Raw genomic sequence first — 60,948 nt, forward strand, 5'->3', positions numbered from 1 at the left:
AGAGAAAGATAAAGCTATAACAACAAAAAATTATATATTGTTACAACTTTATACTTTTATATATACTAAAAACTTCGTATCTTGTAGTGTAAATATGAGCGAGATTAAGAGTCTGTTTGTTTTAGTTTTAAGAAATATACTTTTTTTTGGTATTTTCAAAAATGATTTTTATAAAAATGCTTTTAAAAATATTAAAGCTTTTTTAAATTCATTTTTTATAAATTGAAAGACTAATTTTGACATCCTATAATATAAACATACATTATTGAAGATTAAAACATAGTCAAAATCACAATTTTTTCAAAAAAGATTATCTCAAAAATGATTTTTATAAAAAAACTATTTAAAATAACTTCAATTTTAAGTGATTTTTTGATATTTTGATATCAAAAATATGTTATAGAAAAATGGTGAGATACCTAAAATAACATTTTAAGAATAACTATTTAAACCAATTTTTTATTTGATACTTTAAAAAAAAATTTGTAAATTTTCTTTTAATCAGTGGGATAAGGGCTTAATGGCTTATTTAGTAGGGCTGGTGAGTTGGGTCTTTTCTACGAGTTTAGGGTGAGATCCTCTAATTTAGTTGTTTCCTATCTTCAGTATGTAAATGATACCCTCATATTAGATGACCATATAATTGAGAACTCATGAAGTATAAAGGCAATACTTATGGGTTTTAAGTTGGCTTCAGGTCACCAAGTTTATTTATTTATGAATAGTTTTATAGGGGTTAATGTAAATCCTATTTTTTGACCTTTTACTGGACCGGCCAAAAGGCCCAATCCATCTTAAGGCCATTCTACTCGACCCAATATCCAAAAACAGTTCACACACTATGAGAAAGTACACAATCTATGATTTCCAATTTCACTATACTTATCTTGAATCTTGAACCGACTTGGGTGTTTGAATGTTAACCATGCAGGTCCACCCCCGCGCCACCATAAAGGAGATCAAAGCCACCGTTCAAGATCAACAAATATCCAATACTCACTATTTATGGTTCCTTCGTGAAGCTAGAGCGTCTATTATGTGGAACCATGGTTTGCATATTATAAATGAAGGAAGACCCATTAAAGATGAACATGTTTTTGATGATGACAACTATTGAAGTTGATAATGTCAACAAGTTTTTCATGATATCTAAAGTCAATCGATTAAAGATGTAACCAGATCAGTAAGACTTGATTCTCCTATGATGGTGTCTAAATTTAATATAACTCAAATCCTCATCTTAAAGTATAAATCAAGAAAGTTTCTATAAGAATGAAGCGTCTAACAAGACTTGAAGTGTGTGAAAGCTCGCCACGATGCGTCTATATGAATATATTGTAATAGAATAATGGTGTTCTCGTAAAGTCATACAAATAATCACACACACACACACACACACACACACACACACACACACACACACTCAAACAAGTTTTCAAACTTATTTTTACCAAAAAATATTTCTAAAAATGCCTTGAAGTCATGCTAAATAATTTGGAAATTTTCATAAAACCTTTGGGATTTTTTTGTTATATCCAATCGATTGGACTAGTTGAAAAATAAGCCCTAAGCGATAAAGACAATGCTTTAATGCATGGTAACAGATAAATATATTTTCTTACCTTTTTTAACTTATTAATCGATTGTTTTTAGGACAATTAATCGATTGATGCATAGTGTCAGTCGATTGGCTCATTATTTCCGACCACAAAGAATTTCCTTTTTTGTGCCAACCTCTATCCTATAAATAGAGGTCCCTTCCCACATATTTTAACATCCAAAAATATGAGATATCATTCCTCACACCTCACTCTCTAAAAAAAGTTTTTTTTTTTTACTTTTTTCACTAAAAATTAGATGTAGTGCTTTCGAGAAAGTCATTTTGGCAAGTGAAGAAGTTATAATTTTGAGAGGGTAGATTTGTAAGTTCACAAACGAATTTTGTTTACCTTGATTTAACAATTCATCCATTTAGGGATTATTTTTGGGTTCGAAGCTAAACGTTTTAAAAGATTGGTTTTAGGGATTTAGTTTCTAAGTCATATGTTTCGAATCAAAGGCTCAACCTATTTAAAAGCTTTCATAGGTTCGAGATTAGCATGGTGTTAAAATTTCACAGGTTCTTAGTTAGCCCGGTATAAAACCAAGGTTAGGTTCAAGCTCAACCCAGTGTTAAAGTGTTTCTAATGTTGGAGATCAACCCATATAAAATATCATAGGTTCGTGAGCTCATCCTGATATTAAAAGCTCTCCCAAATTCAAGATCAACCCATGCAAAATCTTGGTTTGAACCTTGAGGACTAACCATTTCAAGTTTCTTGTGGAAAGAAGACTAACTGCTTTGATTTACCATTTGGAAGGAAGACTCACCGCTTCTCTCTATGTTAGCTGTTCAGTTAGAAGTTAGCTACAAACTTCATTTTCCTTGTATAAGGGGGTTTGAGAGTTCAACCCACTAAAAGCTCTTAAGTTTTATTATACACTCTCATGATCAAATCTTGGGGAGAGGAATAAGTCATTTTTTTACTGAACCTGTATAACTCCTGGTGTCTTGTTTATTCCCTAAAATTTTAATTTCCACAATTTACTTTATGAATTTTATTTGCTGGTCGTACATTCAAAACTTTTCTAAAATGATTTTAAACTTTGAAACTAATTCTATAAATTTTTCAAATTCAATTTTTTTCTGAAACACATAATTCACCCCTTACCCTAGTGTGTGTGAAGTCACATGTTCAACAAATGACATCCAACCCTAACTCTTGTTTAAGGACTAAATCATCTCAGGAGGAAGATTACTTCCAACACACCTTTAAAAGGGTCGTGTCTAAGCACACCACTACCTTTTAATAGTAGTAGGTTTGAACTATGACAAGCTAGGTTTAGGATATTTATTCAAAGTATTAACTATGAATTATGAGAAACTATAATCAATGGTTCGTTCATCCCTACTTACCAAGTAGATGGAAAAGTAGTATATCAACTCGAATCCCTTTGAACAAAATAAGGAAAGAGAAAAATTAAAATAGATTTTAAAACCAAAAGATTTATAGTAATGTCTCTTGATGGTAGTAGATTATTTTATGTTCATAATTGCAAAACCGCCAAGGAAATGTGGTATATTCTTTAATGATATATGAAATTTCTCCAAGTATCAAGCAATAGGAGATGAACACATGAGGATAAGAAAATTAAGATACCACTTTTAAATGTTTCTCAAAGTTTACAAATATTAGAAATTATATTGGAACATATGTCACAAACCAATATCTAAGAGTTAATAACTAGTTCAATTATTAGAAATTATATTGGAACATATGTTGCTAATCTAATCCTTGAATCAAGAGAATGGAACCTTCATGAATTTTAGGGAAAATCAAGAAATAAGCAAATCATTAGATATCGAATGAACTAGTTCAATTACTTAATGACGAAGGAACATGCTTAAAAATTGAAGAATCGCCAACTTCATCAAACTCCTATCAAACAACTCCAATAGTCTCCTTCAAAAGAACATAGTCAATAGTTGAATGATCTTCGGAAGATTCAAACAAAGGAACCTCATGTGAAGAAGAAGTATATTCCAGTGGAATCTTTGAAAGGAGAAAAATAGGAGAAACATCAACCTCAGGGATAAATTAAATATAGAAGAACCTTATTCCAACTAAAAAAACAAAGTTTTCTTAAAAGCATCCTATGAGGAAGATAATATAGAGGTAACTAAACTATCTTACAAACAATTGTTTAGAATTAGTTATAGGTTGGTTGAAGAGAACGGTAAACTGATAAAAACATAACCTAGACCATAAAGAACATTTAGGTTCTCTTGAAGAAAGTAACAAATCATTTAAGTTAGAAATAACTAAAATTAGAAACTCAATACAAACTTGTGAGACTTGTGTCTCCCTGTAAAAGGACGTAATTAATTTGCATGAAACCGTAGGAAACTTTACCCAAGGTAATAAAAGCTTGACTTAATCCTATCAAGTCAAAGGTCTTACTTAAACAAGAATGTACTAGGATTAAAAAAGAATAGAGAACCTAGTAGAGGTATATATCACAAGAAAAAAATTATTCAATTTATAAATGCACACACTGCAAAAGATTTGGTCATTCAGAGCCTTTCTGTTTTGACAAGTTGAAAATGTCTAAATTTGGTAACTCTAAACCTTCTAGAAAAACTAATGCACCTAGACCCAAGAAAATTTGGGTACCAAAGGTGAAACCTTAGTGTTTTGCAAGTATGGTTTCCTGCCCGAAGCTTTAACGATAATTAATGGACCTATAGAGAGCAAGAGGTATACTCTTGAGTATACAATAAGTCTCTGATCCTAGAATCCTATAATATCTTGAAGTTTATGATTTTTAGTGATCAATTAACATAATTGTAGGTTGAGTGGATATGCATGTGAAATACTTATCCATCTCATTGTTTATACCAACTTTTGAATCCAACGATACATAGAGAAAGATACACCATAATATGATTCATGTTCCCTTTAAGGGAAGTTTCTTTTGAAACCTCTTGATATTTGAGGATAGTGCACTATTTTAAGGTTGAAATGATCGCAAATTTTTGATTAATCCTTTAAAATAATGGTTTTAATTTTAATCATCTCGGTAAATTATGTTTATTAACCAAGAAGATGAGTTTTTAAGTGGTTTATTAAAAGGATGTGCAAATAAGGATGATCAAGGGTGCATAAAAGTAAAGAAAACTAGGACAAGGCCCAAAATGCACCAAGGAAGCTCACTGACGTAAGCCCAATCGATTGCCACTTTATGGAAATCAATTAGAGGTTTGGCGCTTATATTTTCAAATTAAATCCAAGCTAAATCTGTGCTCCAAGGAAATCAAATCCCAACATTAATGACAAATGCACAAAACCTTAAAAGTTTTATTAATCAATCGATTGGGGCCATTATCCAATCGATTGGCACACTCAATCTAGAAAGATTCCGATTTGATTTTTAATTAGGAAAATCTCCATTGATTGCTTTCCAGAAATACACGACCAAATCATCTAGAAGCACACTATAAATAGGCATTCATCCTTTACTTCCTTGCATTGCATATTCCCTTTCAAATCTTGTATGTTTCTTGTGAGTGTAATATTATTCTTTCAAAATCATCATAGCTCCCAGAAGGTTAACATTTTCCACCAACCCCTTATATGATTTCTTCACCACCAAACAACAAGAAATGAGATTTTTCCAAGAGTTTGCAGACTGAACCCTACTAAGAATTCACACATTGAATTCATAAGATTTTAAAGAATGTGAGTTCTTTAAGGCTTTTGAATAAATTAACCTATCTACCTTCCAATGTATCCCCTCAAGGAAGGTGTATCCATCATTAGTCAATATGTTCTTCTTAAATCTCCACCACATCACTGAAATAGTTCAATTTGAAGTAACAAGGCATAGAATAAATTTGTTAGTAGATAAGTATGGAGAGATTCCGAATCTCCCTCATAAAGATATCATCCTCGAGTCTGGAGATAAAGGATACAAGTTCAATCTCAAGCTCGTTCCATCCTCTCTTATGAAGGATCCATCACTCTCCATACCAAATCCATTCATTGCTTGATACATCCGCCTTGGTAGTCGTATGATCCTTCACTATATGATCAATCACATACTTTTTCCAAGAAAGAGAAACTTTATCCTCAAAACCCATTTTGATGTTGAAACTGTATCGTGTATAAAAAACAAAATCAAGGTGAACTGAGAAAAATAAATAATTAAGTACATGATAGAAAGAAAGAACGAAGGAGTATGTTTTCCTTATGGTAATTTGGTCACAAAATTTCTGGAAGATACCAAATTCAATTTCAAAGATGAAGAATATAAAGAAGAAATAACCAAAATAGGAAAATTTAGTTATTACAACTATACAATTAGAGATCATCAATGAAAAAGGACTGAAAAGCTCTCCTCAATGAGAAGAAAAGAAAATAATCAAGAATCACCCATAGAGATAGACAATTTTGATTACTCTATTCCTCAACCTCCTCAACTACCCACAATTGACAACCTACTCAAAGTCATATTTGGGAGCATAAATGTGATCAATGACAAGTTCAACTTCATAACTTGACATTTCAATCTAGATCAAATATAACTACCACGAGACTTGTTCTTCGATGATGATTTTGATAAAGAATAGTCTCACCTAGATGTTTAAGTGTATTTAATTCCATGCTACTTCTTCTTTCCTTACTATTTCAATTATGTAATTTCCCCACTGTACTTTGAATATGTCGCAATTTTTATTAATAAAAAGAGTGATACTTTTATTTTCCCAAATGTTTAACTGACCATGTTTGCATTTTTAAATTATCTCAATGCATCTTTATCCATTTTTTGATTTCAAAAAAAGGGGAGAAGTATACTCTTAGGGGGATTAGAGTATATTCCCTACTTAATTGAGGGGGAGTTTGATTACTCCAAACAAGCATGTGTTATTTCTTTTACCACCTCCTTGAGAAATGTGTTGTTTATAACTTAGAAAAGTATCGAGCTTCCGACTCGATTCATATGCCCTTTGAGTATTTTTCCTTTCCTATTATAGTTTTACGTTTGTACTTTGGTTGAGAAATGTATTTGTTTCAGGTATTTTGGTTGCATAAGTGTTCATGCGAAGAAATGGTGCGAAATGGAAAAAACGGGAGCAAAAATGCAATTTTGTACTTATATGACCCCATCCTTGATGGCATGACGACCGTCATGACGTGGCACCCCTAGAGCGTCAGCACAAGAATACAAAAATAGAAGAATTTGAGTGCCAACTGGATGACGGGTAGGTCGTCACCCAGATGACGCCCGTCATCCCTGCACGATATGCGACGACCAAGGTGTCAGAGCCATGACGCTCGTCATGGTTCAGTTCAGAAATTTAAGGCATATTTTTAGACTTGGCCAACAATTTTCCACCTCTCTCTCCACTACCTCTTGCACGTTTTGAGACACTCCTGTTTGAATTTTAGCTTTATAAATTGGTCTTTAGAATTCAGTTTTTCCATCAAAGTGTTTTAGAATTTATTTTAGGCAAAAAATTCAGTTTTGTAACAGAGTTTATTTCCTCACACTGAGAGACAAGTGCACCTTAGAGTTGAGCTCAACAATTTTCCTTTTTATATTTGGATCACTTAAGTTGTAATCTTGTCAGCATCAGATTTTTGAAATTTTATTCAATAATTATGCAGTACCAGTATTAGAGTTTTTCTTATTTATTATACGAAGTTCACTGCATTTCCAGATTTCACTTTAGTGTTTCTACTACTTTATTATTATCACTTGCATGTGTCATCATTATTATATATTAAGTATGTTTATAATGTTAGTATTATATTTCAGTCACTCACAGTTTTTATCCTGTAAGTAACATGTCCGATTAAATTCTTAGAGTCAGGAATGTGAGGACAATCGTACCGAAGGTGCTCACATTTAATTCGTATAATTAATGATTAAAATGAGATTTTGTAGGGGCTGATTTTTAATTTGTTTATAATTAAAATGTTCACTGTAAAAGAAAAACATTGCGATACTGATTCAAATTCAAAAGAACAGAACATGCACTCTGAAAGCATCTTTTATATAATTTGTAAAAATAACTATTTTCAAAAAGGGATTTTAAGAACATAAATGGACACGCGAAAACGGGCGTTTATGCATTTAATATCTGGTATTAGACGAGCGAAAGTCGGTAATACCTTTAAATTTGTTTTCCACCATAAATAAATTTTCAATTAATTAAAAGTATTAATTTTCAAAAATATAAGTTTTGCACTTTAACACGCAAAAACAACAATTTAGATTTTGGGCTAAAACCTCGTTTCGATTGCACGAAAGCGAATAATTTCTTTAAACTAATTCTTTTTTTTTAATGAGAAAACATTATCTCAATTTAATTAAAAATTAATACAACTTTTTGATTAGTGTTGATCGATGAGAGCCACATTCCAATCTCCGTCTTTAATTAATTTTCTAAACTAGCTTATTTTAGTTATTTTGCATCCATAATTATTATTATTAGCCTTAGATTAACATTGTAGCGATAAATGAAGATATGTTTTGCATTTGGTCTTTGTGGGTTCGATATTTTTTTATTACTACGATATTTCCGTGCACTTGCGGACCTATCAATTGTCATCATCAAAATGGAGGAGAATGGGAAACCATGTTTTGCATGTTTTTAATCAAGAAATCTCCATTAAAGATGAACATGCTTTTAATGGTGACAACTATTGAAGTTGATAATGGCAACAAGTCTTTGATGATAACTAAAGTCAAGTGGTTAAAGATGCAACCAGATTCAGTTCAAAGTTTCAACATATTTAAAAGTCTTCGTAGATTCGAGATCATCCTGGTGTTAAAATTACACAAGTTCTTGGTTAGCCTGGTATATAACCTAGGTTCGGTTCAAGCTCAGTAAGGTGTTAAAAGCTTGCTAAGAATGGAGATCAGCCCAATATAAAATCTCATAGGTTCGTGAGCTCAACCCGATGTTAAAAGCTCTCCTTGGTTGAAGATTATACCGTGCAAAATCTTGGTTTTAAGCTTGAAGACTAACTTCTCCAATTTTCTCGTGAAAAGAAGACTAACCACTTCAATTCACCATTTGGAAGGAAGACTCACCACTTCTCTCATTGTTCACTGTTTAGTTAAAAATTGGTCACAAACTTCATTTTCCTTATATAAGGGGATTCAAGAGTTAAACCAACTAAAAACTCTAATGTTTTATTGCAAACTCTCAAGATCAAATCCTGGGGACATGACTAAATCATTTTTAACTAAACCTGTATAATTCCTGGTGCCTTATTTATTCCCTTAACTTTTAATTTCCATAATTTACTTTCTAAATTTTATTTTCCGCTGCTACATTCAAAACTTTTCTAAAATGATTTTAAACTCTGAAACTAATTTTAAAAGTTTTTTAAAATCAAATTTTTTGAAACACATAATTCACCTCCCCTCTTACGTGTGAAGTCACATGTCCAATACATTATTGGTTCTCGAACGAAACAAGACTGAAATGGTGATTTATTTATTGTGTGTCAGAATCCCTTCTATTTAAATATTTTGGTATTTCTTGTTGGGCCAATCCTTGTTTTGAAACTACTCGAGACCCTTAATTAGTCAGCTGACCAAGAGGCTTCACTCTTGAAAACACATGTATGTTAGTTTGTGGGGCTGAGTGGTTTTGCTTAATTATGTGCTTAATGATATCCTTATCTTTTTCTTGTCTTTTTGAAGATGTATGTGAAGGTTTGGAAAAAGGTAGTAAGGATTCAAAGATGGTTGTTTGGGGAGGAGTGAATGGGTTATTAAGGCCTCCTGGGTTAAGTGGAGTAATGTTGGTAAACCAAAAAGTAAAGGTGGTTTAGGAGTTAGGGATCTCTGTCTGGTTAATTTTGCTCTTTTGGAAAATAAGAGTTGAGAATGATTTCGGGTGCTTCCGGTCTTCGGTGTGATATTCTTGCAGCAAGATATGGTGCTCTAGTTGTTTCTTCTTTAAGAGAGGAGAAGAGTTTGAGATTTTGATCTTGGGTGAAAATGAGTGTTTCTTCTTGGGTCCCAGAGAGGATGACCTCTCTGATTAGTTTATGAATGGTATCATAAATAGGGTGGGATCGATCTTCATACCTCTTTTTGGAATGATCCTTGAGCAGAGACCATTCCCCTTAAGATTAGGTTCCATAGGTTGTTTATAACCTCCAATCAACCTGAGGGAGCGGTGAGAGAGATTTATCAGTGCAAAAATGAGAATCTTATATGAGATTTAAGGTGTAGGAGAACCTTCTTTGTTCATGAGCTACATGTAGCTGCCAATTTTTTTCTGTCCTCAAAGGCGTCACTCTTTCTCGTGATAGAGATAACTGGAGTTCGAGTCATGTGAGAGATGATATTTCCTTTTTTGCCTTTGGCTATCATGTTTTGTTGGATCTTAATCATTCTGTTACTACCTCTTACCTGGATGAGAACTTGGCGCTCCCCTCATCTGGGTTAGTTGGGCCCCCTTTAAGGTGATGTTTTTTTAGAACTTTTCCAATATAGACTCCCTTCTAGAAAAAACCTATTTAATCAGAGGGTGATTGTTGACTAAGATGAGATTTCTTGTCCTATTTGTTAGGGTTTGATTGAGTCGATTTTCCATTTGTTTGTCATTTGTAAGGTACCTTTGTGAGTGTGGTATAAGATCTTTTAGTGGTTAGGATGGTTCTACCAAGTGATCCTAGGATTCTTTTTGAAATTTTCCTCTCCTTAGGTAGTATGGCTAAGTCTATGAGTAATTTTGCAATGATTTTGACACATCGTTTAGTCTATTTGGATTGATTGTAATGATGGTATTTTTTCTTATTCTTCGATAGATGTGAAAGAAGTGGTTTTAGCACATGCTGCTAAAATGTGGGATTTTTAGTTGTTTGGACTTTTATTTATGCTATTTAATTAACTATTTTTGTTTGTTTGTATTTTACTGGTTTTTAATCCCATATTAATAATATATTTTTTATTTAAATAATACTTATAAAATCAATTATTCTTAATCAGTTGTTATCCATATTATCTATTACAAAAATAGGAGACAAATAACTAACAAGTTGCGTCGTTATCCTTTTTTGTATGATAAAATCAATCATATAGGTGACACATTATGTTATATATGAACCTTTATATTTTTTATAAAAGACTCACTATTTATGATGATATTAGAATTCAAAAGTGTCAAAACAAATGATAAGGAGGTTAAAACATCAACTTTCAAATCAGAGTTGAATGAAAAGCGCTTCCATTTTTCAAAATTGATTCTTACCTTAAAATGAAGCTAAAAGCCATATATATAGGTTTGGTTTTTAATGCTAGTTGTTGCGCGCAAACACCCTACCACACGTGTGTCCATTACTTGGCATCTTCATGTATTTAATTTAATACATTAATATTCCTCAAAAAATATAAGCAAAAATCATTCAAAAAGTCAAATATTTTTTTCTAATCAAGCACATTAGGATTTTTACTATTTTTTGTTTATATTTTGTTATGGTAAGATTGCTTAACTTTTTTTTATACAATTCATGAAAATAATCAATCTCATTATGCTTTTCAATATAAATTGAAAAATAATAAATTTGATCCAAATCTAAGTAAATATATGCGTGGAATGAAGTCTAACCATATGTATCAATCACCATGTCATGCTCATATCTATTGAGAATAATTTACTACTAATTCATATGAAATTCAGAACAAACAATTCTTAGAACTAATCTCACTTCAATTAAAACGATACAACCAAATGAGTTTTCAAAGAATTTGCTAATTATTAAAGCAAGCAAACAAGAACTGGTTACATTGTTACACTTCAGATGAAACTGTTTTTTTACAGTTTCCTCATATATCACCGACAAAGAATTTATCTAAATGCCATCAATTTACCATTTAAAAAAATACAAATAAAATGAATAGTAATGAAATATTTGTGTCATTATTCTTTCTTTGTCCTTATTCTTTTAGCCATGAATTTACGTATTCTTTCCAATGCAATTTCTAGAGTTTCTTCACTCATATTTGCAAAACACACTCTAAACCAACCTGCTTCTGAACAATGACAAGAACACCCTGGTGATATATTCAACTTCACTTCTTTCAATATCTCATTCCAAAGTTCTAATTCACCTTCCTTACTTGTCTCCTTCAACAGTCCACTCATATTCATCCAACAAAACAATCCCGCATTCCCTTTCAAACACTCTATTCCAACACTTTTCAAACCCTCAACTATCATTTCATATCTCTTCTTCAATCTCTCTCTATTAATATTAATGTACTTTTGTGTAAACTCCTTGTCTGATAACATATTAGCCAAAAACTGTTGTGTTTGTGAGGATATTAAGGTAAAACTCGACATTCTTCTTGCTGTTGTTACAACTTTATCATTGTATGAATAGACTGTTCCAACTCTGAAACCAGGTAGACCAAGGTCTTTAGAAAGACTGTAAACAATATGAACTCTTTCGGCACCTTTGTAACTACGAGCTTCGAGAATTTCAGCTACACTTACGAACTCATTGGAAGAAAAGACTGAGCCTGAGTAGATTTCGTCGGAGATGAGGTGGATGTTTTTTTCTGTCACAAAGTCAAGAATCTCTTCTAGAACTGAACGTTGAATTGTTATACCTAAAGGGTTTGAAGGGTTTGTTATGAGTACTCCACTCACTTTCATGTTCATTGATTCAGCTTCTTTGTAAGCAGCTTGTAAAGCATGTGGTGTAATTTGGAAATTGTTAGAGCTGTTGCAGTGAATTGGAACTATGTTTACACCAGTTCTCCACCTTAAATCTCTATCAAACCTACAAAAGTGAAAGAAAAAGATAAGTATACAAATTATTCATCATCATTATATAGTTTAAGCAATTGATTGGTTGCATGGTATAGATTGTTACCCTGGATAGTAAGGTGTTGGAACAAGCAAAGCATCGCCGGGGTTAGCAAGAATGAAGGTTAAGAGCTCATTGGCAGCAGTTGCTCCAGCAGTAATGACAATTCTTTGTGGATCAAATATGGCTCTACCGCCTCTTATTTGTTCCATGAAGGTTGCCATTGCAGTTCTGAAGGATATAAGACCATGATAGTCTTGAAATAATGCATTCTCTCTAAAACCTTTATAATCCTCAGGGTGATCTTTCAAGTATTTTTCTACCAAATCAAACGAAACCTGGAAAAAGTACATTATTAATTAGATTTATTACTTGAATAGAAGTATACATATTAAGTTGAAAAGAATGATATCTTAATATAGACATACTTGATTCTCTGCTAATCCCATTTGTATAACACCAGAAGAGTTGGTAAACTGATGATAAGGGTTTTCATCATAGGCTTTCCATCCAGCAAAGTAAGGTGAGTTTTCACCATGAGTATCAGAAAGTGCAATATTTGAAAGCTGATCACAAGTTTGTTGTATTTCAAGACCCATATTAATTATGAATTGAATTCTGTTAGTAAGAGAAAGAAAGAATATTATGGAAGAGAGAGAGAGTAGATTGAATGAATTGATTTGAGATTGTGATAGAAAAGTGAGGTCTATATATAGAGTTTGAGAGTACACATTAAAGTACCGTAGTACTATAGGAAAATAAAAAGATTCAATTATTATTCTTATTCATCGTTCATACATTGGATTTTACGGAAATAGATAAATCTGATGGTGACTGCATGCATGTGACAACTGTACAATGGCAGATCACGCGGAAAATATATGGTTGGTGTGAATCAGGATGGATTTTCTTCCAGTTTAGTTAATGGATTAATTGAAGTTTATAGTATAGAAATAATGTTTAAGTGTGATTATTATATATGGTTTACTGCATTACAATGTTGTTTATTTTAAAAGTGGTTGGTGAGTAGTATTGGAATTGAAGGAATTTTCATGTTGGTGTTCCTATGAGTTCAATTACAGAAGAATTAAACTTCAAAAAATTGGTTGGTGTTAAGAAAGAAGAAACATTTAAGATGCGAATGCGTGTGGGGAATTTGGTGAATAGTGATGATGAAAATGATATATTGAAAAAGATTGGAAAACAGTTAAAGTTCTTCTGCCGCACGTACCCTACCAATTTGGTTTTGACTCTGAGAATCACAAGATGAAGCCATTAACAAAACAACACCAAGTTTTGGAACATCCTCACCTTTATATATTTTCAATTTCATTTCAATCAAAACAGTATGATTAACATATTTGCAATTATTATAAATCATTGCTGAACTGTGATATATTGACTGATTCATTTATAAAGTAAGCAATCAACAATTGGGAAATCTACTTTACACCAATCACCACCATTCGTGTCGCTGATTAGAGTGTTTGTGGCCTCTATTAAATTTGTAAATTTTGAGAGAAAAATATCTGATATAGTTATTGTTATTTGTTGGGACATTATTGCATCAAGAGTGGGGGATTCGAATCAAGAATATACATTCGGATACAAGTGAACAAAATGTATTACTATTATAAGAATTATCTATATTTGTTAGCCTAAAATGTGAGGTATGAAGACACAAGATATATGGTTTTAGACGGAGGGAGGAGGAACAGACTTTTCTCTACAAACTTCACTTATATTCAAAAATCTTCTTGTTTTACAAAGAGGTCTGGTCCTTATATAGAGATAAGGCCAGACAAGAAAAGACAAGTAATTAAATGCAGTAATGAATACTATCAGGTCCCTAGGATAGTTTGATTATCCAAGAGAATAAACTTTTGAACTCCCCCATACACATTTAAATTTATTCCAACAAAACTCCCCCATAAATTTAAATGCTCTTCCGATCAATCATGCCCAACATCTTCTTGCCTCTATCGAACAGCTCCTTCGATAGTGGTTTGGTCAAAATGTCTGCTGCTTGGTCCTTGCTTGCAACATGTTTTAGTTCGACACTTCCTTCCTTCACGTGTTCTCGAATGAAGTGGAAGCGGACGTCAATGTGCTTGCTTCTTTCGTGATTTACTGGATTCTTCGCCAGTTCGATAGCAGATTTGTTATCAACTCTTATCAATGTTGCGTCTTCCTGCTTCGATTCTATTTTGTTTAGCAATCTCCTCAGCCAAATTGCATGACACACGCACCAAGATGCTGCAACGTATTCAGCTTCACACGTCGAGAGAGTCACAATTGGCTGCTTCCTCGAAAGCCATGTGAAGGCAGTGTTTCCCATGAAGAAAACATAGCCTGAGGTGCTCTTTCGATCATCAACATCTCCGCACCAATCACTATCTGAGTATCCAGTCAGCTTGTACTCTTCTGCCTTCGAATAAAACATTCCAAGTGACACAGTTCCTTGGACGTATCGAAGAATTCTCTTTAAAGCTTTCCAGTGAGCATAGACTGGTTCCTCCATGAATCGACTCACAATTCCCACACTTAGTGAGAGGTCAGGCCTTGTGCAAGTAAGGTATCAGAGGCTTCCAACCAAGCTTCGAAATTTGTTCGCTTCGACGCGTTCTCCCCCATCAAATTTCGAAAGCTTTGCTCCAGGTTCCATTGGTGTCGAGATTGGATTGCAGCTATCCATGTTGAACCTCTTCAGAATATCTTTGGCATACTTTTCCTGAGAGACAAAAATGCCATCTTCTTCTTGTCGAACCTCCAGTCCAAGAAAATATTTCATCAGACCTAAGTCTGTCATTTCGAATTCCTGTGTCATTTCTCTTTTGAATTCTTCAATTAACTGTTTGTTGTTGCCCAGAAAAATCAGGTCATCGACGTAGAGGGCAACAAGCAGCAATCTTTCTCCAGCCTTCTTTACATATACATCATGTTCATAAGGACATTGTTGAAAGCCATTTTCTTTGAAGTACGTGTCTATTCGAGTATTCCACGCTCTTGGCGCTTGCTTTAGCCCATAGAGTGCTTTCTTCAATCTCAGCACTTTGCCTTCGCTTTCGATCTTCATATATCCTGGTGGCTGTTCGACGTACACTTCTTCTTCGAGCACACCATTCAGGAACGCTGACTTGACATCCATCTGATGTATTGGCCATTTGTATTGAGCTGCATGTGAAATGAGTAATCGAATAGTTTCCATTCTGGCAACAGGCGCAAACACTTCATCATAATCAATTCCTGCTTTCTGCTTATAGCCTTTCGCTACCAGCCTTGCTTTGTATCTTTCGACCTCGCCTTCAGCATTCATCTTCTTCTTAAATACCCACTTCACGCCAATAGTCTGACTTCCTTTTGGTAACTCTGCTAGTTCCCAAGTATTGTTCTTTTCGATGGCTTTGATTTCTTCATCCATTGCCTTCTTCCAGTTTCGATTTCTCATAGCTTCTTCGAAACTCACATCTTCAGTATCTGCCAGCAAGCATACAAGGTGTACCTCTTCTGTGTTTTCATACAAATCTTGCAGACTTCTTAATCTGGGTTGTGAAGGCTCATTTTCATCATCGGAATCTTCAGGTTCTATCGAAGTGTCTGTTGGCACAACAACTGGTGCTGCTTCTTCTTCTTCGACGAGAGCTTCAATCGAACTGCTCCAGTCCCATCTGCTTGCTTCATTTACTCGAACGTCCTTGCTTACAATCACCTTTTTGTTTATTGGGTCGAAAAGCCTATAGCCTTTCGATTTCTCATCATACCCAATAAGTATATACTTCTGACTCTTATCCTCCAGCTTCGTTCTCCTTTGATCAGGCACATGTGCATAAGCCACGCTTCCAAAAATTCTAAAGTGAGACACAGTTGGCTTCTGTCCACTCCAGGCTTCTTGAGGTGTTATGTCTCCAAGCTTCGAGTGAGGACATCTATTCTGGACATAAACTGCACATTGTACAGCTTCTGCCCAAAATTCCTTCGACATGTTCTTGCTCTTCAGCATTGATCGAACCATATCAAGCACTATTCGATTCTTCCTCTCAGCTACTCCATTTTGTTGAGGTGAGTATGCTGTGGTCAGAAATCTTCTTATGCCTTGTTCCTCACAGTACTTCATGAATGCTGTCGAAGTATATTCTCCTCCTCTGTCTGATCGAAGCGCTTTGATGCGTCTGTCAGTTGCATTTTCAACCATCACTTTAAACTTTCTAAATGTCTCGAATGCTTCAGACTTCTCCTTCAGAAAATACACCCAAGTCTTTCTCGAATAGTCATCGACGAAAGAAATGAAGTATTTCTTGCCACTGAATGATTCTGGAGTGATTGGTCCACATATGTCAGTGTGGATTAGTTCCAGAATTTGCTTTGCCTGATATTCTGCCTTCTTTTGAAAGGATGTTCTGGTTTGCTTGCCAAAAACACAGTCTTCACAGAATTTTTCATCGAACTCCACGTCTGGTAGTCCATGCACCATATTCTTCTTCGACAGTCTTCTTAGTCCAGCCTGATGTAAGTGTCCAAAACGCAAGTGCCATAGGGATGCTTGGTCTTCGACATTAACATGCAAGCATTTCTCTCGAATGCTCTTCAGGTTCAGCTTATACATTCGATTCTTCCCCATTTCGACTAAGGCAACTAGACGTCCTGTCTTGTCCTTCAGCTGCAGGTTTCGATCCTCCATGAGTATCGAATACCCCTTCTATGTTAGTTGTCCCAAACTCAAGATATTTGCTTTGAGATTTGGTACATAGTAGACTCCTTCGATTGATCCTACTACACCTTTTTTCTGTAAGAAACATATAGTTCCTTTTCCTTCGACCTTCACCTTCGAGGCATCTCCAAATGAGACGTGTCCATCTTCGACAGTCTTTAATTCTTTGAACAGGTGTTTGTGACCACACATGTGATTGCTTGCACCTGAGTCGAGGTACCACATTGTGTCACTCTCTGCATCTTCTTCCTTCTGCGCCATTAACAAGAATCCTTCATTCGATTTGGGTGCGAGAGGTCCCGAGTTCGATTCTGATTCTAGGGCAAAATTAGACGTTTCTTCAACTCTCCTCCTCGATCGACAGTCTCTTGCAAGATGTCCCATCTTTCCACAGTTGTGGCAACTGTAGGAATTGCAATCCTTCGCGTAATGCCCCTGTTTGTTGCACTTATAGCATTCAATACTGTTGTAATTTGTTCTTCCACCTCTTTGATTTCGACCTCTACCATGCCAGTTTTGTTGGCTAGATTGTCCTCTGTCGAAACTATAGTTTTGGTAGCTTCGACCGCCATCACGTCCTCCATGACCACGTCCTCTCCCTCTCCAGTTTTGAGAGAAGAGTGCCTTTTCATCTCTGCTCGAATCTGCCTCTTCGATTGCCTCTTTTTTCTTTTTCATTTTTCGCTGCTCATGTGCTTCGAGCGACCCAGCAACCTCTTCGACAGTGATTGTCGAAAGGTCCTTTGCTTCCTCTATAGCGCACACAATATTTTCGAACTTGTCCGTTAAAGATCTTAGAATCTTTTCGACAATTCGGCCCTCTGTCATTGCCTCTCCATTTCGACTCATCTGATTCGCCACTGTCTGCACGCGCGTAATATAGTCCGCTACGGACTCTGTCTTCTTCATCTTCATCCTCTCCATCTCCCCTCGAAGAGTTTGCAATCTAACTTGCTTCACTCTGTCTGCTCCTCTGTACGCTTTCTCTAAAGTGTCCCAGGCCCCCTTCGACGTGGTTGAACCAGCAATCTTTTCGAATGCTGATTCGTCCACTGCTCTGAACAGCATGTATAATGCTGTTTTGTCTTTCGACCGCGTCTCTTTCAACGCCTTCGTCTGGGCGGCATTGAGACCTGTTGTGTTACCTGGATCTTCAAAGCCATCATTGGTGACTTCCCATGCATCCAATGAGCCCAGCAACGCTTTCATCTGGATGCTCCAATTCTCATAATTGGACTTCGTCAGCCGTGGCAACGGCATTTGACTGGTCAGGCTCGCCATGAGCTCTGATACCAATTTGAAGACACAAGATATATGGTTTTAGACGGAGGGAGGAGGAACAGACTTTTCTCTACAAACTTCACTTATATTCAAAAATCTTCTTGTTTTACAAAGAGGTCTGGTCCTTATATAGAGATAAGGCCAGACAAGAAAAGACAAGTAATTAAATGCAGTAATGAATACTATCAGGTCCCTAGGATAGTTTGATTACCCAAGAGAATAAACTTTTGAACTCCCCCATACACATTTAAATTTATTCCAACAAGGTAGTGTCTTATCTAGAGTAGACTAGTTGATATGACTATAATAATTTTTTTTCTTCTTTCGATCATAACTCAAACATTTTCAATAAATTTATTCTTGGTAGAAGCTTTCTAAGCTATGTGTATTAGAGTTATTTCGTATGAGGACTTTCCCGGTCCTTTAGAATCAGTCTCTCACTTGTTTGTTGTGTAATATGTTTTTAAATTTTAAGTGAGAAAAAGAGAAGAAACAAACATGTTTCATTACTTTCAGTTTTCTGACAAATGGGGTACGACGATAATGGAGGTGCTCAAGCGTAATGGCAATGCGGCGGCAGGGGTATGGCGGACGACGACATTTGACGATGGCCGCAGAGCGGCAGTCCAAACTATTCACAAGTATCAGATCAATCAGCTCGGTTATCTGTTTAGTGATGAGTCACATTTTTACTTAGAATTGGATTTTTAGGGTTTCGACTGCTATAAATATGATTCTTTCTCACTTGTCTTTAGAGTTTCATAGGGTGTAAAAATCCTAGTGAGAAGAAATAGTATAAATTTTTAGGATTTTATTCTTGTAGTTTGGCAGCCTTAGGAATTATCAAAGGAATTTAAAAAATACTTTAAATATTTTGGATTTGTGTGATTCATATATTAAGAGATTGAGAGATTAAGAAACACTTTCGTAAAAAATAGAGTATGTTCTTAAGAATTATGAAGATTATTTTTTTTTTGTAATCTTTTAATCTCTTATATCAATTTTGAAGTATAGTGAATCATAGAGTTGATCTCTTCCCCGTAGATATAGTAGATCAATTTGATCGAATTGAGTAAAGAATTTCTCTGTGTTCTCACTTTTTATATTTTTGCTTGAATCCATTTGATTTGTTGCTATCAACGAAATTAACATTATTGTTAGATTTACAACAAATGGCTTTAATTGTGGGCCAAATAGGTTGAGTTTATAAGTGAGCGCCATGAGTTCCAAATGAGGTCTCAAGATATTTTTCAGAGACAACGACTTTGGATTGTAGAAGAAGGTGGAGATGCAAGTAACAATCCAACAAAGTTTGGTGGAAGTATTAAAGAGATAGGAATTTGTATTTGTATGACAAATGCGGGCTGAGAAGATCGAGATGGTGAATATGGCCAAAAGTGTCATTATCTTGTGCCTCAGAGATAAAGTATTAAGGGAATTTATTATATATGAACAAGTCATTGGTTCATATATTGTGTGTGAAATAACAAGTTTATTCTTTCTGTATGGCGGAGAATAAATCTATTGTAGAGTAGTTGGCAAAATTTCACAAGATCATTTGATGACTTGCAAAACATTAAGGTGAAGATTGATAAAGATAAGACTCAAATAATTTGAACACTTCAATGATGTCCTTCTTTATGGTAAGGAATGTCCTATCACATTGGATGAAGTTTTGACGATCATAAGGAACATAATATATAGAGATTAAAATATTTGAAGGTTGACGATAATGGTGAAGACTTAAGTATCTCAAGAGGAAGAGGTGAGGGTAAAGGAAACCTAAAAGGGAAGAGATCCAAGTCCAATTCTAATTCCAAGGTTTTTGATAAGTCAATGTTTAAATGTTTCACTTGTCACAAGATTAGTCAATTCCAGAAGGATTGTCTTGAAAGAGATATCAAGGGTGATTGTGTTCAGGTTGCACTTGCCTTAGATGAATATGGTTATGAAAGGGTTGGTGCTGAAGGTGAGAAAAATATACACAAGAAGGAGGGGGAGGGGGGTTAAATTCTGAATAGGGAAATTTAATTCTTTTTCTTAAACCTGTTCAGAACCTGAGATGTCAAGCTCAGATTCTGATACAAGTAAGAGTCTAAATTAGATGAGATCTGACTTCAGAGTTTGTTGCACAGCGGAATATAAATGCAGAAGAAAATAAAGAGACACATAGTATATCCTGGTACCTCTCAAACTGAGAATAGTCTAGTCCCTTTGCATCACAAGAGATTTTCACTATAATTAACATATTACAATTTGCTCAATCAAACTAGAAAGAGACTTCTACTCAAGCCCTTAAGCAAGAAACTTCATTGCCTGAACAATCTATTCAGGACTTCCTACTCAATCCTACAGAAATATACTTCTGCTCAATCATTCCTTGAAAGAGACTTCCTACTCTACCCGCAAGTATGAGACTCAAACGCTTAATCTATCCAGCAAGATACTTCTTTCTCTACTCACAAGCATGAGACTTAAATGCTCAATCTATCCATAAAGAGACTTCTTTACTCAAGCACTCAAAAAGAGACTTCTTTGCTCAATCTAACAGAAAGAGACTTACTCTGAGCACATCGACTAAAGTCTTCAGATTCTCTTAATAAAAGAGTCAGGTATTAACATTGTGTGTATATGTGTGCTTCTTAGTTAAGCAAATACACAGAGGTCTTACACTCTTGAGAAGAATATTAGTTTAGTTATCCTAAGTGTGGAAGATTGAAGTTTTCAATCTTCTTCTCTTCATGCACATATTTTATTCTTTGTTGTGTCTTTCTGTTATGTTGATCTTTTTTAGCATATTTACTCTACTCTCACACACTTAACCCTTGTGGTAATGTTTTCCATTTAACGTGTGTTCCGTTCACATGTGTTTTCTGTGTAACACAGTCCCTCTCTCAACCCATTTCAGGAACTGGTATCACATCTTTGTGAGCACAATCACGTATTCTTCAACCCCATACATTCTCTCTATTTTTGAATGTTTTCAATCATCTTCTTATATAGATGCTGAGAATAGATCCGCTGAAGATTGAAACTACTAATGGTACAAGTAGCCATTGAAGGTCATTAGCTAGAGCAAGTGAAGTGTATTGTAACCTTAACTATCATAAAGACGTTGAGAGGAGCAGAATATAGTTCAAACCAGTTGGAGAGATAATATCCTGACAACGTTACTTTTGCTTGATTAGACATAAAATAGTGTACCGTTGTCACGTGATCTTCTTTAGACAACTTATGACCGGAGACTTCTTGTAGATGTTTGTTGAAGCTTGATCTAAATCATTTTTTATCTTTATACTTAACATCTTGAGTTAGAGGCTTTTTTATAGAATTAGTTAAAGCATGATCAGAAGTTAAAGTATGTCTTCAGAACCTGGTTGGAATGAGACTTCAGAGTCTTGGGCTGATAAGTTCTGAGCTTTCCTTTTATCAGAGTCTTGATCAGAACTAATTTGGATAAACACTTTCAGAGTTGTTGACTTGATATAGGCAATAATCCTTTAAAGAAGAAGCTTCATAACTACTGGTGAAGCTTGTTTAGAAGATGCAGAGTCATTCCTTATAATAGAGTCTGCTTGCTTCAAACTACTCTAGTCTTCAGAACCTTGTCGATCTTTGAATATGGTTGACCATCTAAAAGGCTTGAGTTGACTCTTTAGAGTCTGAAGGCTTTGTTTTTTATCCTTCAGATTCATAACCGTTTTGCTTCTCTTTAATGATTCTTCTAAGTAATTAACTTGATTTATATCAAGGTTACTATTTTTTGATCATGTACACTTGAAAAACCATTAGTAAACCCTATTATTATTTAAATAATTTATCATCATTAAAACCTTTTAAGGACCTGAACAAATCTTGTTGCAACAATCTCCCATTTTTTATGATGACAAACAAATGTATTTAAGAACAACGGTTGATGATTTAATTAACACAGTTTAACAATAGAGTTTGAGGTTTGTAAGCTCCCCCTAAGTTAGACAGTCTACTAAGGTGGGGTTTGTAAGCTCCCCCTAAGTATGATAGTCCATTAAGACGAGGTTTGTAAGCTCCCCTTGATATGACTATGATGATTTTTTTTTCTTTTTAGCATAACTCAAACATTTTCATTAAATTTATTCTTGGTAGAAGCTTTCCAAGCTATGTGTATTAGATATATTTCGTGTGAGGCATTTTCCAGTCCTTTAGAATCATTATCTCACTTGTTTGTTATGTAGTATGTCTTTAAGTTTTAAGTGAGAAAAAGAGAAGAAACAAACATGGTTCATTACTTCCAGTTTTTTGGCGAGCGGAGATACAATGACCATGGAGGTGCTTGAGCATAATGGAAACACAGAGGCGGTGGTATGGAGGACAACGGCGATTGACAATGGCTGCAAAGCGGCAATCCAAACTATTCACAAGTATTTGGGTCACAAGTATTTTTCAAATAATCAAATGATCTTTCTCAATCAAACTAGAAAGAGACTTATGCTCAAGCCTTCAAGCAAGAGACTTCATTGCATGAAACACCTATTCAGGATTTCATGCTCAATCCCAAGGAAATATACTTTTACTTAATTAGTACTTGAAAGATACTTCATGTTGTTCTCGTAAGCATGAAACTTCAATGCTTAACCTATCCAGAAAGAGACTTCTTGATATGCCTGTAAGCATGAGACTTCAATGCTCAATCTATCCTGAAAGATATTTATTTTCTCAATCTAACAAAAATATACTTACTCTGAGTACATCGGCTACAGTCTTTAGATTCTCTTAACAAAAGAGTCTGGTATTAACCTTGTTTTTATATATGTGCTTCTTAGTTAAGTAGATACATAAAGGTGTTACAAACTTTAGAAGAATATGAGTTGATTAATCCTAAGTGTGGAAGATTGAAGTTTTCAATCTTCTTCTCTTCATGCACGTATTTTCTTCTTTGTTGTGCCTTTCTATTCTGCTGATCTTTTTGATCATATTTACTCTACTCTTACACAGTTAACCCTTGTGGTTATATTTTCCATTTTGTGTGTGTTTCATTCACCCATGTTTTCTGTGTAACACAATCTCTCTCTCTCAATCCATTTTGTGAACTGGTATAACATCTTTGTGAACACAGTCACGTATTCTTAACTCCATACATTCTCTCCATTTTCAAATATCTTCAATCTTCTTCTAATATAGATGCTGAGAATATATCCGTTTAAGATTGAAACTACTAAGGGTACAAGTAGTCGTTAAAGGTATTTAGCTAGAGCACATGAAGTGTACTAAAACCTCAGCTAGCATAAAGGCGTCGAGAGGAGAAGAGTAGAGTTCAGAACAGTTGGAGAGATAAGATCCTGACAACATTACTTTTTTTTATTAGACATAATGTAGTGTACCGTTGTCACATGATATTATTTAGATAACTTATGACCAGATATTTCTTGTAGATGTTTGTTGAAGCTTGATATGAGTCATTTGTTATTTTTATACTTAACTTCCTAAGTCAGAGGCATTTTATAGAAATAGTTCAAGCTTGATCATAACTTAATGTATGTCTTCAGAGCCTGGTTGGATTGAGACTTAAGAGTCTTGGGTTTACATGTTCTGAGCTTGCCTTTTATCAGAGTCTTAATCAGAACTAATATGGATGAACACTTTCAGAGTTGTTGACTTGATATATATAATAATCCTTTGAAGAAGAATCTTCAGAACTGCTGATGAAGCTTGTTCAGAAGTTGTAGAGTCATTCCTTATGATAGAGTCTGCTTGCTTCAAACTACTCCAGTCTTCAGAACCTTGTTGATCTTTGAATAAGGTTGACCATTTGAAAGACTTGATTTGACTCTTTAGAGTCTGAAGGCTTTGGTTCTGATCCTTCAGATTCAGAACCGATTTGCTTCTCTTTAATGATTCTTCTAAGTGATTAACTTGATTTATATCAAGGTTAATTTTTTTTATCCTGCACACTTGAACAACCATTAGTAAACCCTATTATTCTTTAAATACTTTGTTATCAACAAAACCTTTTAAGGACATGGATAAATCCTGTTCCAACAATCTCCACCTTTTTTATGATGACAAATAAATGTGTTTAAGAACAATGGTTGATGATTTAATTAACACGATCTAACATTAGCATCTGAGGTTTGTAAGTTCCCCCTAATTTAGACAGATCATTAAGGTGAGTTTTGTAAGCTCCCCCTAAGTCTGATAGTTCATTAAGATGAGGTTTGTAAGCTCCCCTTAACTCCTTATCTATGTTAATTGAATCATATAACTTTAACCAATAAATTCTAACATTGTAAGCTCCTTCTGAGTTTGACAAACTTTAGGTTGAGGTTTGTAAGCTATTTCTTTAGTCTGACAGTTCATTATGGTAAAGTTTATAAGCTTTCCTTAAGTTCTATCTTTATTAATCAAATTAGTCATTTAAGCCCAATAAGATAAATTACTCAATAATATAAACAACATAAAGCTTATAACTCAAAAGTTGTTTTGGCAGAAATTGCCATGTTCAAGTTTTGATGCTTGAGTCTCTTCTTAAATAATGTATTCATTTTCTCCCCATTTCTCATTACCAATAAGATTTTAAAAGAAAGAGAAAAATGATAAAACTGGGAAAAATAAATTTAAAACAGTTTAAATGCACATAATTTTGAAAGAGTTAAAAACTTTGAAATATTTGAAAACATTTAAAGGATTAAAACATTTTTCAGAAGAAGAAGACAATTTAAAACAAATTAAAGCTTTTTCAAGAATCAGAAGGAAAAGACAATGTGCCAAAGAAATTCTTTACTTCTTATGGTAAATCACTATTGCTTTAGTTTCCAAGGAGTAATTGTGATCCAATATGACATACTTAATTAGTGATCGACCTTTAAAATTTCAAAGATCAAAAACTTAATCATGCAAAGTGTTTGATCTTCCAAAATTTTCGTTATAAAAGCATATGTTCAGGCCAAAACACAAATCCATATTCACTCAACATACATATGGTTCAAGATGAATATAACTTCTGAACAATATACTACTCCCATTATTTCAGAGTCTCCTATAGTCTCTGATGCAAATTCTGATCATAAGGTCAGGCCCTCTGAAGGAATTCCTTCAACCTCTCCTCCTCAGGAACTGAAGCCACAAAATAAGATTATAAATGAGAAGATAAAGTCCAAGAGAAGAAGAAGAAGATTAAGAAAAGTGATTCACTTTGATTCAGATGAAGAAAATGAGTTGGATTTAGATTGTGGAAACTTTTCCTACACTTGGAGACCTAGGGATGATTAGGATTAATGATATAAACATCTTTTTGTAATCATTCCTTTAGTTCAATGAAGTTATTTTTTCCTTTTTAATTTGTATACCCTCTTTTAGTCATAATTAATTTCTTTATTACAAACTGATTAAGAAGTTCAGAATTCAGAAAGAAAAACACAACGCTTTTAAATTGATATTTTTTTTCATTCAATTCATTTGATACATCCAACTAACCATATAAATTTCTTTTATTATACAACCAGAGGCTAAGAAAGAATACATCAAATTAAACTAAGAATCGAGAAATACAGGTCTTAAACAAAAAGAAAATAAAAAGGAATATTTAAAACAAGAAATACAGGAATGATCTAGTCTTGAAACAAAAGTACTCTTTTTGATCTAATATCTTACACGAAGCATTGGATCTCAAGAGATAAAAATTATTACACGATCTGGAAAGGCTAAGACACAAGGGTAAGAAAGAAAGAAAAAGAAAAACTAAGGCAGGTTATGAAGACTGCCAAAGCTTGAGTGAAGGAAGAGGAGCTTGGTTGTCCTTACGAACAACATAATCTTTATCAGTAACTCTTCATCCCGAGGTTAAATGAAACCCTATCTAGATTTATAACCGTTCCTTGAAGAGAGAAGAGTTTGACCAAAACTCATTCAGATGGAATGACGAATAACTTTCTCTCAAGGAGAAGCAATGTTATCTTCAGAAGGTTGAGAATTACTTGATGAAATTTCACTCTTATTCTTGAGTGAAGGAGAAACATAATATCATAGTCAAAGACTCCCAATTATTCAAGGAAAATTAGTCTTTCATTGATGCTCTCCAATTGGTTTTTCATGCCAAGGTTTGAGCTAGAGGTCATCTCAGGTTAGGACAGGAGCGAGAGATAGAAGCTTTTGAAAACCAGGGCAAGGCTGCAAAATTGTGTCAACCAGGTTTGAGAGACAGGTTGTAAAACTAGAATGAAAAACTTAGGCTGAGAGAGATTAGTTTAAATAGGGAATGAAAAGGCATAACCAAGAGAGAAAAATATTTAAGACATCTAGATTTTGAAAAGACAATTCACAATTTTTTTTGGAAAACCAACAAGTAAGATAAACAAGGACAAAGAAAAAGTAAGAAATGACAAGAGAGAGAGGCCAAAGAGAATCTAAGGAGTAAAGCATTACCACTCTACAGATTTCGCCCAAACAACTTCACAGCTCGCATAGCAATTTTCAGACACATGGATTTTTATAAAAATAGATGTAAAAAAATTTCATTTAAAAAGGTTACAAGTAATCCTTATTCTTTTTTTGAGTCTCAGAGCCTGGTGCTTTTCAGAGGTCATGTGTCATCAGAGACTATTCAAGACTTTGATGAAGCTACTTATGATTAACATTAGCCTTTGATACTCCATATTCAGAATCAAGCTTTTAAATAAGACCAGAAACTCTTTCTTAGAGAAGAAGCAGGTCTTTAAAAGGCAAAGGATAAGACAAGAAAAACAACTCATTAAAGAATTGACTTGAACAACAACACTTTTCTGATAAAAAATTTTGAGCCCACAATACTTGGTTCTGACTAAAGAATAAGAACAAGGATATAAAAGAATATTTTCCACTTGTTCTAAAAATTCTTATGCAGACATATTATTTAAGGCAGTTATGCATCAAGGAGATAGATACATAAACTAAAGTAAAAATTTACAAAAGTTGTCTAGATAAAAAGAAGGAGTTTAGACATATCTTAGTGTAGCTTCTGAACAAACTTTGGTTCCAACAATGTTCTTACTGATGAGAATCAATCTTAAAGACTCTTGTTGTTGATCCTGGTCATTGTTCACCATAGTCTTGGAGTTCAGTAGTACTAGCAACCATAGTACTTTTTTACTACTTTTCTCCAGACTCTAACTTTCCTTCTTCTTTCAGAGTTATGATTTGGAACATACGCTTCCTCTTTTTGTAGGATGTAGTCATCCATTGTCCAAACATTAGGACAAATGCACTATATTTTTCTTTTAGCATATCTGTAAACACAATTTCAGATTTTGGTACCACAATCTTATGGATCCTTTTTTGTTAGTTACTCTAGGCTTTTTCTAAGTATGTGCTCTTTACTAGGTATCTACCAAAAGGTAGAACAAACTGAAGATGTCACATCTCTTTTCCTTGAGCCTTGCAAAATGAAATCCTAGTTGATTTTGCCAAGAAATTGAAGGCTTTGATAAGATATGCCTACTTTGGTACAGTGTACGGATCATATGCTCTTCAACCTTTCAGAATCTGAGTTGTCCTCATAAGCTGGGTCATGAGACCAGAGTCTGGTGCCTTCAGATGCTGATGAACCAATTCAGGTTCAGATCAATCAGAACTAGACTAACACAGTTCCTTCACAAATTCTAATAATTGGGATTAATTTTATGCTTGTAATCCTACATACTTAAACAAATGTTAGCATACCCATTTGTTATTTAAATACTTTGTTATCATCAAAACCTAAGAGATATGAACAATCTTGTTCCAACAATTATTTGTAGGATTACAATATCATGCTAATATATTTTAACTTGTAGGGAAAATGAATGAGAAAAATTAACTCAAGATAACACATACTATGGGTGTGGTTCACAAATTATTTGTGTTGCTATGAAGAAAAAATACAAGGAGGATGAAGTGAAAGTGAAAGATGCAAACTTGTATGAAAGACCTAGAATGACATCCATTCAAATTTAACACATGTTTGCAGCTCTCGCTTCAGTTTCATCCTCCTTTCATTGAGCATGCCATTATGAGTCAAGTAAATCATTTCTTAGTCTTTATTCTCTACGAATCTTTTCAATAAAAGGTACGTTTGTGAAACATTTTATATCGTCATGTTTTTGTATGTCCTAGAACAAACTTGTTTTGTGCATCTAGATGTGAGTTAGTTCGACTTTAATTCCAGTTGAATTTATTATATCGTATGTAGATTGCTTGTTTCACTAACTCCTTACTGAATATATGCACTCATTTAAATTGGTTTAGAAAATGATAATATAAAAATTAAGCTATATTTGAAAACTAACGTGGATCAATCAATGTTTTTCGAATTAAATGCATCTTGTAATTTATCTCTCGCTCTTTAACATATAGAATTGATACAATGCGTCAAGTTCTTCAAAGCAACAATTCTTCTCTTCTAGTTTATTTTGCAAAACATCATATTTATTGAGAAATTATGATTCATCGTCATCATAATAATAATCATTATTTAAGAAAATGATGATGATAGTGATGACGATGAATCTGAATTAATCAACAAATTTTGCTTTTCAAAATAAACTATAAGAGAAGAAATCGTTGCTTTGAAGAACTTGCGGGATTAAACCAAATTCTATATGTTAAAGAGCGAGAGATGAATTACGAGATGTATGCAATTCAAAAAACAATGGATTCTTTAAGTTATTTCTCAAGAATAATTTAATTTTTCAGATTTATATCTTTAAAATAATTTTAATTGTTGTATATGTTAATTGAGGTGTAGAGGAAAATAAGAAATCCATATACTTTATAATAAACTCATAGATATACCACCAGAGTTGAAATATATAACCTTGATGAAATGTTAATATTATACGCACTTTAATTAAATTGTTGCTGCTGAGTTTCGAACCCATGAACTCTCTCTCTCTCTCTCCTCTCTCTCTCTCTCTCTCTATATATATATATATATATATATATATATATATATATATATATATATATATATATATATATATATATATATATATATATATATATATATATCACAATGATTATTTAGTATAACCGTTGTGATAGGTAGCAGGCTACCTAGTTTATCACTATAGTCGTCCGTGGTGGAAAGCAGCATATTTACAACCATACTCTGTTGGAAAAATAACAAAAAAAAAAAACAAATTTCTACGCACACGAAAACATACCTGCAAAAAGAAAAAGAAACACAAATTTAAATAAAAAATTCATAAAATCATAATTCAACTTGTAATTTTTTACAAGGACAAAATTACAAATCCTCTCATACAATTACAATTTTTAAGGAGAAAATTACAAACCCACCAAATTACAATTTTTGAACGGAAAAATTGTAAACTCTCTCTTAATTATAATATTTGAACTGAAAAATTACAAGCTTTCTTACATACAATTTTTGGACAAAAGTTTTGCAAAGTCTCTCTCAATTACAATTTTTGGATGGAAAAATTGAAAATTCTCTCTCAATTACAATTTTTAGACGAAAAAATTGCAAACTCTCTCAACAAACTATTTTTAAATGGAAAAATATAAAACCATCTCATCAAACTATTTTTGAACGAAAAAATAAAAAACTCTCACTAAACACACAACTATCCAAATCCCCAATACACCTAAAAGACCATTTTTTGTTGTTGTGTAGAAAACTAAAAGTAACTATCTCTATTTATATTAATACTCAAATTCTATTTTCTTCCTACTATCCGACGTGAGATTTGGATGAATATACTATTTGACCCAACAAATCATCCTTTCATCCAAAGTCTCACATATTTTTACTTTGTCTTCAACGTCATCTTCAAGACGATCATTATAATTATAATGATTAGCCACATTTGTAAAATTATTACTCTTCAATCTTTTTGTCTTCTTCCTCCCTTGATTAAATTTTTTTTGTGACTCTTCATTCCTCTCTTGATTAGAACATGGCTATGATACCTATTGTTGTGTTGTTGTTTAAATGTTGATTATGTGTTGTATGTGTTGTATTGGTTTATGATGGTATTTTCTCACAAAGTTATCATATGAAATGAATGTTATTTTTAATATAAAGCAAAAAAGTTACAATTAAAATTATCTTGTTGTGCTTGTTCCAACACTGGGACAGTTAGTACGATTATTTCGGTTTGAATACGAGTGTTGTTTGGGCGACCCTTTTTCTTTCTTGGCATCATTTCATTATGCCAGAGAATGTCCCCTTGATATGCAGACCAATAATCCTCTTTTGCTACCACTGAAAAACTAATTTTGTAAATATTGCAAAGGCTTATGACTTCTGGTCAAGTATAACATTAAACGAAGAATCTACCAAGTATGAAAAGATAATTAAAGCCCGGTGTTATAGTATGATTCTATTTGGTAATTTTGATTTCCTGAAAGTACTGGTAATACGGTAAATATTATGTATTTTTCGTTGTTACGAAACATAAATAAGGTAAGCACATATAGTTGGGGTTCAACTGTTTTGTCCCATCTATATAGTTCGTTGTGTAAAAATGCCAAAAAAAATACTTGTACGTTTTATTCTTGCGCCTATTTGCTACAAGCATGAGGTTGGTCAAGACTGCCGTCACTCACCCCTATCAACGAGAAGTCATTCACATTCCCCTTTGCAACAATGTAAGTTAAAAATGTTATCATCTAATTTATTAGACTTTATACTACAACTAACTGTAAATAATATTTTCCAATCTTTTCGATATAGGTGGTAAGTTAAAGGAATGAACTACAACAGGTGTCTGAAACACGTTGTAGTAGTCTATCACAATCTTTTAGACCACATTGGACCAGACGATATAATACTACTACACAACTCTACATTTGATTTAAAAAAAATTATCCAATTACATATCATCTAATCATGTCATATTCTTGTACAGTTTATCTGGAGGTCATATATGGGTCTTGATCATCAGGTTAACCATGATGATGATGCAGTTTGGACAACAAAAACATCAGTTGTCCAGTTCACTACTGTGGAGATGCACCAGAGTGACCATGTAAAACTACAGTTCGGCATGCAATAACAAATTCCATAACCTCCGATGTGTTTGAGAGATTGACATCAACAAAGAGTCGATGGCCAATGGGATTATACCGACTGGAGAGACTTTTCAAAAGAGATGTGTCGTCAATAGAGGAATCGACGGTAACACATCTTAAACGAAACAGTCATACATGGTGCTAGACCAACTCAACATTATATGACATGATTTAGGTCAGTTACAATGCCACCGTTTGTGTCTGAGCTAAGGTATTTGATTGATCCACGCCAATGAGCTTCGTCATCAAACGCCCAACAACAAATCCCCACCTAAGAACAATATCAACCCACCCAAACCCAACGACCAACATCACACCATCACCATATCATGTACACCCAAACTCAAATCTAGGAATCAAACCCTAACCACTAACAACCATACACGACCACCACCGCAGTCTATAGCCTAGCCCCCCCCCCCCCCCCCCCCCCCCCCCCCCCCCCCCCCCCCCTTAGACAGCGCTTTGGCCAAAAGCGCTTTATAAGACCCTCTTATTTTAATTTTTTTAGGTATACCTTAGACAGCACTTTTCAAAAAGTGTTGTCTAAGCCCCCCCTTAGACAGCGCTTTTGCCTAAAGCGCTTTCTAATCCCCCCCTTAGACAGCGCTTTTTACAAAAGCGCTGTCTAAGGTATACGAAAATTTTTGAAGCTTTTGTTTTAAACCACATTTTTTCCAGGTTTATAAACCAGAATTTCTACCTGTTTTCAACCAGATTTTGACAGACAATTATCACATTTTATATATGCCATTTTGGCCTTTTTTCTACCAATTTTTGGCTAACAAATATATATATATACCAATTCAAACCAATTTTGCCTTAAATGTATCAAAATATATACAAATTTATGTACACATTTACAAGTCATTACATATACTAGTATCATATTGTAAGGAAAACAAACATGGAAAAGTAATAGTTGGAGTCTGAAGAAACAGAAACAGAATAATAATTCAGGAACGTCAAGGAAAATTTAATAAAATAATATAACAAATATAAATATGGATATCATGCTTTTATGTTCCCTTTAACAGGACTCTAAAAACAAGATTGACCTTTCCGTTTGAAAGTTTAATTTTTGTTTGTATAAAAATGACCAATATAAGACTTCTAGTTTTCCAGACAGTTTTAAATCTATTATAAAACATGGCACACTCTGAAAAAACTGCTTAACAGGAATCTAAGTATTACATGCAAGTGGATCCATGTTACTGCTGATAGTGCTCGTGAATAGCAAATGTGAATCATGCAAAGTAGATTCTGATTCATAGATTGCTATCTAACTGCATGTACTTCATAAAAATCTAAACTATTGATTCACCTAGTCTGCACTCAATTTTCTCAACTGAACTGAACCCATGGGAATCTTTTTCTTCAAATGTGTCTTGCAACTTATACAGTACACATTTTGAAACAACACCTTGTGCAGTATAATTTTTTCTTCCTTTCACATTCGCTCCTCTTTTGTTTTATTTTTCACAGAAAAATGTCAGAACAAGTGCAAGCACTCTGATTTAAAATTACAAATCCAACCAGTGTCAAATTCCACATGTTTAGATCAGACTTATTTCAGCAAAGGGATAATCTATCTATAGAAGTGTCTAGAAATAGAGAAAAAGTGTGATTGTTCCTTACTCCTTTTCTAAATTGCATATATGATGATTAGGTTCAGAGACACAGTTACAAAGAACCCTGTGGCAATTCCACATTTAACATATCAAAATAAATAACAAGATAGTAGATACATAATTTATTTGCATACTTATTTATGGCCATTGTACATGCCATCCCATCCGCTCTTTTCGCTTTGCAAACTCCGTAATCTACAGAGGTGCCCATCTTCACAATTTGGTTAGGGGAGTATATACTCAAAGAAAAGCCATTACCCTGCAAAAACAATATAAAAGAGATTGCAGAACTCATAGAAAATTATTGAAAAAATCTAACCAACTCCCAACAATTATACCTTGGCATCCTTGCGAACACCACAATTGAAGAATGCAAAGACCGTTCCTGCCTGCTCTTGGGAATTCCTCTGATAAGCATTTCCAAACAAGAAAATAGGAACAGTGTTTTCATCCAAACAACCAATTTTCCATATACAAAAGCTCTTCCCATTTGAACTTGTTTTCTGAATCCCCTTCCCAGTTAGCACTCCAACAGTTACCCAATTTCCAGAGAAATTATCCCCATTCACCAAATTCCTGAATACACACAATCGATAAACAAGGTCCATAATTGTCAGGATCATGACTCAGCAGAAACTGAGTTTAATCTTGATGAAGAACAATACTAATGCAGATTAAGTGATTGAAAACCAATCGAGTGATTGAAAACCAATCGAGTGCTTGAAAAGCAAGGAATGTGAAAAAATTAATTGTAAGAACACACGCAAAATTTGGTTACCCAGTTCAGAGATGAACTCCTACACCTGGAGGGGACATAAACCCACTTGAATGATTCACTATGAATGAAAAAATTATACACTTCAGAAATCATGCACAATTTTTCTTACTTTTTCTGATTTTCTCCATGTCAATGTGCTGATGAACATTTCTCTCTCAATTCTATTTCCTAAGGCTTAACATGTAGTCTCTAAGCTGGTACAAAACAGTTAGAACTGAATAACAAACAGTAACTTAACTAATTTCCATAACATACTATCAGAATCGGGCATCAGGAAACACACTAATCTCACCAACTTAACATTTATAACTCACACCAGAACATTTTAAACCTATCAAATGTGAGATTTATTACTTCAAACTTAATTAAACTAATATTCAACAATAATATCTATAAACCCATAACTAAAAAGCAAAAGTATTGCATTGTAAGAAGCATGTTGACTAGTCCAAATTAGTTTTGGAGGCAAACTATAACTAAAGACAAGATTGAAACTATACACAAACAAGTAGAAAACGAGGTGAAGAAGATTACTTGATGACCGGTAGGCGAACAAAGCGAATGTCTTGAACAGATTCCCTGAGCTCAGCTGGTGTTAAACATTGATCCCTGGCACATTAAAACAAAATTATAAACATATACAAAGCAAAGCAATGCAATATACATTTATTGAGATTGCAATAACAAATGCAAGGAATGAACCTTATGCGAAGACCCGAGAACTTGTCAAGTTGGGGATCGTCGCCGAGTGATTTGTTGTATGGTTTAGGTTTAGGGTTAGGGTTAGGGTTAGGGTTAGGGGGTTGGTCGAGAAGACAATCCTGAACTGCATCTTTGAAAACGGACATATCAGGTCTCTCCCTCCGCGGTACAACATCGTCATCGCCATCAAAATCAACTGCAATTATAAGAATGAATGGATTGATGTTAGGTTAAAGACATAATGTGGAGATGAATGAATGAAAGTGAAGAGAGGCTTACGCGGTGAAGGAGAAGCAGGAGGGGTTTCGGGAACTTTGTCTTGAAGAGAAAGGAGAAGATTGAGGTCGTCTTCGTTACTTGACATGGTGGTAGTACTACAGATGATATTGCGGTGATTTCGCAACACAGAAGATAAGAAAAAAGAGGATTAGGGTTTTGTTATATGTGTTCAATTATGAATTTCAACCAAACGCAATCTCGATTTGTCTCACGTAGTGCTAAAAGTTTTGCATTATTTGATGAAGTTGTTGTTATGGTTTTCGCTGATAGGGTTTCAACGTTCGCAGGAGGGAAAACAAAAGAACAGAGAACGAAAATTGAAATGGAGTCTGAAATTTTATTTTAATTAGACCTTAGACAGCGCTTTCCAAAAGCGCTTTCTAAACCCCCCCCTTAGACAGCGCTTTTGGTTTTAATTTATTTTTAATTTAAAGACTTTAGACAGCGCTTTATCAAAAGCGCTGACTAAGGTCTATATTTAAAAGCGCTTTCTAAAAGCGCTGTCTAAGGGGGGGTCTTAGACAGCGCTTTTAGAAAGCGCTGTCTAAGACCCCCCCTTAGACAGCGCTTTCATTATTTTTTGGAACATTTTCCGTGTTTTATTTTAATTTTAACCTTAGACAGCGCTTTCTTTTAAAAGCGCTGTCTAAGATGCGCTGTTAAAAGTCATTTTTGGCGTAGTGCCCCCACCAATGAACACCCAAACATCCCATCGCCACAACATCCAACTATTGTTTGACTTTAGTACACCGCAAGAACCATTGTTTCGTTTCCAAAACGATTCAATGTCCTAATTCGGGTAACCATACCGTCCATAATCCACTCAACCACAACGACCAAACTACGACAACATGGGAACCGAACTCAAATACGGAAGTGCCGTTGGCAACAACCCCCCAACTATTGGCGACAAATGATGACAAATCTATCAAATACCGTCAGACCTTCACACCACCCACCATTGCATCATGTCAGCACTCAAAGACCCCAAACACCTCAGGGGAATCGTGAGAGACCTCGAAGACAGGCTAACACACATGAATGTGAAACATGGGGCATTTCAATCGGGCGGGTCATTGATTTTCTTGTTAATTTTATGTATTTTTACTTTATAATATGATATAATTTTTAATTTAAGTATTTAATTTAATTAATTATAAATTTAAAATTTAAAATTTATCATAAAAAAATGGAAAGTGCATACGCCACATGCATTAGTGCATATACTGATATAGTGTATGCATGCGCCAATGCATGTGGCTTCAAGGCATGCATTCACCTAAGCCATTGGCGATGGCGCCTACGCTCATTTGCAATGTATGCATGCGCCAATGACTTGGGTGTCTCCTTTAAATACGAATTATATGCGCTAGTTCAACTGCCGCATCAACAATAAAAGATGATTATTTCGGTAATTAATTTGAAAAATAGATTATTTTAGTATTTAATTTGAAAAAGATGATTATTTAAATAAAAAAAACTTCCCATATCAAAGTACACTTCAAGATTTTAATTTTTTTAAAAAATATTTATAAATTATTCATTAATAAAATCATTATACTGATAATAGGAAATTGAAGTCATATATATATATATGTATAAGTGTAATTTTTTTTTAAATATTAATAAATCTTCTATTTTGTCCTTTATATTTAAATCTCTATTGAATGAGTATTTATTTTACTCTAGCCTCTTAATATTATTATTTATACGATGTCTAAGTAAAGGGGTTGAAGACTTTTTTTTTTTTATAAATTGCTTGGAACCAAATGTTTATATTTTTATGGGAAAAAAAATACAAATATTAAAAAATAGAATTCTGAATATTCTTTTTAATAAGATAACATTTAAAAATATATTTTTATTGAAATTTAATTTCAAAATTTCAAAATTATCTTTTAAAATATATTTTAGAATAAAAAACAATTGAGTGAAAAACTTGAGACTTTAATGTCTAATTTTTCTAATTTAAATTTGCAAAATACCATTTTTTTCTCTTAATTATTTTTTCGTATCAGATTAATCTCTTAACTTTTAAAATGCATCATATTACTATTTTTTTTATTTAATTAGCGACAAATTTAGATATTAATTTTTAAATTTTTTCGTTGTTAATTAGACAAAAATGTCTATCATTACACGTTTTAAAAGTTAAAAGATCAATCTAACAAGAAAAACAATTAAGAGATTAAAAAAATATTTTGCCTAGTAATTTTGAAGACTTTTAATTAGGAAATTATGATTTTAGAGTTTATTAATTAAAAAAATTTAAATTTTAAATTTTGAGGCCTTCAAAATTATACCTTAATTTTAAAAAATCTCATAAATTAACAGTTTTATCCGTAGAGTTAAAACTAGTATCATATAAAGAGCTGAAAAGATATATTTTTATCAATTTTATTTGTTAGTATTATAATAGAATTATAGGTAGACAAGTGCACGTATATTTTTGCTAGATTCCCTCCTCTTCTAGATAAAACAAATTTAGCATTATTGATTGGAAAGCTTTTTCTGTTGACAAAACTATTGAATGAAAGCATTGAAAGTGATTCCATGCTGAATAGCAAGTTAACAGTAACCCCCTTACCTTCGGTTATTATATTTAGAACTCAATTTATCAACATTTAAATGCTAAGTAATTAGTCATAGTTTGATATATATATATATATATATATAAAATTCGAATTTGAGTTTTAATTCTTTTAAAATAGACTAAAAAATATTTAAATATTCAAATATAAATACAAAGAAAGTGAAAATTGTTTCCGACCCACCCGTTCTGAATACCTAATGATAGATATATGTATGAATGATCCATCTTAGAAGTGAGATTTATTATACTAGTATTTTGAAGTTTGAATAAGATGTGAAAATGACTAGCAATGGTCAATTGTAGATAAAGGAAGGAAGTTTACATGAGTGCTTCATTGGGGTCTCCTCCGACACAAAAGTACGTTCGTATTCTGAATTTGATGGTCTTAAAGAAATCATTGAGTACGTGCGATAGGAGATCTTACAGCTAACAAGTTTCAAAACTCAAAAGTGGAGGGCCAAGATATTGACACATGATGATGGTGACGTTATTTGATTGAACAACACTAACTATAAAATGGGAAATGTATTTAAAATAAATTCATGTTTCATTTTATTTGCTGTATATTGCCTGGCCATGTTTGGATATAGGAAAGTACGTACTCAAACAAAATCTTGTGTTTCGTACACAACTATACTATTTTTCTCATGTCTGCCTCTTTTCTTTACGTTCAATGTGTTGTTGTGATTGGGAGACTTTGTAGTCTGTAGTTGTAGGTAGAAACTGAAGAAAATAAATTATATATAAGGTAAGAAAGTAAATACTGAAATATTGGAATGAAATGAAAATAAAAATTATAATTAAAGTTCACTTACTCTTTTGATTCACTATATATATATATATATATATATATATATATATATATATATATATATATATATATATATATATATATATATATATAATATATATATATATATATATATATATATATTCCTTGCTATTATATTTCTTCTTATGCTCTATTTCCATTTACTTCATTCCTAATAACTCTCAACTCACCAAGTGAAGTTCACTTAGTGAAATTCCAAACAAATACTACACTGATTATTCAACCACTATTATTCTAAAATGTCAGCTTAGATCCTGCAATCATTATTATTCTGTATTATTTATTGGATTAAATAAATGTGAATCTTATTTTTTATTTAATTGTAAAAAAGTTCTTAATATTATTTTATTGGTAAATTTAAATTAAATTGTGTAAATAATTTATTTAAAATTATAATATTAATATTTTTAAAATTTTTAATTTTATAAATATTAGTAATTAATTATACAACAATAAAATATACAAAATAAAAAAAATGCTATCCAATATTTTTTTTTAAATGATATGCATAATTTTAATTTGAATCTTTTATATATATATATATATATATATATATATATATATATATATATATATATATATATATATATATATATTAAAAAAGTTAGTAAAATAATTAATATGCATAATTTATATGATTATTACTACATTATGATTTACATATAAATACATTTAATTTTTTTTTACATTTTAATATAAATTAATAATAATAATAATAATAAATACACCTAAGAAATTATGAATAATTTAATATTAAAAAAACAAATAAATATTTTAACAGAGTGTTTTAATTAAGTACGGAGGCCGTAGTAGTTGTATGTTCACGTGGTACAGGGGCCGTACTTGATTAACACCCCTCCTCTTCTTCTTGGGGGGGCCAATATATTGGTTCATTTTAAGAATTTTAAGATTTCGAGGAAGATGCTAAATTTTTATAAAAAAAAATATTTATTTATTTGTTTATGTATTCATTGATATGAATTTCCCATTTAATAAAGTTCTTAAAGTTTGTATGGATCTATCAATATACGTCCACGACTATAACTCCATTTGAAAACCAACAAATTAAATAAATAAATATTAAATAATTTCCTCAAAAAATAAACAAAACAAGAAACATATCTCATGAGCTCTTTGTAAGATACTTAACCCTACAGACCCAAATAAGGTCATAAGTCATAATCATCATGTATGATCCCTCCAGCTGTGTTATCCTTTCCTTGCATTAAGATTCATCATACTTAATTAATTCTCTAAATATATAAAATGGATAGTTGATCTCTCTAGCACATAGATTTTAAGATGATGTGGAACTTCACAATCTTCTTATGATGAAGCATATTCATCTCATCATTGCTTTACATATAATTGTGGGATGTTTAAAGAAAATCATATTTATAATGTTTAGCTAATTATTCCACTTATATTCATATTCTTATCTAAATCTGACTAAAAATAACTTAATTATAAATATTAATATGATTTTAACTAAATTTATTATTTAAAATATGTCGGAAATCTGATTTTAATACTTTTAACATTCATATTAAAATATTTAATAAAATTAGTTTTTAACTTTTAATTTTTTTTAAATGTCTAAAATATTTTTTTTAATTATATAAAAACTTAAATTTTATAACATGTGAATATATAAAGTGTTGGAACATGTTAATATTTTCATATGAAGATGAATTTGAAGAAATTAAGTCACACATTATTAAAAAGTTATTAAAAAATATGTAAGTTTATGTGTTAATTGAAAAACTCTAAGTTTCACATTGCTTAAAATACATTCGTTGGCTAGCATACTTCATTAGAACGTACATGTTTCATTCTAAAATACATCAAAAGTTTTTTAAGTTTTTTCTTCCTCATTCTCTTTGCTATGTATTTTTTCTAATTGTCAAAGCTCAAATTTCTTCACATTTATTTCCACTCGTTGAATTTTTTGAATATTTTCTTGAATTCTCTTTAGAGGATTTTTTGAATTTCTCCTAGTTCGAGTTAAAAAATTACCAATTTTTCTTTGGATTCTCTTTGGAGAATTATTTGAATTTCTCCTTGTTTGAGAAATTATTGAGAAGTCAAACAACCATTGTTGAATTATTTGAATTTCTCATTGTTTAAAAAATTATTATGAGTGAGATTTATATCAGATACTACGAGTGATATTTATACCATATTCGATTAATTTTTATACGATCACATGGTGTATTTCTAAATCGATTATCTACCATGTCATCAGTAATCATACAATATAGAACTTCACTGTTTTATGTTGGAGACATCGTGGTTAAGTGACTGATTTGCATAACTTTGGACAGTGTTATCAAACCTCTTAAAGAGAGTGACCTAGTCTACGACTCAACCCGATAATTTCTTAAATGTCAATTTTTCCAAAATCGTAAAACAACAATTTTAAGATTTTTTAAAACTGCCATAAGTATCGAAGAAAGTATTCGTACTTTTGCGGTTGTTGTCTCTGAAAAACTTTTCAAGTTTGAGGGAAGTCACTTTAAACCATTCATGTATGAGGGAAGTCACTTCAAACGCAGACAACAAAAAATCGATTTGTCTTAACTCTAAAAAGGTTGCTAACATTTTGATCGATGACATTCATATTGTTCATTTTGGATCAAACAAGCGAACTAACAGGTAAAAAATTTGTGGACTCAAATGTAACACTTAATTTTGATGAATATGAATGTCCTGCATAGATTAAAGAAAATGATTTACATCTGAAGAAATGAATCTCCTTATGAAAAGAGAATGATTATCTCTATAAAAATCATATTTTGAATGGACTCACAAATGATTTTTATGATTATTATAGTAGTTGTGATACTACAAAACAAGTTTAGGAAGCTTTGAAAAATGAGTATGATATCGAAGAGGCTGGAGCAAAAAAGTATCATGTTCGTTGCTACCTGAAGTATTAGACAATAAATGAAATGTCTATGGAAGCTTCATGTCACAAACTATAAAATGTTTCTCACGAGTCAATCACTAAAGGTATGTCTTTAGATGAACAATTTCAAATTGTTTTTTATTATTGACAAACTTACCCTAGTTGGAAAGATTTTAAAAAAATTCTTTGCCACAAAAATATTTAGTTGAGAGTCTGATTATTCGATTATGAATCAAATAAGTCTTAGAGACAAGATGAAAAAGAAAAATTATTGGTTGTTTTAAACAACAAAAAGAAATTTTGTGCAGCTTTGAATCCATTTGGCAAACTGTTAAAGAATCGGAACTGCGATATTGTGAATTGATGAAAAAATGGAATCCTTCAAGGGCCTCATTTGATCCAATAGCTAGGAAACAACCACCACCTTAAAGAAATGACGTTCGTATTTTCTCTTATTTCAACTATGGAAAATCAGGTCATATTACAAAGAGATGTAGAAGTAGGCCAAAACCCAGTGTTGCCCTTAATGCACAAGTTAACCCGAGTGATAAGCAATTTATTGATATGCTCACTGAAATGAACATGTTTGTGGGATCTGATGGTTGGTGGATAGATATTGACTCCTTTTGTCATGTATGTTATGATCTTGTTATGTTCAAAATATACACGAATATTGAAGATAAGAAAGTGTTGTTATGAGATGCTCGCACAACCAGAAAGACTTTGATTTTGAAGGATGTCATGCATATAGACTTTTATGTGCTTGAGGAGTGGTAGAAATTTAGTCTAAATGGTTCATCATTAGAACACCTCACTCCCCAAAACTAACGCTCAAGATATTGAACAGTCTGTCGCGTCGACAGTTGGAACCATAAAGAACACAAATCCCATAGGGACTAATGAACCTATCCTCACCTCGGTAACGAGTGCATCATCGATGCCAGGGGTAGTGGTTGCATTTCCCGTGGTAACAAGCATTCCAACTACTCCCAGGCCCACACGCACTCCTATAGGAGATCTTAGGCCTTCATATAAGCCAGCTTTTACGATTCCATTGGTTTCGAGGGATTCCCCTTATGGTATGCCAAATGAGATAATGGTAGGATTACATAGTAACACTTCAATGTATGAAAATAATAATGCTACAATATCGCCTCCTTTAAATCCATACGTGGTGTCATGGCTTGCCATTAGAAACCCTGGTCGAGCGACACAACATGGAGGGATTGCGTTTGCTCTCTCAAACACGTCTTCCTAACAACGAATTCCATGTTGTCCATAAGGAAACAAATGGATGAAAGTAACCACGAGATAGTTAATATGCTTACTCAGAAAATTAGTACAATGTTCAATCCCTTAATTCAGAACACTAACCAAAGTTACCAATTACTGACCAATCAAATGGGTCAAATAGCCGATTTTTTCAGCTCCTCTCAGGCCCAGGCACATCTAATTCCTCAAATTGTGCTAGCCATGCCAATAAGGATACCTGACAATGGGGTTGCTCATATTAATCAAGGGCAACAATAACAAGAAAGACCTCGACCTGTCAAACCCCTGTACTTGGGAAGGAGAATAACGTATATGTCAAGTTAACCTATGGATAGTTATATGGGTAGGAACCAAGATGCATAGGAGGTAGTCAAGAATGTTTGACAAGATACCATAATGGGGGAAAATAATTTATACCACATAGTTGAAAACATCTTTTCCTAGAATGGCCTTAATGTAGGATTGTATAGGCCAAATTTTGTGTCTTCTTTGTTTGAATATGTGTTGCAAGCAAAACACCATAAGGGGTGGAAAGTCCCTAAATTTATTAAGTTTGCAGGAGACACAAGTGAATCGACTGTCGAACATATCGCTCGATACCAAACTGAAGCAGGCGATATATCGAAATTGAGAATTTGAAAATGAGGTTTTTCTCAAATTCACTAAATAAAAATGCCTCTGCATGGTTCACGGCACTCCCTCCTCATTCCATATATAATTGGAACCAATTGGAGAGAGTGTTCCATGAGAATTTTTATATGGGGAAGTAGAAGATTAGTCTCAAAGAATTGGCTAGTATAAGGCGTAAGGCGCCTGAGTCAATCGATGATTACCTAAATAGGTTCAGGATGTTGAAAGGAAAGATGCTTTACCCAAGTGTCTGAACATGAACTAGTCAAGATGGCCACCGAGGGTCTAGACTATTCTATTAGAAAGAAACTAGATACCCAGTACTTGACAAAAATGGCTCAGTTGGCTGATAGGGTTCGACAGGTCGAACGTATGAAGGCCGAGAAGGATAGAACGAGTAAATTCCATAATAAATAGAAAGTTATCTATATATAGGCAAATGAGAGAGACCAGTAATATGATGTAGGATACGAGGAGGTCGAAGAGTATGACGTAAACGTGGCATAACCTAAGCCTTGACCTCCTTACGTTTGTAAACTATTGAAACCGTCCGAAAAAATGAATTCGGTCGAACCAAAAAATGAGAAGTTTATTGTAACGCCACATACTACTTTCAGGGTTACTGACTGACCACACAAACTAACACGGATATTTTTAGCATGCTTTGTCCTCACTCAAACACTTTTCGAGAAACTTTCCAGAAGGTCACTCATTCAAATACTACTCTAAGTCAAACACGTTTAACTATGGAGTTCTTATTTGTTAGGCTACTGAAAAGAAGATGCATCTTGTTGGTATGAGTAGTACCATTTAATCCTTATAAGCCTTCGTTTAACCATGTAGTCCCATACATGCACAACCTCATGATCCCTCTCATTCCGATGTGAATTGAGTTTTTGCCTAGAAGCTGCTAGGAGTATTTCATTTCCATGCCTCGTATACCAACAACCACTCCCTATCCCTCGAGTGTTACATGTAACCACTTTTCTCCTCTTCGTCCTCTGGTATTACATGCTTACCAACTTTCGCTTGGTTCATCCTCGAACCACATCGTATTGGGAGAGGTCTGACTCTGATACCATTTATAACGCCTCATACTACTTTTAGGACTACCGACTGACCCCACAAACCAACATGAGTCTTTTTAGCAGGCTTTGTCCTCACTCACACACTTTCCGAGAAACTTTCCAAAAGGTCACCCTTCAAAATACTACTTCAAATCAAACACGCTTAACTATGGAGTTCTTATTTGTTAGGTTATCGAAAAGAAGACGCATCTTATTGATATAGGTAGTACCAATTAATCCTTATAAGCCTTCCTTCAATCATGTAGTCCCATACTTGCACAAGCTCAAGATCCCTCTCATTCTGACGCGAATTTGGTTTTTCCCTATAAGCTGCTAGAAGTGTCTCATTGTCATACCTCGTACATCGACAACCACTCCCTAGCCCTCGAGTGTTACATGTAACAACTCTCTGCCATCTTCGGCCTCGGGTGTTACATTTATCGTCAAAACATACACTTTCGACGTAACTATGTGCGACAAGACTTTTGACCTGTTTGTTGTTTATGACCAAATCGTTTATGACCAAATCATAGTCCCTAAGGGACTAAAAATGCTACCTTTAGAGCAACAGAAGAAAAAAGGATTTTGTAATTTTCATAACTTTCTGGGTCATAAGACCTCTCATTATGTCCTTTTCGTGGATTTGGTGCTAGGAGCACTGAACGAGGGAAGACTAAAGTTTGTTGATAAGGCTAAAGCTCCAATCAAGTGGATTTCGACCATTTGCAAATCAAAGATGAAAACTATGTTGAACCACTCAAATGTTTAACGGTCAAGGCTACTAAGAGCTCCGACGTGGAAATTGGAAGTTTCTGAGTCAGACTATGCTGAGAAAATCAATGAGTCAGACTATGTTGAGAAAGTCTGGGAGATTTACCCCACTGTTGAGGAGGAACTTGTTGATTTCCTTAATAGATGCAAACTTAATCATTGATGTCTCTAAATAACCTAATGCCCATGCCTTCTTTGAGAATAAGATACAAACCTTATGCTAAGCTATAATGATAATTTTCTTACTATTAATCTCAATTAACATATGGAATTCCTTATTCATTTGTCAATAATATTAAAAAGGCTAATTGACCGAGAATAAATAAGGAAAAAATAAATCAACATGAGTCAGTCATATTTCATAAATCATGTCTAATAATTGCAAATATGTTAATTAATTACTACTGTTTGAATGAAATGAAGTTGAAAGGATATATAGGTAAGGATGTTCCAAAAATTGAAATAAAGAACTAGTGTTGTTTTGTTAATGGCATCATCCTATATTTCTTCTGAGTCAAAAGCGCGTGGTTGTAATGTGGGGTAGGTAGGTCAGAATATCACTAAAGAATTTAAACTGTTTTTCAATCTTTTCAATATATCATTTTCATCTTTGCTTCACTTCATTTAAGAAATCTCTCCCCAAAATCCCCACACGCTTTCGCATCTTAAATGCCCTAATCATATTCTTCTTCTTCTTACCGCAAACGGATTTTTGAAGTTTCTCCTGTAATTAAAATCATAGGAACACACAACATCAAAATTCCTTCATTTTGAGTACTACTCATCAACCACTTCAACATTAACAACAGTATAATAATCACACTTATAACATTATTTCTATATTCTAAACATGAATTAATCCATTAATTCAACTATATTATGGATCAAACCACATATTTTCCGCGTGATCTGGCAAAGTACAGTTGTCACATGCATCCCGTCAACATCAGATAAATCCATTTCTGTAAAAACCAGTACAATGTAAAATATGCATAACTATAATAATTGAATCTTTTTTATTTTTCCTATAGTACTGCGGTACTTTTATGTGTACTCTCAAACTCTATATATACAACTCACTTTTCTTTCACAATCTCAAATCAATTCAATCAATCTACTCTCTCTCTCTTCCATAATATTCTTTCTTTCTTTCTTTCTTACTCTTACTAACAGAATTCAATTCCTAACTAAAATGGGTCTTGAGATACAACAACAACGTGTTCAGCTTTCAAATATTGCAATTTCTGATACTCATGGTGAAAACTCACCTTACTTTGCTGGATGGAAAGCCTATGATGAAAACCCTTATCATGACTTAACCAACTCTTCTGGCGTTATACAAATGGGATTAGCAGAGAATCAAGTATGTCCATATTAATATAATATCATTCATTTCAACTTAATATTTATAGTTCTATTCAAGTAAATCTAATTAATAATGTACTTTTTCCAGGTTTCGTTTGATTTGGTAGAAAAATACTTGAAAGATCACCCTGAGGATTATAAAGGTTTTAGAGAGAATGCATTATTTCAAGACTATCATGGTCTTATATCCTTTAGAACTGCAATGGCAGCCTTCATGGAACAAATAAGAGGCAGTAGAGCCATATTTGATCCACAAAGAATTGTCATTACTGCTGGTGCAACGGCTGCCAATGAGCTCTTAACCTTCATTCTTGCTAATCCTGGAGATGCTTTGCTTGTTCCTACTCCTTACTATCCTGGGTAACAATCTACACCATGCAACCATGCAAATTCTTGAACTATATATAATTTGTATACTTATCTTTTTGTTGCACTTTTATAGGTTTGATAGAGATTTAAGGTGGAGAACTGGTGTAAACATAGTACCAATTCATTGCAACAGTTCTAACAATTTCCAAATTACACCACAAGCTTTACAAGCTGCTTACGAAGAAGCTCAATCAATGAACATGAAAGTGAGTGGAGTACTCATAACAAACCCTTCAAACCCTTTAGGTATAACAATTCAACGTTCAGTTCTAGAAGAGATTCTTGACTTTGTGACAGAAAAAAACATCCACCTCATCTCCGACGAAATCTACTCAGGCTCAGTCTTTTCTTCCAATGAGTTCGTAAGCGTAGCTGAAATTCTCGAAGCTCGTAGTTACAAAGGTGCCGAAAGAGTTCACATTGTTTACAGTCTTTCAAAAGACCTCGGTCTACCTGGTTTCAGAGTTGGAACAGTTTACTCATACAATGATAAGGTTGTGACAACAGCAAGAAGAATGTCGAGTTTTACTTTAATATCCTCACAAACACAACAGTTTTTGGCTAATATGTTATCAGACAAGGAGTTTACAGAAAAGTACATTAATATTAATAGAGAGAGATTGAAGAAGAGATATGAAATGATAGTAGAAGGTTTGAGAAGTGTTGGAATAGAGTGTTTGAAAGGGAATGCAGGATTGTTTTGTTGGATGAATATGAGTCCACTTTTGAAGGAGACAAGTAAGGAAGGTGAATTAGAACTTTGGAATGAGATATTGAAAGAAGTGAGATTGAATATATCACCAGGGTGTTCTTGTCATTGTTCAGAAGCAGGTTGGTTCAGAGTGTGTTTTGCAAATATGAGTGAACAAACTCTGGAAATTGCATTGGACAGAATACGTAAATTCATGGCTAAAAGAATAAGGACAAAGAAAGAATAATGGCATGCTATATTTGACAATTATTTCATTAGTTTTCATATATTATTTGTATTTTTTAAAATGGTTAATTGATGATCATTTTGATAAATTCTTTGTCGGTGATATGAGGAAACTGTAAGCTGTTAAAAACAGACTCACCTGAAGTGTATGTAGTAGTTCTTGTTTGCTTGCTTTAATACTGAGCAAGTTCCTTGGAAACTCTCTTTGTTGTAACATTTTAATTAAAGTTAAATCAAGCTTCTTAAGTTTATAAATTGTATGTGCCATTATTTCAGGAGTAAGTAGTGAGTTATTCTCAAATATGATTTAATAGTGACAATACCTCAAATTAATCAATATCTCAAAATTTTCTTATATCGGAACAAAAGTGTTGGTGGTTGATTTTTGGATTTTTGGGAGGGGATATCTGAGTTTGAAATTTGTGGAGGCGACCTTTCCTCATTTGCGAGGAGTTTTTCGGGTCTTGTTCGATTTCATTACGGGTGTAGGGTTGACTGAGACGACTCTTGGGTTTGGAGTAGGTAAGACATGATTTTGCGGAGTCTAACCAGGGTGGAAGAGTTGAGCGCCTTCCAAAATTGTCGTGTTCTCTTCAGAATAAGTTGTTGACTAAGCAGGATCTTTTGAGGTAGAAAATCGTTTATGGTTTATGCAAATGCGGGGTGTGTTGTGTATGTTGAGGAAGTTAAGTCGACTGAACATCTTTTTGTCTTCTTTGAGGTAGCCTCGACTATTTGGTATAGAGTTTTTCCTGTGGTTGGGTCGTCCTGGTCCCCTTCCACGATCGTTATTAGGCGTATTCGAGTTGTTTCAGGGTCTAGATCTCGGTAAGTCACATTCTTTAGGTGTGGTCTCAATTTGACATTAAGTGGTTTAGACTATTTGTAAAATGAGGAATAATGTTTTGTTTTATAGAGAAAGATTGTCGGTTAATCATTGGATGCCTACAATTATTATTTTGGCGTGGAAATGGGTACATTCCCACGTTTTGGATTTTGACGGTACTCTATTAGATTGGGAGTGGGACCCGCTCAACTGACTTGGCTATTAGTGGTATACTGATGTCCAACTGCCATCCTTTCATTTTGTGTAGGTGGTCGTGTTTTCACTACTACAGAGAAGTGATTTCATCTCTCTTTGGGTGTCAATTGTGCCTTTCTAGATAGCTTGGATCTTTGTTCCAGTTGGCTTGGTGTGTTTTAGTGGGTTTCCTCTCTTTTCTTTTTGTTCTTGTTTCATTTTGGCCTTTTGGCGTGTTTCCTGCTCTTAGGCACTACTTAAGCTCTATGTTCTTTTCTTCCTTTTGTAACCTTTTATTTTATTAATATATGGTTCCGACTTTGCTATTAAAAAAAACTCACCAATTTGACTTAATTTCGTTCTCATTTACACTACAAAATAAGAGGTTTTTTGTAGCATATGTCAAATGTACAGTTGTTGTAAAAATGATTTTATCCCAAAGAAGAAGAAAACAGATAAATTTAGTTGCCAAAAATTTTATTCATTGAAAATATTTTCGCATCGACAACTGAAATTACATCTTTGCAATACATTATACAAAACAATATATAAGTCAACTCTTTATATTTTATTGTGGATCAATCTATGAATTTAGACTTGAATCTTGTACCAATCAAGGTAACATGAACTCTATTGAAATAAAAATAAGAGAAATGAATGCATTCATGTATAAGAATTATTAAGGGTTCAAAGATCAATAGAATACTTGAGTAGCATTCAGTGTAGTCAACTAGTCTCACTACAACAAACAAGACCTTAGACAGCGCTTTTTTTAGCCTTAGACAGCGCTTTAAAGCGCTGTCTAAACCTCCGCTGCTAAAGGTTTAGACAGCGCTTTTTTAAATCTTAAAAGCGCTGTCTAAGCCCCCCCCCTTAGACAGCGCTTTGGCCAAAAGCGCTTTATAAGACCCTCTTATTTTAAATTTTTTAGGTATACCTTAGACAGCGCTTTTGAAAAGCGCTGTCTAAGCCCCACCCCCTTAGACAGCGCTTTGGCCAAAAGCGCTTTCTAAGACCCTCCTATTTTAATTTTTTTAGGTATACCTTAGACAGCGCTTTTCAAAAAGCGCTGTCTAAGCCCCCCCCCTTAGACAGCGTTTTTGCCTAAAGCGCTTTCTAATCCCCCCCTTAGACAGCGCTTTTTACAAAAGCGCTGTCTAAGGTATACGAAAATTTTTGAAGCTTTTGTTTTAAACCACATTTTTTCCAGGTTTATAAACCAGAATTTCTACCTGTTTTCAACCAGATTTTGACAGACAATTATCACATTTTATATAAGCCATTTTGACCTTTTTTTCTACCAATTTTTGGCTAACAAATATATATATATACACCAATTCAAACCAATTTTGCCTTAAATGTATCAAAATATATACAAATTTATGTACACATTTACAAGTCATAACATATACTACAAATGTACACATTAATTACACAAATTTATGAACAAACATTGAGCTTTATCATGAATTGACACCACTCCTCTTTGATTTCGTCCACTTGATCCTTTGTATAAAATGCACACTTGAATTCATCAAAGTACTACATAATAATATAACATATTTTGAATTAATTCCAACTATTTAATTATATGAGATATGTGTAAATATAAAAATAACTCATAAGTTAGAAATACATACATCGGTGGGAATCTTTAATCGGCCCAAAGCAAGAGTATCTCGCATAAACCTCAACATGAAATACCCGCAATCTATTTGATTACGTTGTTGAGGACACTACATATGAAAAAAAAAATATGGATTATAAATCCGCAGTTTTTGTGTACATGTTGTACTTGCTTGAATTTTAATCACAACATACCACATATAGGAAAATCAGACATTCAACCTTATGGAGAGAATTTAATATTTGAGGAAGGAATTAATAAAATGCTTTTGTAAGAACCTTTAGTTATGTGAGCCTTAAAAGACGTAAAACTTAGATTAACTGTCTTGTGGATTTTGAACGAGTATTCATACATCCATGTATCATAATTCTTATAAAAATGTATTTGTCCTTAGACTTCCTATGTGAACTAGTTGTTTGAGGACAAACAATGATTCAAGAATGACAGAGTTTAATAATTCATGTTTTTGTCTTTTTTATACCTTTTTTATCCTTATTTATGTTTCAAATTCTCTTGATAAATAAATAAGAAAAAACAGATATGAAGTTTTTCTCTATATGGTTGTCTAATTCTGTGATGTGACCATTGTATTTAATTTCACTCCTTATTAAAGTGTAAAGATAGAAACTTACAAGCTCAAGAAGAAATAGTACTTTTTGAGATGACATCAAAGGATATTCCATTTTGTTGAAGTTTCTGTTGGAGATCAGTAGGACCAAATACGATTCCAGGAGGGTAAACACCTCCTTTAGGTAGGTTTTTGCGCTGGCTGAGAAGAATGAGAGCACCCTGAACAAGAATTATTGGGGTCGCTACATATCCAACTTCAGGTCCTGTTACTCTAGTTACAATTTCCATATCATGTTTTGTGTTTTCCTGTGAAGCAAGACTCCCGTTACTAAAACCGCGTCCGACAAACCACATCTTGAAAGATGCGCTTTCGACTTCCTCTTCAGAAGGGCCATTCTTCCTGAACCAACCAAGGCTAAATAAACAAGGAAATTTCAAAAGAAGCCACCGTCCAAAACCAGTGCTTCCGAAAAGACCAATACAAATTCCAACCATGATAATTCTTAATATGCCAAACAAAGACTTTGAGCCTATTTTCACACCAAAATGAGCTGGCTTCACCGATGACCAAAAAGCCTCTCTTTTTTGAACCGTCTCAGAACTTTCATTCGACCCAGGAAGACCATTGGGCTTTTCCGTTAGTGTTGAAAGTGTCCTTCGAACAACGCTAGCATCTGCTGAAGGAAGCACCACTGCCCAAAGGCCAATTTTCTTCTGGTGTTCTATAGTCTGTCCTTTCGAAGGAGACGGCCCAGGAATCTACAACCACGAAAACAGAAATCAATAAAAATAGAACAGTATTATTAATATTTAAAAAGTACATGGATAAAAGGCAATACAAGTGCAATCGACACACCACATAAATTTGAAATCAATAGACAAATTGACAAATAACGAGGCTTCAAATCAAATGACGTCCCTATCTCACAGGTTCAACCAATTGAGGGTGCACCAGATCGAAGAACTATTGTAAGTTTAACATTAAAAGCAGAAAGTGTTTAAGCTTTTACAATGATAAACAATAGTCTCAACTCCACCCCCTATGACCGCACTGCATTGCCTAATCAATTTGTCAACTCAACATGTAAGTATGTAACTAATTCTCTCCTGCGATGTCTTTCTTCCTCATATTGAAGGCGTGTCTGATTCCAGACAGCAATACAACACCGACATATGTGATTACATTAAATACATATATTTTCTCAAATTATTACTATAGTCAACATGTCTGAGTGAGTGTCGTGTCCGAGTTTGTATCTATGCCGGTGCTTCGTAGATCCTAGGAAACTAGGCCTACTATTGTTCATGTCCAATAGCTAGTCCATGCTTTGTTTTGTCTCACTGCTCACACCATATTCATTTTCTTGTTCTATATCTGGGATGCCTCAAACACCTATCTTCAATGTTTTACCCATCAATTTCAACATGCATGTTATGTGAGTGCATGTGCACATGTACAAACACGCAAAAAAATCATCTGCCAAGAAGAAAACTTATCTTGCTTTTCAAGGTACTTTACATACAAACAGAACTAAATTTCTCAGTACAACATCTAGCCATTACTGAGGTAGTAGTCTACACTGGAATGTCAACAATTAAGAGTGTCATCCAATAATTTGTTAAACTTCAACACACGCCTACTCTATCACAAACCATAAAATTCTAAATTGCCAACTTGGTAAAAACCATTACACTCTTCAGGTTGATTCAGAATAGTTTGTGCACTATTTATTATATTTCTATGGTTGAGGGACTAACTTGATTCAGAATAGTTTGTGCACTATTTATTATATTTCTATAGCTAGACTAATTTGATCGAAAAATACTTCATGGACTATTTATTACACTTATATAGTTTAGAGGTCAAATAAGACTAAGAGTGTGATATAATTTAGAACAAAATTGAAGGTTTGTTGTGGTATGTTTAAATTGACTTATAATTTATCAGCTAACATAATCACTTATAAGAATATCTAAGAGTGCTTATGAAAACAACTTTGGCATGTTCATATGCTCATTTCCAAATACCTTATATAAAAACATTTTTTAATCATACTACATGATAAGCCTTTACGAGGACAGTTTAAGCATATAACTTATGGCTATGTTTGGATATCATAAATTGATCGGAGTGGAATGGAATGAAGCGAATGAAGATTCCATTCAATAGTTTGGAAATTTTAGGACAAAACAAGCCAAGTTCTTCATTCCTCCCAAATTGGATGGGAAGAAATATAGCGGCCATACCACTTCATTCCACTCCGCTCCATCCGATTTTAAATGATCCAAACAATGGAACACCACTTCATTCCATCTCATACCGCTCCGCTCCATCCGATTTCATCCATCCAAACAAAACCTATATGAAATTACTTATACCTTTTACATGAAAAACAGTTTAAACTAAGCACAAATGATAACAGATTAATCTCCCAAACAAATGAAGTTCAAAATTGAGTTACCTGAGGCCTAGGTCTTCTTCTTGGTCTAGACCTCATAAACGCCTGCAAATCTTTCGCATTCGCCACACCAAGAACTGCAGATTCATACGTAGCAAAGTTCCCAACAATCCTCTTCATAGACTCCAAGCTAACATAGGCCTCGACCCGGTTCGGCACAGCTGGACCCACCCACTGCAACGAATTAAACAACAACCCAAGCTCAGCCGGAACAGAATCAAAACCACAAGCCGAAACCACAAGAGAACCAATTTCACCCGCTCGATCATGGTAATCACTCTCCATTCTCTCCATAAACTCCGGCTCGCCGCAAATATCAAGATAATCGCAGCCGGAATCGACGCAAGCGGATACGACGGATTCGCCGTGGAGACGAAATGGACCGACGCAGTTGAGGATGAGGCAGGTTTGGGAGCAGAGGGAACGGAGGGAGGATGGATCGGAAGTGTCGGCGGGGAGAATTGTGATAGTCGGCGGTGGATTAGGGTTTGAAGCCCATTTTAGGGTTTGGGATAGTTTTGTAGGGTTTCGACCAGCGATGGCTATGGAATTGAGAGGAGATTTGTTGAGGAATTTGAGTGCTTCTTTGAGAACGTATTTGCCTGTGAAACCTGAAGCTCCAAGGATTATGAGATCGAATTTTGTTACTTTGGGTTCCATTTTTTTGAATTTCTTGGAGAAGACGAGTTGTGTTTTTTCAAAATTATTAAACAGCGCTTTCTCAAAAGCGCTGACTAAGGTCTATATTTAAAAGCGCTTTCTAAAAGCGCTGTCTAAGGGGGGGTCTTAGACAGCGCTTTCTAAAAGCGTTGTCTAAGACCCCCCCTTAGACAGCGCTTTCATAATTTTTTTAGAACATTTTCCGTGTTTTATTTTTATTTTAACCTTAGACAGCGCTTTCTTTTAAAAGCGCTGTCTAAGATGCGCTGTTAAAAAACCTTTTTGGCGTAGTGTCTAACAACCTAACTAACTAACCACAAAGCATAACTAACTAATAAAACCACCTAACTAAGAGTTATCGACTCACCATTAGTTACATTAATCTATATGATTAATATCCCCATTCAAGATGTGTCAAATATGCTAAGGAGGCCAAGCTTGGAGATGAAGGGATGAAATGGTGTTGGATCAAAAGCCTTTTCAAATATGTCAGATAGTTGTTGTGAATATGTGATTTAAAGTAGATGGAAGAGATTTTGTTGAAATTTCTCTCTTATCGAATGACAATCAAGGTCTTTCTGCTTTGTTATCTTATGGATGAATGTAATTGTAGCAACATGTCTTGATGACTGACTGTCACAATATAACAATACAAGTGCATTGTTTGTTGAAGGTCTTGCATCATGTATATGAGTAATTGGATTTCACATACAATTGAGGCCTTGGCGCAATGTTCATCTTCAAATGAGCTATGAGAAATGGGTTCCTACTTCTTTGAATTCCAATAAATAAGTGTATTTCCCATGTGTTAGACCCCAATTTTGACCCTTAGATCCCTCATGCTACTTCATCATATGCATTAGCATTGTGATCATACCTTGGCATCCTCCTTACCCCTCATTCATTGGGTTTGTATTGGGAAAGATCACCAAGCACCATTTGATTGTATCTTACTTTGTATTTTATCATCTTTACTAACTAAAATACCAAAAAAAATATGTCTTTGCATTTGTCTAACTCTTTTGTAGGTAAGGCACATGATCACCTTTGATCCATCAAGCTCATATCTAGAGTTTAAGACCCTCATGGCTAAGAGCACAATCAAGATTGGTCTACATTGGATTTAGACATCATATATGAGTCCCTATGATCTTTACATGTTATTTTGATCAAGGAAGCATCAAGAGTTTGGAATTGATTTGCCTTGGAAACCCTAGTTCATCTGGGTATCTTATGTAACTTCTTCACCAAGTTTCTTCAACCTTTGATCAAATACTTCAAGGGATACTTCAAATTTTATCATCTTATGCATATATAATCTCCCATGAGTCCAAAAAGTCAAGAGAATTTCCAAACTTCCACCTCAAAATCAACCATGATACAAGCTTCAAATGGAAAAGTGTTTAACATAAGAGTTGCTCCTCTTGATCTAACCTTTTCAAAAAGTCCAATTTCATCCATTTTGGACAAGATTTAAATGTTCTGCGCATGGCTTGAACATGGCATCATCATTTGGAAAAATCAAAACTTCAAACAGTTGTGTATAATTGCCTTGCATTGCATTCCAAGTTGATTTCAGACTCATTCACACTTGATTATGGACCTAAAGGAGTGACTTCATGGGCCTGTACAGGCCCATGCAAGCATGCATCATCCATTGCCAAAATTGGAAATTCAATTTGAAGGTGCAAATAACATGTGATCCAGCTATAAATAGAAGCCTCTAGGTTCAGAATTGGGGATCCCCTCGCGCTAGCTTTGCTCCAAGACCCCAAACCCTTCCATTTGAAAGGATAACTCTGAGAATTTTCTTTCAAAATTGAGTTTGAATCTCACTGTTTTGAGATTCAAAACTCCATGGATCCAAAGCCTTTGGTTGATTCTAATCTACTTCTGCAAGCTTCCTGAGTGAGATCAAGCAAAAATCAAAGCAAAAGCAAGTGAGTTCTGACCTGCATTGAACGTATTTTCCAGAAGGGTTTGGATCATGAGAAGAACATGCCATGACGTATGGTTAGTACTCAAATTACCAAAAGGGTTCATTCTGTCGGTGACAAGTCCAAGCCCAAGGTTCCTCGGTTCTAGTGGAAAATATAGAAACCTGGAATCAATTTTCTTCCATTGCAACGAATCAACTACATGATGAATTTTCCATCACACACCATTTCATATGCATGCCATCTAGTATTCTTTGCATCATTTTCATTAGCAAACTATCTCTTGAACTTTTGAATTACCGGTAGGTACCACATCACCTTGGAAGAAACACCTTTTCTTGTTACACTATCATCGTCTCCAACACCATTGACCTTCTTCTTGTAGCGTGACTCCCCGCATCTCGGGAACTCCTTCAAGTTTTCATATATTTCCTATATAATATGCAATTATTACGACATGTATGTATTTTGACATAATCAAAACCCATTGGACACAATATCTTCTTGGCCTCATAACTACGGTTCGATAACGTGTTACCTTATGGAAGAATTTCTTGCAACAATTCAAGCAACTCAGTGAAACTTTTATCCGTCCACCCACCTCTTGCCTTAAGATTAAATAATCTTAACACATCTGACAATCTTGTAAAACTTTTGCATCCCGGATACAACGACTCTTCCATGTATTTTTGCAAACTATCTACCATATTAGAATTCTTGAAAGCGTTTACCCCAATATCACGAATCATATCTTCTAGAGTATCATTCATAAATTCATCATCATCTTCAACTGTAGGTGACATAGGTCTTTTTTGTCACTTCACCAGGTCATATCCATTTCGTATAATTTTGAATAATTCAATCACAATCTAAATGATTGAATATTTCACCCCTTGGATGTTTGTGCATAATTCGGAAAATTTTACAAGAACACAAAAAAAAACTTCTCCTTAGGAAGGTTTTCCCCCCCAAAATCAAGAAATTGAATCACTCCGTTCTCATAATCTTCACTTAATCTATTGACTTTCATCCAACTACAATCCATAATCACATACAATTTCTGAAAATAAAATAAAAATAGTACACAGCCAACAATAACTACCAGAATAACAACAAATACCATAACAACATTATAGTAAACAACATCAACAACCACATGTGGAAACAACATCAATGACGACGACGATGACCTATGACTATAACATCAATGACATAAACAACAAACAAAAGTAATGGAGAATTTGTGCATACCAGAAATGTGATGAGAGACTTAACAAAGAAGAATTTGAGCTTACTTCCTCCTTAGAGAAGACTGGTGGTGGTTATGAGTATTGGGAAACTCCTTCGTTTGTTGGAGAAGAATGGGTTCCTTTCGTTCGCTAGGACGCAAAAAATGAAGGAGACAAAATATTATAATTTTGAAGGAATAAAATTTGTCTTATTAGTTTTTATCTCGGTTTTCTTCAACAACCGAGGGATAATATCCGACGTAAAATGTATAAAAAATAAATGTGCCTTTTTAGTTGTAAATAAAATATTAATTGCAGGAGCTGAGAATCAAAGGTCAAACACTGAACACCATTTTACATCGGATTTTCTAGACAAACAAAGGATAATATCCGATGTAATATGTATAAAAAATAAAGGCGTCTTTTTAGTTGTGACTAAAATATAAAATACCGGGAGCTGGAAATCGAAGCTCAAATATTAAACAACATTTTATGCCAGATTGTAAGTAGTAATTGCCCATAGGGTGGGGGTGAATTAGGTACTTTGATCGATTTTTAGTTTATTAAAATCATGCTTTTAACTTTATGGTTTGGTGATGATTAGAAAACGGTAAAGTGCAGAAAGATAAAGAACACATTCCGAGAGTACTCTATTTAGAGCTTTTACTATCTAATCCTGATTCCCCTCACAATCCGAGAGTACTCTAGTCCTCTTATGCAGTAAGAGATTTTACTATCTATTTAGAGCTTTGTACAAGCCTATCCTAGTCACTATACACAAGCTCTTAAATCAATCAATAAGGACAATTCCCTTATGATCTCTACAAAGTGAAATAGGAGAACACTCATCCCTTATTCACTCTTTTGCTTCCAACAATCCAGGACAGTAAGGTATTCCACAATAATCTGAATTTTTACAAGAGTTTGAAGTTTGATAATAATGTATATCAATTACTAGAATTTATCTTCTTTATCAAGTAGACAATTCACAATATGTTATACAAGTGCTCAAAGAATTATAGAGTTGAACCTTTTAGTAATGAAATGAAAATGTATGCAGAAGTTTCAACAAAAAATTGTATGGCAAGACACTTGTTTTGAAAATGAGAGAGTAAGAAATTTGAATTGCAATGAGATAGGTAGTTTTTTAAAATCTGATTAGTAGAGTATTTATAGACTCTTAACACCTTTCTGAAAGTGCATGAATGCATGAAAAGATACCATACTTGAGGGATGTAAAAAAAAATCGTTTGAGTCAGATTTTGAATGAACCACTGTCACTGCTTCAGTGGTAACCGATTACTAAAAAGGGCGTAAGCGGTTACACCTGAAGTGATGTTAAAAAATTTGAAAAAGTTGCGCGTGTAACCGGTTACCAAAAATGATGTAACCGGTTACACCTCCCATATTCATCCAAAGAACACAAATGCGCTACTGAGTAACCGGTTACCAGGAAAGGTGTAACAGGTTACACCTGCTTTGAAACTGAAAAATACTTATGGAAATGAGTTTTGGCCAAGTATCAAAGGTGTTAAAAGTAAGTATGCAATGTGACATGATTACCATAATTTTTCTTGAGTACTTAATAATGAACATAATGGAAACACTTACTTGTACCTAAACACGAATGAATCAACCAATCATTCCAAAATTATTCTTCAAAACTTGAATTTGAAAATTGATACTTTAGTCTTTGAAATGGAGCTTTTTCCACTCTTTTATCATGAGCTTATTCTTCTAACTTGTCTTAACCAAAACTAACATTTGAAGAAGCTTGTCTTCACACCGTTATCCTAGAAAACCAATGTTAAATATAAATTTTCTTTAAAAAATATAATATATAGCGCATTCTACGTCATTTGACCTCGGTTTTTCAATAACTGAGGTGAAAGCTTCGTCATGAAATGTATTATTTGCAGTAGTGTTGACTAAGTCTTTTATTATACTATAGTTAGACCTATGGATATATGACACGTGTATCGAGTCTCTCAACTAACATTTCGACATGCTAAGGTTGATGAATGTTGAACATGCTAAAGTTGATTAATGTTGTTCGTTTGTTGGTTAAAATTGTATTATATAAGAAAAAAGTCATATTTCTTGCGGCAGTTTTGAGAGTAGGTTGCGGCAGTTTTGAGAGTCACAAAAGTAACATTGTGATAGTTTGTCAATCGTCATTAAATTTGGTGTCGCGAGCATTATTTGCGATAATTTTAAAAATCGTTGTATAAGCCGTCATTAGTTGTGTAAACCGACAATTCTAACACTGTATGAAATATGATGTTTATTTTCAAATAATTCAATACTTTGCAACAGTTTTATAATAAATTAAGAACGTTTATAAGTCCCACTTAATATATTAGTTTAAAAAAATTAATTTATGATATAACCATAAAATATAAAATAATATATCCAAAATAATATATATATATAATATATATATATATATATATATAAATATATATATATATATATAATATTATATATATATATATATATATATATATATATATATATATATATATATATATATTATATATATATATATATATATTATATATATATATATATTTTATATATATATATATATATATATATATATATATATATATATATATATATATATATATATATATATATATATATATGAAGTGATAATAAAATTAATATGTATAATTTGTATATGATTATTATTTACATATAAATAGATTTAATATTAGGTTTCTACATTTTATTATAAATTAACAGATAAATAAAAAACTGTATTAATAAAAAAAAATATTTAAAATAATAAATACACCTAAGAAATTATGTATAATTTAATATTAAAAAAAGAGAAATAAATGTTTTAACAGACTGTTTTAATTAAGTACGGAGGCCGTAGTAGTTGTAAGTTCACGTGGTACAGGGGCCGTACTTGATTAACACCCCTCCTCTTCTTCTGGTGGGACAATATAGGCCCATTTTAAGAATATTTAAATTTTCTAGGAAGATACTAAATTTTAGAATTTTATTTATTTATATAAATTTAATACAAATTTAAATAGTTGCACATTTTTATTTAATAAAAAATTATGAATCTATTACATTTTCTATATATATATATATATATATATATATATATATATATATATATATATATATATATATATATATATATATATATATATATATATATATATATATATATATGAGTTTAATTGAAATACATTGACAGTGTAAAAGGATTTTACACCGTCAGTTAATCATAGACGTCGGATATTAAAAGAAGTTTGACTTTTATTTTAAAAATCCATAAAGTAATACAAACGGATGATGGTGATGAGTCGACGGTGTAAAACTTTTTATACTGACAGTGTATAGTAATTAATCTATATATATATATATATATATATATATATATATATATATATATATATATATATATATATATATATATATATACATATATATATATATATATATATATATATATATATATATATATATATATTATCATTTATTTTATAAATATAATTAATAGAAAATAAAATGTGCTAAAACTATATTAAATAATTATTTATAGTAATATTATATTGAATATGATTAATGTATTTTAATATGCATAAAAAATAATTTTAATATTATTATTTTAGAATACTTTGGATTAATAATTCTTTTTATATAACATACGTTAAAGAAATCACTTTTACATGAATTTTCTATTTAAAAGAGGGGAATTATATATTATAATTATTACTCCAAACTATTTGTGGTCCATAATAATTGAAATCGTGTACGGAGTTTTTAGAGTTTGTATGGATCTATCAATATACGTGCACTTGTCCACGACTATAATTCCATTATAATACAAACAAATTAAATAAATAAATAGTAAATAATTTTCTCAAAAAATAAACAAAACCATAAACATATATTG

The 60,948-nt window shown here is 33.3% G+C and overlaps 5 protein-coding genes across 5 annotated transcripts; 1 reads left to right on the forward strand and 4 right to left on the reverse strand.

Moving 5' to 3' along the window:
* Window positions 1–11,485: 11,485 nt before the first annotated feature.
* LOC127101867 (1-aminocyclopropane-1-carboxylate synthase 7) lies at window positions 11,486–13,089 on the reverse strand. The gene is made up of 3 exons (XM_051039299.1): window positions 12,806–13,089; window positions 12,444–12,715; window positions 11,486–12,350 (listed from the first exon to the last, which is right to left on the reverse strand). Exons 1-3 carry the CDS (start codon window positions 12,974–12,976, stop codon window positions 11,486–11,488), a joined length of 1,308 nt encoding a protein of 435 aa, XP_050895256.1. The 5' UTR covers window positions 12,977–13,089.
* Window positions 13,090–14,313: 1,224 nt separating this feature from the next.
* LOC127101868 (secreted RxLR effector protein 161-like) lies at window positions 14,314–14,898 on the reverse strand. Its single transcript, XM_051039301.1, has one exon. It carries the CDS (start codon window positions 14,896–14,898, stop codon window positions 14,314–14,316), a length of 585 nt encoding a protein of 194 aa, XP_050895258.1.
* An 18,123-nt stretch (window positions 14,899–33,021) lies between these two features.
* LOC127106207 (uncharacterized) lies at window positions 33,022–34,867 on the reverse strand. The gene is made up of 5 exons (XM_051043502.1): window positions 34,783–34,867; window positions 34,504–34,699; window positions 34,336–34,410; window positions 33,362–33,599; window positions 33,022–33,282 (listed from the first exon to the last, which is right to left on the reverse strand). The coding sequence occupies exons 1-5, from the start codon at window positions 34,865–34,867 to the stop codon at window positions 33,076–33,078; spliced, it is 801 nt and encodes a 266-aa protein (XP_050899459.1). The 3' UTR covers window positions 33,022–33,075.
* An 11,091-nt stretch (window positions 34,868–45,958) lies between these two features.
* On the forward strand, window positions 45,959–47,620 carry LOC127106170 (1-aminocyclopropane-1-carboxylate synthase 7). The gene is made up of 3 exons (XM_051043458.1): window positions 45,959–46,218; window positions 46,309–46,580; window positions 46,663–47,620. Exons 1-3 carry the CDS (start codon window positions 46,048–46,050, stop codon window positions 47,525–47,527), a joined length of 1,308 nt encoding a protein of 435 aa, XP_050899415.1. The 5' UTR covers window positions 45,959–46,047; the 3' UTR covers window positions 47,528–47,620.
* A 3,125-nt stretch (window positions 47,621–50,745) lies between these two features.
* Window positions 50,746–53,863, reverse strand: LOC127106169 (probable mitochondrial saccharopine dehydrogenase-like oxidoreductase At5g39410). Its single transcript, XM_051043457.1, has 2 exons — window positions 53,207–53,863; window positions 50,746–51,503 (listed from the first exon to the last, which is right to left on the reverse strand). Exons 1-2 carry the CDS (start codon window positions 53,861–53,863, stop codon window positions 50,811–50,813), a joined length of 1,350 nt encoding a protein of 449 aa, XP_050899414.1. The 3' UTR covers window positions 50,746–50,810.
* Between the last annotated feature and the right edge of the window lie 7,085 nt (window positions 53,864–60,948).

Source organism: Lathyrus oleraceus, chromosome 7 (assembly GCF_024323335.1).
Source record: "Lathyrus oleraceus cultivar Zhongwan6 chromosome 7, CAAS_Psat_ZW6_1.0, whole genome shotgun sequence".
In the NCBI taxonomy this organism is placed as follows: Eukaryota; Viridiplantae; Streptophyta; class Magnoliopsida; order Fabales; family Fabaceae; genus Lathyrus; species Lathyrus oleraceus.

Excerpts from the sequence above, each read along its gene's own strand:
- LOC127106169 (XM_051043457.1), bottom strand. The coding sequence starts at position 53,863 with ATGGAACCCAAAGTAACAAAATTCGATCTCATAATCCTTGGAGCTTCA. Across the intron at positions 51,504-53,206 it reads GAAGAAGACCTAGGCCTCAG|ATTCCTGGGCCGTCTCCTTC; the intron begins GTAACTCAATTT and ends TCGTGGTTGTAG.
- LOC127101868 (XM_051039301.1), bottom strand. The coding sequence starts at position 14,898 with ATGGAGGAACCAGTCTATGCTCACTGGAAAGCTTTAAAGAGAATTCTT.
- LOC127106207 (XM_051043502.1), bottom strand. The coding sequence starts at position 34,867 with ATGTCAAGTAACGAAGACGACCTCAATCTTCTCCTTTCTCTTCAAGAC. Across the intron at positions 33,600-34,335 it reads GTTCGCCTACCGGTCATCAA|GAATTTGGTGAATGGGGATA; the intron begins GTAATCTTCTTC and ends GTGTGTATTCAG. Across the intron at positions 33,283-33,361 it reads GTGTTCGCAAGGATGCCAAG|GGTAATGGCTTTTCTTTGAG; the intron begins GTATAATTGTTG and ends TTGTTTTTGCAG.
- LOC127106170 (XM_051043458.1), top strand. The coding sequence starts at position 46,048 with ATGGGTCTTGAGATACAACAACAACGTGTTCAGCTTTCAAATATTGCA. Across the intron at positions 46,219-46,308 it reads TGGGATTAGCAGAGAATCAA|GTTTCGTTTGATTTGGTAGA; the intron begins GTATGTCCATAT and ends TACTTTTTCCAG. Across the intron at positions 46,581-46,662 it reads CCTACTCCTTACTATCCTGG|GTTTGATAGAGATTTAAGGT; the intron begins GTAACAATCTAC and ends GCACTTTTATAG.
- LOC127101867 (XM_051039299.1), bottom strand. The coding sequence starts at position 12,976 with ATGGGTCTTGAAATACAACAAACTTGTGATCAGCTTTCAAATATTGCA. Across the intron at positions 12,716-12,805 it reads TGGGATTAGCAGAGAATCAA|GTTTCGTTTGATTTGGTAGA; the intron begins GTATGTCTATAT and ends TACTTTTTCCAG. Across the intron at positions 12,351-12,443 it reads CCAACACCTTACTATCCAGG|GTTTGATAGAGATTTAAGGT; the intron begins GTAACAATCTAT and ends TCACTTTTGTAG.